General features: G+C 39.9%; 1 protein-coding gene across 2 annotated transcripts; it reads left to right on the top strand.

Moving 5' to 3' along the window:
* Nucleotides 1-31575: 31575 nt before the first annotated feature.
* LOC101905257 (hepatitis A virus cellular receptor 1) lies at nucleotides 31576-51940 on the top strand. 2 transcript variants are annotated; one of them, XM_024995275.2, is made up of 7 exons: nucleotides 31576-31901; nucleotides 35203-36459; nucleotides 37495-37590; nucleotides 40919-40974; nucleotides 44040-44154; nucleotides 45009-45045; nucleotides 50616-51940. In XM_024995275.2, exons 1-7 carry the CDS (start codon nucleotides 31655-31657, stop codon nucleotides 50710-50712), a joined length of 1905 nt encoding a protein of 634 aa, XP_024851043.1. In that variant the 5' UTR covers nucleotides 31576-31654; the 3' UTR covers nucleotides 50713-51940. The 2 variants fall into 2 exon arrangements, with proteins under 2 accessions (XP_024851043.1, XP_024851044.1); XM_024995276.2 differs by lacking the exon at nucleotides 31576-31901 and having other exon boundaries at nucleotides 33441-36459.
* The last annotated feature ends 20149 nt before the right edge of the window (nucleotides 51941-72089 follow it).

The following is a 72089-nucleotide window of genomic DNA, read 5'->3' as shown; positions in this document are numbered from 1 at the left end:
TTAATCATCATGGTTTTATATGATCTATAACCAGTATTTATTAGAGCTGAAACCTGAAATGTTGTAATATCAATAGGTAATATTTACATTTACATGTACTACTAGTTCATTCTTCATGAAATTATTGGGTTAATGTTTTATCTCTACCTATAAATGTAAACTCCATAGAAAATTAGGAACTTATCAGCCACATTAACAACTGTATCCCTTAGTGCACACCTGATTCTTAGTACACACTTCATAAATATTTGAGGATTGCATGGATAAATGTTCCTTACAGCAGCCCTGTGAGAGAAGAGTACTTATTCCTATTGTATAGATGAGGACCCTAACACCCTGAGTTTACTAATATACAGCCTCCAGGAGCTTTTTGTGTTTTGTTCACTGTTGTATCTCTTGATGCATGGGCTCAGTGTGTAACACACTAAATAGTACTTGAATGAATAAATGGAAAAGGCAAATCCAACTTAGCCTAGATCATATGGGTGGTAAGCAACAGAGGTAGAATTCAAACTCAAGTCTCACTGGATCCATAACACATTCCTTTTACTTTTCAGAATTGTTTAAACCCACATAATAATTGAAATAACAGTGCAATTTGAGCATATTATTTGATATTTTGTCATATTTACTTTGTTTCTCTCTGTATGTATACAAATTTGTTTTTTTCTGAACCATTTGTACAGGTGTTTCAAACGTCTTGACACTTCACATAAACACTTTAGTCTGCACTTCCTCAGAATGAGTATATTCTCTTAGATAACACAATTCCACTTTTATACCTAAGAAATTTCAGAATAATTTGAATTTGTATAGAATATTCCCCAGATTATTTCATTGCTATTTTGTTTTCCCTTCCTATTCAGGACCTGATCAAGGATTGTATACTGCCTTGGTTGCTAACTCTTCAGCAAAGCCCGTTCTCTCAATTCCATTACATATTGTCCAGAAAATGCTTAACTCAACTACAATACTTTATTTCCATAGTCTCATCACTTTGGCCAACCTTTCTCCTTCAGGGTTGGCAAATACAGAGGCAGGGGATACACCCAGAGGAAAACATCTATACCATTGAAGAAAATGTATATGAAGTGGAGGATCCATACGAGTGTTACTTCTCCATCAAAGGTGGGCAGCAATCCTAACAACCTCTGGGCTGCTGTCACCTTTAAACGCCACCAGATTCAACCACCTCATTTAGGGGCTTGGTGTTGTCTTCTTTGAAGACATGAGATGGCTCAGCTGACTGATTTGAGAAATTCTGCCCTTGACCACCGAGCAGAGTTTTTCCATATTTTAAAGATAACTAGCTCACTTGAGGATTGAGCTGGGACCTGTGTGGTAATACACAGGCACTACATTGCCTCTGTGTTCCATCCACCCAACTCAGAGACTGCTAATTGGGACATTAGAGCTCCAGTGGGATTTTATAGAGAGTAAGAATTCTCAATATGGGATCTCTGGAATTCTAGATATTCGATTACATGGTGTGTCCATGAAACTCCTGAAAATACAGGGGAAATTACCTGCTGAGATATATGTGTGTCTTTTTTAATACAGGAAGTCTAAAGCAGTCACTGATTCTCAAAGAGCTCTGTGATCCATAGAAGGGGTTAAGAAACTACTGGAGTAGGACTAGATGGTCTTGATTCACTAAAAGCCTCAAGGTTTATATTTCTTTGCATGTTGACTCTGTAACAGTAAGTGCCAATGCACAGCTCTCCTTGGCTTCAGTTAAAAAGATGGGCCAGCAAGGCCTGTGGTGTGGCAGATGCTCCTGGAGAAAAAGGAAGTACGCTCAGTGTGTGTTGACCAGTTTTGCTTGGAGGGTACTCAAAGGGAAAGATCTCTAACCGACTTGTCATTCATGGAGAGAAATGGAGCAGTGTTTTTCATAAAAGAAGAAGCAGTGACTGGGACACAAATTCTGTTCCCTGGTGGAAAATAGGTGAGGGTCTCTAGCTGTCTTTATTTGTCAGAGTCAGATCCCTTCGTGCTTCGACAATGGTCCTTAAGCTTCAGTGCCAAGATGGTGGAGAGTAGGTCCATCTTGCCTGTTTTTTCCTCCCCAGTTATGGCACAACTCTGACACATAATAGAGATTTACTTAATATCTTTGGAGTGAAAAAATTAAATAAGCAGAAAGGCAAATTTCTGGAAAAGTTTTCCATTGGAGAGTTCAGATATAGTTCTGTACCTTCACTTGTTGGGGAACTAAAAAATACTCTTAATCCTCTGTTTCTGGTCTTGTCCAGCTCTTAGTTTCTCAGCATCTTCTTCTAGCTCAGGCCCTGGAAGTCTATTACTCTCCTGTCTTCTTTCTCCTTTCTGCTGGATGAATCAACAGTAGAGACCTGCCTTAAAACGGCCTTCTCCAGGTGATGGCTAAAGTGCTACTGTGTTGCATGCAGGAGATGTTGGTCACCAAGGATGCAGGCTTCCTGTTTGTTACAGTGTTCAGGCTGCATCTAGACAGGACTGAGAAGCATTGGTTTTCTACTAGAGATTTGAAAGGGAGATCATTTTGCAAAGTTCAAGGCAGTGGCTTTTAAACAAGCTGAATAATTAATCTTAAGTGTTTTTAGTTTATGAAATTCTAGAGGGAAGAGATTTCAGAATACATTTAAACCAGGTCAATGATTGCCCCACAAAAGTGATTCTCATCCAAAAAAAAAAAAATCTTTAAACTTGGAGATATATATATATATATATATATATATATATATATATATATATATATGAACAACTCTTGCAACAGTGCTTGTGAGAGACTTTTTCCATAAATTGGGAAATAGCTGGTTATTGCAGTATTGCCAACACACTGGAACAGTTAAAACAAAAATTAGGTGGTTTCATCATTGAGTTGTTTTGCTAGTTCAACAGATACCAAGTGCTTACCTTGTGCCAGGGACGCTGGTGCTGGGATCACAGAGATGGAATAGACACATCCCTGACCCCATGGAACTTCTGACTGATCTGACAGGAAGGAGGATCTCATTCATTCATTCAGTGAACATTTTTTGGCACCTAGTTTGTGCCAGACAGTGTTTTAGTTCCTAGAAATATAGCATGAAGGATACAGACAAAATCCCTAGTTTCACAGAGCTGTGTTACTTGTCAAAGGAGAAATCTATATTGCTAATAAAAAGAAACAGGTTCTAGAATAGTATAATTTTTCTTTTACTGTAAAATATTCCAGAAGCATATTCTAAATATGGTTATTTCACAGGGACAAATAGTCAAGAGAGTTTCACTTTTTTCCTTTTATGTCCTTCTATAACTGTTTGAATCATTTTCTCCATTGTTTCGTAATAAAGAAATTGATTTAAGTATGATCACAACGTTTTCCTGTCCACCCTCCTCCTCATAGAAAGAAATGAAGACTTTGGATAAGCTCAGGTCACAGCCAGTGGTAGTGTGTATCATCACTCTGGACGTGTCAAGAGTGGTTCCAGCAGGGATTGGGACCCTGGTTTTCAGGGTAGGATCAACTCTGTATCAGTGATTTGTAATGAGGAAGATGGCAGAAAGATAACAAACTATCAAGGAACCCGCAAAGGGTCTGGGTGATGACAAGTGGTAACTTAATTAAAAACAACATACAAAGATTGATTGTGTGGCTTTTCTCTTAGAAGTGCCTTAGAAATTTTTCTCCTAAATCTCTGCCATAGACACCCACAGGGCCCGAAGAGGCTCCCTGATCTTTTAAGACTGAAAATTTAAGATCTTGCCATGTTTTATCTGCCTATCACTTTTAGTGTTAGAATCCCAAGGCAGAAATTCCAAGTGGTTTGACTTGTCATTCATTTATTTGGGAACATCCCCTCATGTTTATTTCCATTTAAATTTAATTTTACTTAAGTTTGAATTTTTTTTTAACTGAATACAAATTAATTTTGTCCCCAGATTTCTACTGAGAAAGTCTTTCCAGAGATAAGTAGAGATGCCCTAATATTAATCGCTCAGTTGTGTCCGACTTTTTGTGACCCCATGGACTGTAGCCTGCCAGGCTCCTCTGTCCATGGGATTCTCTAGGCAAAAATACTGGAATGGGTCGCCATTTTCTCCTGCAGGGGACCTTCCCAACTGTACATAAAGGAGACTTCATTAATGTGCATTAAAGGATACCCCAGGTTAACCTGTTATAGAAAACTGTCTCTTGAGCCTTTAAATTCTATACCAATTCTACACCTCTGGTTGGCTGATTGCTTGTTTCTTTATTTAGGTTTTAAGGTGAATGACCTGGGGCTATTTGTTTCCATCAACCTGATTGTGAATCTAAAGGCACAATTGAAATGTCTATTTTTCATGCTATCCTCAGAAGAGATTGCTGCAGAACTATTCTATGATTCTCATTCTTTTCAGCTTACGATACATATAGCGTATTTTTTGCAACCTATGTCTTTTAATAAATCAGCGCTGAAAAATTAAATAGAAGAAAGTTCAGTTGCCCTATAGGTTAGATGCCCTAGATCTGTAATTTTAAAGATTTTCATCATTCTTTTCTGGAACTCAGCTGGAAAGAGGGGAAAAGGAGAGAGGAAGCTGGGACACTTGGTTGGAGAGTTCTCAAGCTTAAGGGGAGCTCAGATTTTAACCAGTTTTCAGTGGAAAAGCTGTGCAGTAGAAAATGCATCAGAAATGTGACTTTCAAGATTCTAGATCCTCTACATCTTTTTTTCAGTTGTATTGCCTGTAATTATAAAGGTCACTCATTTATATAGTAGCAGTTTTCTTTCATAATTCTTAGTCAAGCTCCTGCTTATTGTGTGAGTCTTATTCCAGAGAAAGTAGTGATGTTTAAAAAAATTATTTAAGCTATGCAGGTGTGGTTGTGGTGGTAGAATGTCTGTTTAAATACCCACATTAGTTTTAATATAATTGCCTACCTCTAAAAGAAAAAAATTCCTAGAATAAAACTGCCTAAGGAGGTGAAAGACCTGTACTTGGAAGACTACAGAAGATAATACAAATGGAAAGTTATACCATGTTTTTGGATTGGAAGAATTAATATTGTTAAAATGATCATACTACTCAAGGCAATTTATAGATTCAGTACAATCCGTACCAAAATACCAATGTTATCTTTCAAAGAACTAGAAACAATTTTAAAATTTATGTGGAAATACAAAAGACCCCAGAAGGCCAAAAAAATATTCAGAAAGAGAACAGAGGTGGAGAAATCACACTCCCCAACTTCAGACTATATTACAAAGCTATGGTAATCAAAATATTATGATACTGGCTCAATAGACACACAGATCAATGGAAGAGGATGGAGAATTCAGAATCATATACTTTTGGTTAATTAATCAATGACAAAAGAGGCAAGAATAGACAATGGAGAAAAGACAGTCTTCAAAAAGTGGTGCTGGGAAAACTGGACAGCTACAGGTAGAAGAATGAAATTAGAACATCTTTAATATCACGTACAAAAATAAAATGGGTTAAAGACATATATAGACCAGAAACCATAGAACTCCCAGAGGAAAACATGGGCAGAGCACTCTTTGGTATAAAAAGTAGCAGTTTTCCTGGTCAAGAACCATGACCACCTGGAACAGCTCAGTGGCAACTGAGGCAGCAAGACAGTCTTCGAGATCTTCTTGATGTGGCTTCTGGCCATCAAGGGCATGCTACAGAAGTTCATGGATGCCCTCTTCCAAACCATCTTCAGCATCAATGGGGCTCAGCCCTGCTGCTAGCCATCAAGTACACGTTTGATTTCCTGGATAAGCAAGCCAATTGGACCAGATACATGATGCAGATATGCATCACACCTGGAAGAAAAACTGCCTTTTCCTATGTTCCTGGTTGAAAATGATCAAGAACTGATAGGTCCTATTCAACATCTACAAGAGCAGCAGTGCTCACACCTGCCTGTCAGTGGTGGCCTAGGCCTTCACGGACTCCTGTTCCATATCTGAGCACAAGCTGGGCAAGGACTTGCCCTCCCAGAAACTGCTCTACACCAAGGACATCCTTAGCTAGAAGAGCTAGCTAGAGATTAACTATGCCAACATCACCAAGATGACCTGCCATCAGCTACCAGGACACAAGTGCATATTTCACGTTGGACCCAAGTCAATTCAATAGAATGAGTGTCCTGCATGAGATCTACTCTTACATCATCAAGTACAAGGGCAAGACCCCAACACAGCCCTGGAGAAGGATAAGCAGACCTGGTGGCAGCTGCTTTGGAGCAAGCTGGAGCGAGTAGTACACACCAAACCCCTGAGTAGCTGAGTCATGGGCCTATGACCTTCTGACCAATGGGACTTGAGTGAATTTGGGGCTGGCCCTTATTTAGCAGCCAGAGCTGGGAGATCTGTAGAAGAGGCCTGGTCCCAACTGTGCCAGGTGCCCTGTGCTGGGGGCCATGTGTCCAGTCCTGGTCCCCTTGGCACTAACCTTCCCCTTGGAGCCTGCCAAGGTCCCAGTTCTTAATTGGTGTGGATGAGATGATGCCTGAAGCACCCTCCATGCCCAGAATTGCTTGCCATGGGGTTGGGGTACCCAGGTGTGACCAGGGGCCTTCTTGGGACAATAAGGTGAATGCTAAGGCCCTGGAGGTGAGGCTTGACCCTCTGGGAGTGAGAGACCAGGTTGCCAAGACCAGGACTAGGCCTGGGAGGGTTCAGCTGTGCCTGGCTTGATGGGCAGAGTCTGAGGACGGGGCCTGGCTGGTGGCCCAGGTGGGGAGACTGAATGCCCAGGGCTCAGTTATGATGAGCTAAAGTCTGTCTAGGCCATCACCAGCCACCTGCTATGTTTCAGCACCCCTATGCTCACTGCTACACACCCACAACCACCATCCTCTTGATTCACCACATGCTGTCCATGGCTGAGGTTGGAGTGACATATTGACTTCACTCAGAGAGAGGCCCTGGGTCCATCCTAGGGACGGGTTGCAGGATGGCTCCACCCAGGGCCCAAGTGACTTCCTGCTCTATCCTCAGGGCTGTGCCTCTGAGAGATATTGGGACCTGGAGCTCCAGGTCATGAGTGTAAGTTTATCTCATTTATTCCCCCTCACATTGTCCACCATCTGCCACACCCTGCCTCAGGCTGAGCTCTCAGCTATAGAGGTCCCAGGGGCAGTCATGACCACCCTCCTCCCCACTCCCTGACCTGCCACCAACCTTTCAGAGGTTTCAGTCTGGCTCCCCAACAGCATGCTGGCCCCTTGCAGCAAGGGGACATCTGGGGGCCATTGCTCATATTTTAGGGGAACAATGGACTCCTGCTTACTTTGCTCAGGCAGCTGGGAGTGTTGAGGTCTCAGATCACACCCAATGGCCTGGTTGGCAGCAGGATGCAGTGACCAGAGAGTCTGGAGGTTGGGTCTTCCCATGTTGCAGTCAGCAAGCAAGAGAATACATGTTGAATTAGAAAACCTGTACATTAAAAAAAAAAGAAGAAGTAGCTGTGTTTTTCTTGCATCTGCTCCTTTTAAAGCAAGAGAAATAAAAACAAAAATAAATGGGAACTAATTAAAAGCTTTTGCACAACAAAGGAAACCATCACAAAACAAAAAGGCAACATAATGAAAGGTATAAATTATTTTCAAATGATATGACTAATAAAGGGCTAATATCCAAAATATCGGAGAAGGCAATGGCACCCCACTCCAGTACTCTTGCCTGGAAAATCCCATGGACAGAAGAGCCTGGAAGGCTGCAGTCCATGGGGTCGCTAACAGTCGGACACGACTGAGCGACTACCCCTTCACTTTTCACTTTCATGCATTGGAGAAGGAAATGGCAACCCACTCCAGTGTTCTTGCCTGGAGAATCCCAGGGACAGGGAGCCTGGTGGGCTACCATCTATGGGGTCGCACAAAGTCGGACACGATTGAAGTGACTTAGCAGCAGCAGCATCCAAAATATATAAATAGTTCATACAACTCAACGTCAAAAGAACAACCATGTTACAAGATGGACAGAAGACCTGAGTAGGCATTTTTCCAAAGGAGTCATGCAGATGGCCAACAGGCACATGTTTGACATTGCTTCTCTTCAGGGAAATGCAAATCAAAACGTCAAAACCACAATAAGTCACACCTGTCAGAATGGCTTTCATAAAAAAGAACACAAAACCAAATGTTGGCAAGGATACGGGGAAAAGAGAACCCTTGTACACTGTTAGTGGAAATTTAATTTAGTGCAGCCTTAGTGGAAAACAGTATGGAGGTTCATAAGAAAACTAAAAATGAGACTATGGTATGACTCAGCAATTCCACTCCTGGTTATATATCCCCACCAAAAAAACAATAATTCAAAAAGATAGGGATGGTATGGGGAGGGAGGAGGGCTCAGGAAGGGGGACACTTGTATACCTGTGGTGGATTCATTTTGATAATTGGCAAAACTAATACAATTATGTAAAGTTTAAAAATAAAATAAAATTAATTAAAAAAAAAAAAAAAGATATATGCACCCCAATATTCATAGCAGCTTTATTTACAGTTACCAAGATAGGAAAGCAACCTAATTGTCCATAAACATGAATGGATAGAGAAGTTACAGTGTATATATATACACGCCAAGTGTTGCCATTTGCAACATTTGGGTGGATTTGGAGGGTCCGTCTATGGGGTCGCACAGAGTCGGACACGACTGAAATGACTTAGCAGCAGCAGCAGCAGCATGCTTAGTGAAATAAGTCAGAGAAAGACAAATACTGTATTACTGAAATCACTTATATGTGGAATCTAAAAGATAAAACAGACTAGTCAATATAATTGATGAAGAAATAGACTCACAAATTCAGAGAACAAGCTAGTGATTACCAGTGGGAGAGGGAATGGGGGAAACGAAACAACAGTAGGGGGTTAAAACGTATTAACCAAACGGCGGGGGGAGGAGCCAAGATGGCGGAGGAGTAGGACGGGGAGAACACTTTCTCCCCCACAAATTCATCAAAAGAGCATTTAAACGTCGAGTAAATTCCACAAAACAACTTCTGAATGCCGGCAGAGGACATCAGGCACCCAGAAAAGCAACCCAACTCTTCGAAAGGAGAGAGAAGAAATACAGCTCCACCCACCAGAACACCGACACAAGCTTCCCTAACCAGGAAACCTTGACAAGCCACCTGTACAAACCCACACACAGTGAGGAAACGCCACAATAAAGAGAACTCCACAAACTGCCAGAATACAGAAAGGACACCCCAAACTCAGCAATTTAAACAAGATGAAGAGACAGAGGAATACTCAGCAGATAAATGAACAGGATAAATGCCCACCAAACCAAACAAAAGAGGAAGAGATAGGGAATCTACCTGATAAAGAATTCCGAATAATGATAGTGAAATTGATCCAAAATCTTGAAACTAAAATGGAATCACAGATAAATAGCCTGGAGACAAGGATTGAAAAGATGCAAGAAAGGTTTAACAAGGACCTAGAAGAAATAAAAAAGAGTCAATATATAATGAATAATGCAATAAGTGAAATTAAAAACACTCTGGAGGCAACAAATAGTAGAATAACAGAGGCAGAAGACAGGATTAGTGAATTAGAAGATAGAATGGTAGAAATAAATGAATCAGAGAGGATAAAAGAAAAACGAATTAAAAGAAATGAGGACAATCTCAGAGACCTCCAGGACAATATTAAACGCTACAACATTCGAATCATAGGGGTTCCAGAAGAAGAAGACAAAAAGAAAGACCATGAGAAAATACTTGAGGAGATAATAGTGGAAAACTTCCCTAAAATGGGGAAGGAAATAATCACCCAAGTACAAGAAACCCAGAGAGTCCCAAACAGGATAAACCCAAGGAGAAACACCCCAAGACACATATTAATCAAATTAACAAAGATCAAACACAAAGAACAAATATTAAAAGCAGCAAGGGAAAAACAACAAATAACACACAAGGGAATTCCCATAAGGATAACAGCTGATCTTTCAATAGAAACTCTTCAAGCCAGGAGGGAATGGCAAGACATACTTAAAATGATGAAAGAAAATAACCTACAGCCCAGATTATTGTACCCAGCAAGGATCTCATTCAAGTATGAAGGAGAAATCAAAAGCTTTACAGACAAGCAAAAGCTGAGAGAATTCTGCACCACCAAACCAGCTCTCCAACAAATACTAAAGGATATTCTCTAGAGAGGAAACACAAAAACGGTGTATAAACTCGAACCCAAAACAATAAAGTAAATGGCAACGGGATCATACTTATCAGTAATTACCTTAAACGTAAATGGGTTGAATGCCCCAACCAAAAGACAAAGACTGGCTGAATGGATACAAAAACAAGACCCCTACATATGTTGTCTACAAGAGACCCACCTCAAAACAGGGGACACATACAGACTGAAAGTGAAGGGCTGGAAAAAGATTTTCCATGCAAATAGGGACCAAAAGAAAGCAGGAGTAGCAATACTCATATCAGATAAAATAGACTTTAAAACAAAGGCTGTGAAAAGAGACAAAGAAGGTCACTACATAATGATCAAAGGATCAATCCAAGAAGAAGATATAACAATTATAAATATATATACACCCAACACGGGAGCACCACAGTACGTAAGACAAATGCTAACAAGTATGAAAGGAGAAATTAACAATAACACAATAATAGTGGGAGACTTTAATACCCCACTTACACCTATGGATAGATCAACTAAACAGAAAATTAACAAGGAAACACAAACTTTAAACGATACAATAGACCAGTTAGACCTAATTGATATCTATAGGACATTTCATCCCAAAACAATGAATTTCACCTTTTTCTCAAGCACACATGGAACCTTCTCCAGGATAGATCACATCCTGGGCCATAAAGCTAGCCTTGGTAAATTCAAAAAAATAGAAATCATCCCAAGCATTTTTTCTGACCACAATGCAGTAAGATTAGATCTCAATTACAGGAGAAAAACTATTAAAAATTCCAACATATGGAGGCTGAACAACACACTGCTGAATAACCAACAAATCACAGAAGAAATCAAAAAAGAAATCAAAATTTGCATAGAAACGGATGAAAATGAAAACACAACAACCCAAAACCTGTGGGACACGGTAAAAACAGTCCTAAGGGGAAAGTTCATAGCAATACAGGCACACCTCAAGAAACAAGAAAAAAGTCAAATAAATAACCTAACTCTACACCTAAAGCAACTAGAAAAGGAAGAAATGAAGAACCCCAGGGTTAGTAGAAGGAAAGAAATCTTAAAAATTAGAGCAGAAATAAATGCAAAAGAAACAAAAGAGACCATAGCAAAAATCAACAAAACCAAAAGCTGGTTCTTTGAAAGGATAAATAAAATTGACAAACCATTAGCCAGACTCATCAAGAAACAAAGGGAGAAAAATCAAATCAACAAAATTAGAAACGAAAATGGAGAGATCACAACAGACAACACAGAAATACAAAGGATCATAAGAGACTACTATCAACAATTATATGCCAATAAAATGGACAACGTGGAAGAAATGGACAAATTCTTAGAAAAGTACAACTTTCCAAAACTGGACCAGGAAGAAATAGAAAATCTTAACAGACCCATCACAAGCATGGAAATTGAAACTGTAATCAAAAATCTTCCAGCAAACAAAAGCCCCGGTCCAGACGGCTTCACAGCTGAATTCTACCAAAAATTTAGAGAAGAGCTAACACCTATCCGCTCAAACTCTTCCAGAAAATTGCAGAGGAAGGTAAACTTCCAAACTCATTCTATGAGGCCACCATCACCCTAATACCAAAACCTGACAAAGATGCCACAGAAAAAGAAAACTACTGGCCAATATCACTGGTGAACATAGATGCAAAAATCCTTAACAAAATTCTAGCAATCAGAATCCAACAACACATTAAAAAGATCATACACCATGATCAAGTGGGCTTTATCCCAGGGATGCAAAGATTCTTCAATATCCGCAAATCAATCAATGTAATACACCACATTAACAAATTGAAAAATAAAAACCATATGATTATCTCAATAGATGCAGAGAAAGCCTTTGACAAAATTCAACATCCATTTATGATAAAAACTCTCCAGAAAGCAGGAATAGAAGGAACATACCTCAACGTAATAAAAGCTATATATGACAAATCCACAGCAAACATTATCCTCAATGGTGAAAAATTGAAAGCATTTCCTCTAAAGTCAGGAACAAGACAAGGGTGCCCACTTTCACCATTACTATTCAACATAGTTTTGGAAGTTTTGGCCACAGCAATCAGAGCAGAAAAAGAAATAAAAGGAATCCAAATTGGAAAAGAAGAAGTAAAACTCTCACTATTTGCAGATTACATGATCCTCTACATAGAAAACCCTAAAGATTCCACCAGAAAATTACTAGAAATAATCAATGACTATAGTAAAGTTGCAGGATATAAAATCAACACACAGAAATCCCTTGCATTCCTATACTCTAATAATGAGGAAACAGAAAGAGAAATTAAGGAAACAATTCCATTCACCATTGCAACGGAAAGAATAAAATACTTAGGAATATATCTACCTAAAGAAACTAAAGACCTATATATAGAAAACTATAAAACACTGGTGAAAGAAATCAAAGAGGACACTAATAGATGGAGAAATATACCATGTTTATGGATTGGAAGAATCAATATAGTGAAAATGAGTATACTACCCAAAGCAATTTATAGATTCAACGCAATCCCTATCAAGCTACCAACAGTATTCTTCACAGAGCTAGAACAAATAATTTCACAATTTGTATGGAAATACAAAAAACCTCGAATAGCCAAAGCGATCTTGAGAAAGAAGAATGGAACTGGAGGAATCAACCTACCTGACTTCAGGCTCTACTACAAAGCCACAGTTATCAAGACAGTATGGTACTGGCACAAAGACAGAAATATTGATCAATGGAATAAAATAGAAAGCCCAGAGATAAATCCACGCACATATGGACACCTTATCTTTGACAAAGGAGGCAAGAATATACAATGGATTAAAGACAATCTCTTTAACAAGTGGTGCTGGGAAATCTGGTCAACCACTTGTAAAAGAATGAAACTGGACCACTTTCTAACACCATACACAAAAATAAACTCAAAATGGATTAAAGATCTAAACGTAAGACCAGAAACTATAAAACTCCTAGAGGAGAACATAGGCAAAACACTCTCTGACATACATCACAGCAGGATCCTCTATGACCCACCTCCCAGAATATTGGAAATAAAAGCAAAAATAAACAAATGGGACCTAATTAACCTTAAAAGCTTCTGCACATCAAAGGAAACTATTAGCAAGGTGAAAAGACAGCCTTCAGAATGGGAGAAAATAATAGCAAATGAAGCAACCGACAAACAACTAATCTCAAAAATATACAAGCAACTCCTACAGCTCAACTCCAGAAAAATAAACGACCCAATCAAAAAATGGGCCAAAGAACTAAATAGACATTTCTCCAAAGAAGACATACAGATGGCTAACAAACACATGAAAAGATGCTCAACATCACTCATTATCAGAGAAATGCAAATCAAAACCACTCTGAGGTACCATTTCACACCAGTCAGAATGGCTGCGATCCAAAAGTCTACAAATAATAAATGCTGGAGAGGGTGTGGAGAAAAGGGAACCCTCTTACACTGTTGGTGGGAATGCAAACTAGTACAGCCACTATGGAGAACAGTGTGGAGATTCCTTAAAAAACTGGAAATAGAACTGCCTTATGATCCAGCAACCCCACTGCTGGGCATACACACTGAGGAAACCAGAAGGGAAAGAGACACGTGTACCCCAATGTTCATCGCAGCACTGTTTATAATAGCCAAGACATGGAAGCAACCTAGATGTCCATCAGCAGATGAATGGATAAGAAAGCAGTGGTACATATACACAATGGAGTATTACTCAGCCATTAAAAAGAATACATTTGAATCAGTTCTAATGAGGTGGATGAAACTGGAGCCTATTATACAGAGTGAAGTAAGCCAGAAGGAAAAACATAAATACAGTATACTAACGCATATATATGGAATTTAGAAAGATGGTAACAGTAACCCAGGGTACGAGACAGCAAAAGAGACACTGATGTATAGAACAGTCTTATGGACTCTGTGGGAGAGGGAGAGGGTGGGAAGATTTGGGAGAATGGCAATGAAACATGTAAAATATCATGTAGGAAACGAGTTGCCAGTCCAGGTTCGATGCATGATGCTGGATGCTTGGGGCTGTTGCACTGGGATGGCCCAGAGGGATGGTATGGGGAGGGAGGAGGGAGGAGGGTTCGGGATGGGGAACACATGTATACCTGTGGCGGATTCATTTTGATATTTGGCAAAACTAATACAATTATGTAAAGTTTAAAAATAAAATAAAATTAGAAAAAAAAAAAGAAATCAAAAAGAAAACAAACAAACAAACAAACAAAAAAAACACGTATTAACCACTAGGTATAAAATAAGCTACAAGGATATACTGTACAACACATATTGTACAACAGCCAAACTTTATAATAGCTGTAAATGGAGCATAACCTTTAAAAATTGTGAATCACTACATTATACACCTGTAACTTATATAATATTGTACATCCACTCTACTTCAATTAAAAAAATAAAAGCAGCCTAGCAGAGAGCAAATTCTATTCCAGCTCACTAAAATCTCCAGGTAATCTATTTAGTGACTGGATCAAATCCAGCAAAAAGACTGGCAGACTAGAGAAGTTTAAAGAGACACAGATGTATAGAACAGTCTTTTGGATTCTGTGGGAGAGGAAGAGGGTGGGATGGTTTGGGAGAATGGAATTGAAACATGTATAATATCATATAAGAAATGAATTGCCAGTCCAGGTTTGATGCATGATACAAGATGCTTGGGACTGGTGCACTGGCATGACCCAGAGGGATGGTACGGGGAGGGAGGTGGGAGAGGGGTTCAGGATGGGGAACATGTTTACACCCGTGGCAGATTCATGTTGATGTGTGGCAAAACCAATATTGTAAAGTAATTAGCCTCCAATTAAAATAAATATATTTAAATTAAGAAAAATAATAAAAATACTTCCCAACATTCTCTGGAAAGGTGTGGCAAAGAGATAAGGACTAGAATTCCATCTTTATCCATAAAAAGAAAAGAGACAGAATCAGTGACAGACCACCAGAGAAGCTGGAAAACTACCTCCTAACTCAGCTGTAAGTACAATCCTCTGGAAAGCACTGTACTTCTCTTCAGCTCAGCAAAGGGATGTACTGACTCTAAGTCACACAGCTTTTGTTTGTTTTTTTGGTCCCCCTGCATGGCTTGTGGGATTTCCCAATCACTGATTGAATCCAAGTACATCGATGGATGTACTTACATCCACCTGTAAGTACAATCTGATCTTATGCTGAAGAGAAAACTGGAACTTTGCTGCTTGAACTTTCTCAGTAAAATATGGAATCTTAATACAATGATGAATGAATCAATAGAAATTGGGTCATTCATATAAAATGGATTTGTATCTCTTGAGAGACGAATCCTCATTTAAATAGAATCATGGACTTACACATTGGAATTGTTTAAGCTTTTCCTGGGTAACGTCAGTGAGGGAAAGAGAGGGGAAAAGAAACCTGGGCAGAATTGTGTGGTACCTACTTCCCTGGTGGCTCAGACTGTAAAGTGTCTGTTTACAATGTGTGAGACCCAGGTTTGATCCCTGGGTTGGGAAGATCCCCCGGAGAAGGAAATGGCAATCCACTCCAGTACTATTGCCTGGGAAATCCCATGGACAGAGGAGCCTGATAGGCTACATTTCATGGTATTGTAAAGAGTCGGACAGGACTGAGCGACTTCACTTTCACTTTTGTAGGAAGAAATACTCATTGAGGCTCACTTGAAAGCTGTGTGGGAAATTCAGTGGTAGGACTCAGAGCTTCCACTGCAGAGGGCATGGATTCAATCTGTGATTGGGAAATGAAAATCCCACAAGGCATGCGAGGGGAACAAACAAACAAAAGCTGTGTGACTTAGAGTCAATACATCCCTTTGCAGAGTCTCTCCTTATCTGTCAGACGGGTGTTATAAAGTATCAAAGAAATGGGAATAGGAGTACGTGTATCTCTGTGAACAATTTTGTTCATCAATGTCTGTGGTTTGTAAAATTAAAATATTGGTAAAATGTAAAGGAGGAGCCTGATATTTGCTTCTGACTTTTGCAGGTTTGATAGTATTCTTGTATGTGTTAGAAAGTTGGTCTTGCAAAGATTAGCAAGTACAAGTTTTGGCTTGGAGTTTTGTTAGGCTTGGGATAGAAGGAAGGGTATGGCTATCTTGGGAAGTCTTTTTTTGGGCAGCTTTTAGAGTTTCAACTTTGGTCTTAGGAAACACCTGAATGCTTTAAGATGGGGAAGATAATTGATGGGATTATTTAAATACTGGAGAATATTTAAAAAATAGCTATCCTCTGATGTGGGTTCTTCCTCATAGTTGGCAATTGCAGATAGCTGGAGAGCATTGACCTCCTGGGCTTTGCTTTCATGACCCCTTGGTTTCCAGAGGCACCTCAGCACTTCCAAATGGTCATGTTTGAGTCCCTCGTCCATTTGCTCTTGAAGATGTGCTACCCCAGTCATGTCTCAGTAGAATCCCTAATTGGACAGTGAATTCTGTCCCTCTATTGCTCCATGCATTTTTTCCTTGCCCAAATCAATTCTTCCACTCAGGCATCTCCAGATCATACAAACATACTGTTATTTTTATCATCTGTCTCTTAACCCTATTTCCAAACTCCTCCTTCCTTTTATTTTTTGTCACAAAATTCCTTGAAAGAGTTCCCTGGCCTTAATTTTTAATTCTCTTTTGATTTTCCCTTTCCTTGTAAACCCTTTTCTTGAGATGTAACATAGATTGGGAAAGTGAACAGTCATTCAACTATTCTTTACTGAAACTGTTTTATTAAGGTCATTAATGATCTCCAGGTTGCTCTGTCCTACAGGCAAATCTCATTCCTTGCCTTTGTGGCATTTGATTCATGATCATTGCCTCTTTGTTAATGCATTTGCTTCACTTGGCTGCAGTAGGATCCCATTTACTTTTTACCTTTCCTCCTGCTTCATTGGCTTGTTTCTATGTGTGTGATGTGCCTCTTCCACCTCCTACTTTTGCTCAAGGCCCCAGGGCCTAGTCTATAAACCAAGGACATCCCCTGAGCATCAACTCTGGTTCATGGCTTTAAAATCCCATTTCTATGCTGATGTCTCTCAAATAAGTATTTTCATTCCAGATCCCCTCTCCTGAAGAGTTTTCACTTGGGTGTCTGAGAAATCTGAAACTCAACATGTCTGAAGTCCACAATATTTCCTCTCAAAGTGTTACACACAGCTACCCCTGTCTCAGTTCGTGGCACCTCCAATCTTTCCAGTTGCTCAGGCCACATTGCTTGGAGTCATCTTTAGGCTGTTACTCCACAGTCTGCGAGAAGTCCTGCTGGTCCTGTGTTGAAACAACCAGGGCCTGAGCTGCTCTCCCTCCTCTCTTCTGTTAAAGACATATAATCATACCTCTTGGTTTTATGGAAGGGTTGATTTTCAGCAAGTAGTTCAAGGCACAGCATATGTGAAGGCCCAGCAACAGGTGGGAGCTTGTGTTCAAGTAGGTCGAGGAAGCTCTAAGACTTGGGTCTCCTCCAACCAAGGCCTTCTTCAGACTGAAGCACCCCCAGACAGAAATATTGCAGTAGCTTCCTGACAGGCCCTCACGCTTCTCACCATAGTGGCCCCTGCATTCCTTCTCAAAGGTGGGTCTGATCCTCTCATTCTCTGTGCCTGCACTGGGGCTTCATTTCCTGTGGAGTAAGCAGCTGGAAAGTCATGTTTGCTGCCTGAACTTTATCCCTCAACTGGGATGTATCTTCAAGGGGTCACAAAGTTGATTCTAGAGTAGCAACTGTGGAATAGCTCAAGTTGAAAACATCCATTGTGCTGTTTGGGAGCCTTGAGGACATAGTGGGGGCTCCCGTGGGAGACAGCTTGTCCGAAAATTCAGTCCTATGGAATTGTACACTTACTGCACATCACAGAGCCTTGATTCTATGTCCCTGTCTTGGCTCTTACTCATCATTTCTCCCACTTAAAACACCCTTTGCCTATTTCCCATTCTCCAATTGTGAAGCTCATATGTCACATTTTGAAGAGACTTCCCCCCATCCAAAATCCCAGCCCCTCAGTCAATGAACAGTCTCTCTGTGCCTTTGTGCTTTCATACTTTATTCAGTCAATACCCATCAAATCCCTAACAAGTTTTCAGGGATAGAGAATGAAAGGGGGAGGCCTACCTTGAAGGGTTTTATTTATAGTCTATGTCGAGCACCATCCAACACAGTATCCATGTTTGGCTATTTAAACTTATATATAAATCAAGTTAAATGGAAAAAATTATTAATTCTTTGATTGTAATGTCACATTACAAATGCTTGCACAATACCCATAGAGCTCCAGCATCACAGAAAGTTCTACTGGATGTTACTGTACAAGAGGGAGGAGAGGTGGATTTCTCTTTCTCTCTCCCTCTCACACAAATACATCATAGGAAACAAGGTAAATAAATGCAGAGAACTGAAAAAAAGGCAGTGACTGGTTGGCTACTTTAGATAGAAGGACCAAGGGAGTGTCTGAGAAGGTGAGATTTAAGCAGGGATCAGAATGAATAGAAGAAATTTGAAAATGATGGGGTGAAAGAATAGGGATCTAGGCTGAAGCACCAGTAGGGAAAAGGTCCTAACGTAGGGATACATTTGAAGGAACTCCATTTGTTGGAGCCCTGTGGGCAAGGAGAGAGTGGTAAAAGAAACCTGAGAGATTCGCGGGGGCTACGCTTACTCCTTGGAAGGAAAGTATTGACCAACCTAGATAGCATATTCAAAAGCAGAGACATTACTTTGCCAACTAAGGTCCGTCTAGTCAAGGCTATGGTTTTTCCAGTGGTCATGTATGGATGTGAGAGTTGCAGTGTAAAGAAAGCTGAGCGCCGAAGAATTGATGCTTTTGAACTGTGGTGTTGGAGAAGACTCTTGAGAGTCCCTTGGACTGCAAGGAGATCCAACCAGTCCATTCTGAAGGAGATCAGCCCTGGGATTTCTTTGGAAGGAATGATGCTAAAGCTGAAACTCCAGTACTTTGGCTACCTCATGCGAACAGTTAACTCATTGGAAAAGACTGATGCTGGGAGGGATTGGCGGCAGAAGAAGGGGACGACAGAGGATGAGATGGCTGGATGGCATCACTGACCCAATGGATGTGAGTCTGAGTGAACTCTGGGAGTTGGTGATGGACAAGGAAGGCCTGGTGTGCTGTGTTCATGGGGTCGCAAATATTCAGACACGACTGAGTAACTGAAATGAACTAAAGGCTTTGTAAATCTGAGTAAGGAGTTAGATTTTTTTTTTTTTCCCCTAAAAGAACCATAGAAGGGTTGTAAGTCAAGTAGTGACGTAGTCCAATTATAAGTTTATCATTTTTATCATTCTGCCCAATTTTATTAGTTGCTTACTTATCTCTATCTCTACCTGATTGCACAATTCTGGATATTTTTCATCCTTGATGCATTGAATCGTGCCCTGTTACTGTCAATATATTATTAATAACAGTGTTAGAATTGAATTAAATTAGAACATTTTTATCACTGATATACTGGGTTTTGGCCATGTCTCTCAAATAAATAAGGCAAGGCCTACTTTTGTATGAGGCATTTCAGATTTCCCCCTCTAACCTTTGGTGCTGATTGAAGTGGGGTCAATAGTGTCCCCTCCAAGAGTATAGAGGCAGTGGAAAAGAGGAAAGCAGGTATCCAGAAATATGCTATTCCTTGGTAGAACACCTCTTGTTGTCTACTTAAATTCACGTGCATAGCATCATAAAGCTGTGCTGTGCTTAGTTGCTCAGTTGTGTCCAACTTTTTGCAACCCCTAGGAGGACTATTAAAGACATATAATCACCTCTTGGTTTTATGGAAGAGTTGATTTTTAGCAAGTAGTTCAGGGCACAGCATGTGTGAAGGCCCAGCAACAGGAGGGAGCTTGTGTTCAAGTAGGTCAAGGAAGCTCTAAGACTTGGGCCTCCTCCATCCAAGGCCTTCTTCAGACTGAAGCACCCCCAGACAGGGCTCCCACAGCCTTGTTTCTCATAATAAAAGTTCTTATGAACTTTTATAAAATAGAGATAGAGCAAGTATTTTCAGTGCTATTCTCCAAATGAGGAAATCAAGTAACAGAGCTGTGATCTGAACCTGTCTAGTCCAGACCCTGCTTCCTGAAACATTCTCCTGATATCACTCAATAAGATGTGGCCTGAGACATCCTGTGGAATGAATGGGTAGGCATAATTATTTGCATTCGTGCTGAATTCTTGTGGCTTCTAAAGAATGTTGCTCCCCACTTGGCTCTACCAAGATTGAATCTGTAGCCACGGTAGTAGCTGACTTTCAGCACACCCTGAAAGGAGTTCAGGGCAGAGATCAGGAATGAGGCATTCTGTGCTCTGGGAAAACTGGCAGAATAGGCCTTCAGATGATATTTTTGAGAGAAAATTTTATGAATCCAAACTTCTTTCATTTTCCCATCCTTAGAAAAGCACTAAAGTCAGTTAACTGAGATGTCTGTTCCTTGTGACTAGCAACCTTCTACTGTGTGCCCTGACTGCACAGTTTCAATATCACAGACATGCCGACATCCCCTTGCTCCACCCCACCTCTTTGGAGCAGTTCCTCAGAGTTCTCTGAGAGGCCATCTCCTTGTACTCAGTCAGTCTCCAAATAAAACAGAAACTCACAGGTACATTGTGCATTATTATTTCAGTTGACTATTTTGGGGACCATGAAGAGACACAGACCAGACTTTCCTTTGCTTGAATTTTATGAGGATCAAGAGCCCTTGGTACTTCAAAGACCAGCAGGGTCTCTTGTGTCTGTCTTCATTCTCGATGAGTCCAGATGAATTTGAGTAGACCTTTCTTGGTTCTCACGTCTCCTGATTATTGACTGATGATCCTGAGTTTTATTTGGCAGTGTATAATTGATAACTGCTCCCCTCTCCCCCACCTCCCTGAAGTTGGAAGACACTGGGAGGTTGGTTGAAAGAGGCTGGAGAAATCTGGATTGGGTGATTAGGTGGGAAGTTGGACTCGTTCCTCCTAGGAGAAGTTTGCATTTCTCTCCTGGTGCCTTGAGACGTGAAGACTTTACCAGTGCTCTCAGGAACTAGTATCTAGACCATCTCTAGATGGTCTAGAGACTAAGGAAAAAAAGGAGAAACCTTTTTTAAATTCAAGCAAGTAAACAACTTATTCCAACTGTTATTTAAAATACTAGGGTATTGTAATACCTGATTCATGACTAAGTTTTAAAAATGAAGCTATGAAATCTCTGGTTGTATCTGTCTATATGTCTGTGCGAGCCTTATAGATATGATATGTCTACCTCTGGAAAGCATTACCAAAATTAACTTGTAAATGAACTCTATTTACTTGACTTAAAGAAAATTAAATACTTACATAGATTCTCAAAAATATAAAAGAAATTAACCCAAATGAATTTTACATTCATGTGAACTAAGGAATATTCAGTATTAAATTAATATTTGAAGTAAAAGTAAAAATTTGTTAGTTTAATTAATATAGACATGTTTTTAGGGCCATCAACATTAAATGTAATACTTTTATTATACCTAGATTTACTACAATAAGATCTTCTTGTCAGCAAGAAAAATAACTTGGTATGATGAAATTTTTTTATAAAATATCAAGCTGTTAAATGTAAAAGAGATAGGAGGTTTTAGGTAAACTCTTTAGATATAATCATGTTTTAGCAATGTCTACTTATAACTAGTATCTCTGAATATTAGGTAACTTGAAACTTTAGGATTTTCCTACATTAAGTTGAATGATGAAAGTTTATTAAATATCAAGTTCCCTTCCAAATAAAACAAGGTAGCTGAAACATTAATTACTGAATGTAGATATCATTTTGCAGGGAACCTAAAGATTCAGGACTATTAATAAATACATTTGGTGCCACACTGTAACATTTTCTCTAAGAAAGCACACACATTTTAGAAATTATGTTGTTTAATCACTAAGTCTAGTCCAACTCTTTGCGACCCCATGACTTCAGGACACCATGCTTCCCTGTCCTTCACTATCTCCCAGAGTTTGCTAAAATTCATGTCCATTGACTTGGTGATGCTATCTAACCATCTCATCCTTTGCTGCCTTCTTCTCCTTTTGTCTTCAATCTTACCCAGCATCAGGATCTTTCCAATGAATCAGCTCTTTGCATCAGATGGAAAAAGTATTGGAGATTCAGCTTCAGCATCAGTCCTTCAGTGAATATTCAGGGTCAATTTCCTTTAGGTTTGACTGGTTTGATCTTCCTGCAGTCCAGGGGACTCTCCAGAGTCTTCTCCAGCACCGCAATTTGAAAGCATCAGTTCTTCAGTGTTCAGCCTTCTTTATGGTCCAACTCTCACATGACTACTGGGAAAACCACAGTTTTGACTATGCGGACCTTTGGCAGCAAAGGGATGTCTCTGCTTATTAATACACTGTCTAGGTTGGTCATAGCTTTTCTTCCAAAGAGCAAGTGTCTTAATTTCATGGCTGCAATCACCGTCCACAATGATTTTGGTACTCAAGAAAAGAAAATCTACCACTGCTTCCACTTTGCCCCCTTCTATTTGCCATAAAGTGATGGGACTGGATGCCACGATTTTTGGTTCAGTCTCTCAGTTGTGTCCGACTCTTTGCAGCCCCATGGACTGCATCACATCAGGCTTCCCTGTCCATCACCAACTCTCAAGGCTTGGTCAAACGCATGTCCATTGAGTCTGTGATGCCATCCAACCATCTCATCCTCTGTTGTCCCCTTCTTCTCCAGTCCTCCATCTTTCCGTTCATCAGTCTTTTCTATTGAGTCAGTTCTTCACATCAGGTGGCCAAAGTATTGGAGCTTTAGCTTCAGCATGACTCCTTCAATTGAATATTCAGGACTGAATATTCATTCCTTTAGCATGGACTGGTTGGATCTCCATGAAGTTCAAGGGACTCTCAAGTGTCTTCTCCAATACTACAGTTCAAAAGCATCAATTCTTGGGTGCTCAACTTTCTTTATGGTCCAACTCTCACATCCATACTTGACTACTGGAAAAACCATAGCTTTGACTAGATGGACCTTTGTTGGCTAAGTAATGTCTCTGTTTTTTAATATGCTGTCTAGGTGGGTTATAGCTTTTCTTCCAAAGCACAAGTGTCTTATAATTTCATGGCTGTAGTCACCATCTGCAGTGATTTTGGAGCCTAAGAAAATAAAGTCTGTCACTGTTTCCATTGTTTCCCCATCTATTTGCCATGAAGTGATTGGACCAGATGCCATGATCTTCATTTTTTGAACACTGAGTTTTAAGCCAGCTTTTTCACTTTCCTCTTTCACTTTCATCAAGAGGCTCTTTGTTTTCTCTTCGCTTTCTGCCATAAGGGTAGTGTCATCTGCAAATCTGAGGTTATTGATATTTTTCTCTGCAATCTTGATTCCAGCTTGTGCTTCATCCAGCCCAGAATTTCACATGATGTACTCTGCATGTAAGTTAAATAAACAGGGTGACAATATACAGCCTTGATGTACTCCTTTCCCAATTTTGAATGATCTTAGTTTTTGCATGTTGAGTTTTTATAAATAGTATTTCAAGTTTGCCAATCTATGGGATGCTAATGTAAAAGACAGTATGTAATTGCTTGCTTCTCAGTTTTCACTAGAGATTAAGGTTTTTGAAAGTTGATAATTCAGGACTTCTCTGGTGGTTCAGTGATTAAGACTCTGTGGTTTCAATGCAGGGGCCTGGATTTGATCCCTGTTCAGTGAACTAGACCCCATGTGCCCCAACTAAGAGTTTACCTGCTGCAGCTAAAGATCCTGCATGCCCCAATGAAGACCCAATGCAGTCAAAGAAATAAATATTTTTAAAAATTTGATAATTCTAAGTAGACTATAAAGTTAATATGGAAAACATATTTGTATGCAAGTAAAAAGAAGATATAAGAAATAAAAATGTGTTTTATTAAGGAAAAGAAAATAATTTTGTTCTGATGTTCCTGCTGCTGCTAAGTTGCTTCAGTCATGTCTGACTCTGTGCGACCCCATAGACGGCAGCCCACCAGGCTCCCCCGTCCCTGGGATTCTCCAGGCAAGAGCACTGGAGTGGGTTGCCATTTCCTTCTCCAATGCATGAAAGTGAAAAGTGAAAGTGAAGTCGCTCAGTCGTGTCCGACTCTTAGCGACCCCATGGACTGCAGCCTACCAGGCTTCTCCGCCCATGGGATTTTCCAGGCAAGAGTACTGGAGTGTTCTGATGCTAATTATTTCTTAATAGGAAAGAAGAGACAGATTATTGTAAGTGTAGAAAACTGTAGGTTTGAGAGGAAAAAAGAAACTTTAGAAAGGATTTTATGTTTGGGCAGAACTAAGGTTAGAATTAATTCAATTGGGCAAATGAATTTCAATATCAAAGGTAAAATGGTACAAAACCTGAATTTGGTTTCTCTCTATTAAGAGGGGAGAGTTTTCTTAAGAATATTGATCTACTTTTGTAACAGATTGTTAATTTTTTTTGTATTTTAAGTAATTTTTTTATAACTTTCTGTATTTGCCTTTGAAATATTTTATTGTTTCTTGGCTAAATGAATAAGTATTGTTTCACAGTGACCTGTGATGCTACCTGACCAATTGTTTTTTTTAAAGCCTTTTGATATTTTTGGCAAATTTGCCAGAGATCAAATTCTACTTGAAGTTCATTTGACCTTTAGCTTACTTTGAGATTTTCCAAAAGGTCCTGAAACACCTAAGGGAATTGTTTTCTCTCTTTATCAAAGATAAAAATGTTAAACTAACTAGGCTTATATCATATATTAAACTGCATGGAAAGCATTTCAAAGGGATGGTGATAAACATCCTTAGGCTATATTGTAAGGGGAAATGTTTTAGATACTCTAGAAATTATTGGAATTCCTAAGAATCTGGTATGTCATAGTAAAATGTTATCAGTCTTAATTCTGATTATTATCTTAAAATGTTCTGTCACAGCAGTAAAGAAGTTTCTTTGTCAATTGCATCAGAATTGGATCTTTAACCATGTCTTTAAAAATCTTGGTTGTTCATAGACAGTTATTGTTTGATCCTGACGCCTTTGCAAAAATGCTTCATTTTCAAGAAAATTCACAGAAAGGGTTTTTGACAAGTGCAGGCTTTTAAAAGCTTTATAAAACAGTTAAGAAAAAATCAAGAATTAGTTACTTAGGACTGAGTGAACTGATGAACATGGTTATAGATTTTATGGTTTTTCTGGTCTGAAATATTACTGCTTTTTAATCTGTTTTCCAGATATAAGGAAACCTTTCCCCTTAAACTACTTATGACTTACAGCAATTTGGTTAGTGATACCTTTGTAAGCAAAACTGAAACATATATCTTTTGTTTCTACCTGATCCCTCCAAAATTGTAAACCCTTAGGTTGCTAGCAGACTTATCAAGTAAATAAGAAAGTCCACCTGCTGACAGTTGAGGGAGTCAGAAGACACTTTGGAACACTAAGAAGAGAGAAATTAATTCACAGGTGGGATCTGATGGCATGCCCTTGGGATGACTTTTCTCACCTTGAGAAAGAAGCCTTTTAAAAATTCAATCTGAGATTCTTTATAAAGAGTTCCACCTAAACCAATTTTTAAAAGGATTGTATGTTCAGTTACACTTATATAAGTAATCAGGCCAAGTTTACTGAAAGCAGACTTATTTTTGCCAACAAATTACTCTTAATTTGATTATATTTGATAGAAGTCAGCATAATTTTAGAGAGAAAAATTACATATATGGATATTAAATTCTAGTATTGTTAATTTAGGTCTGTATTTACTGCCCAAGACTCACTTCTGAGATAGACCCCTGTTGTTAGGTTACATTATTGTAAAGTTTAAGTGAATTATTAAAAGGACACTATGTTTGTATCTGAAGCTTATTACTGTATTTCGATGCCCCATGACCTATAACCAGAAGGTTATGCATTTTGGAAAGGCATCATTTAAAGAACTGTCTCCAACCTACATCAAAGGACACTTGTCAGATAATCTTGATTGGCTCGTGCACAGAACAAACAAAAGAAATTGAATTTTGGATTTGTATTTTCCACTTAGAAAGAGTTCTTGCACTGGAGCCCTTAGACTCACCTTGAAACAAAGTTCAAACAGAGGAGAAACTACACTCCCACCAAGACAAAGAGAAGACAACATCAGAAGTGGGCAGCTATCCCTAGATTCTTGATGTGACTTGTATGATTAGTTATAGTACTTTCAGCATAATAGTTACATTAGATAATAATGTCATATTATATAATTATAATTATAGAAATATGGATATAATTATATATTATAATTATATTGATAATTTCTTGGACTTTTTCATAAATCCATGTTTTTCTATCATGCTGTAAGTCTTACACAGAGTTTAAAAATTAATCCAATTGTTAGGCATATGATCAGTTACCTACATCTAGTACTTCTGGGTTACCTTGGTGGATTTCTCCTCTCCACAGGTCTAATTGGATGACCCTTAGGAAATTTATTCCAGAAGAAAGCTATAGTTCTGTTTGAGCAACTATTGATATTATTAGATTGGACTCCCTCACTTGGCCAATTAATGGTGCTTTCTCTGCCCATGGTTATAGTATGAATATTCTTTTAAAGTTACTCAAGCTCAATAATAACAAACAAAATTTCAGTCAGCAAATATACCTTCCTGATTATTAGGAGGGACCCTCCTTCAGTTACAGGGTGGATTTATATGACTCCCACCAGATTATTTAAATCATTTAAGTTTAAAATCTCCCTTACATTGGGAACAGTTAAATTAAGGATAATCAGCCTAATAACACTAGGGAATTAGGCTGGATGCCTTGTGAACAATACAAGTATTTCATTGCCTTTAAGATAGTGATTTGTACAGGACAGACTGAGTCAGATGAGCTGGTAATATACTGGATCACACCTAATTGAAACTCTTGGCCTAAATATTTGCTTATGACCCTATTAAGCTACTAGCTATGTTACTTGCATTTGGCCTATTTTACAAGATTGTAATTTCTTGCATTACTAAATGTGTGACTAAGCCTCTGATAAAAATGATGACTAGGCAACTTGAACATATATATTTATTTAAGAGCTATACATGTATATATTTATTTATGAACTCAAGATTGTAATAGTGTAGCTCTACATATGGGAAGAAGCAACACAGGGTATTTTACTTGGACCAAAACAGATTTGAAAGACATGTGGGCCAAAGACTTTTGGCTACTATTAGCAGTGCCTAGGACATGGAACAACAGACTGGTTCCAAATAGGAAAAGGAGTATGTCAAGGCTGTATATTGTCACCCTGCTTATTTAACTTATATGCAGAGTACATCATGAGAAACTCTGGACTGGAAGAAGCACAAGCAGGAATCAAGATTGCCGGGAGAAATTTCAATAACCTCAGATATGCAGATGACATTACCCTTATGGCAGAAAGTGAAGAGGAACTCAAAAGCCTCTTGATGAAAGTGAAAGAGGAGAGTGAAAAAGTTTGCTTAAAGCTCAACATTCAGAAAACGAAGATCATGGCATCCGGTCCCATCACTTCATGGGAAATAGATGGGGAAACAGTGGAAACAGTGTCAGGCTTTTTTTGGCTCCAAAATCACTGCAGATGGTGACTGCAGCCATGAAATTAAAAGACGCTTACTCCTTGGAAGGAAAGTTATGACCAACCTAGATAATGTATTGAAAAGCAGAGATATTACTTTGCCAACAAAAATCCATCTAGTCAAGGCTATGGTTTTTCCAGTGGTCATGTATGGATGTGAAAGTTGGACTGTGAAGAAAGTTGAGCACCGAAGAATTGATGCTTTTGAACTGTGGTGTTGAAGACTCTTGAGAATCCCTTGGACTGATCATCCTAAAGGAGATCAGCCCTGGGATTTCTTTGGAAGGAATGATGCTAAAGCTGAAACTCCAGTACTTTGGCCACCTTATTCGAAGAGTTGATTCATTGGAAAAGACTCTGATGCTGGGAGGGATTGGGGGGCATGAGGAGAAGGGGACAACAGAGGATGAGATGGCTGGATGGCATCACCGAGTTGATGGATGTGAGTTTGAGTGAACTCTGGGAGTTGGTGATGGACAGGGAGGCCTGGCATGCTGCAATTCATGGGGTCGCAAAGAGTCAGACACGACTGAGCAACTGAACTGAACTGAGTCCAGTAAGAGCACACTGAAGATCATCAAAATACTGGCCTGACTGAGAAAAAGGTATTCTCTGCACTATGGAATAAAGTGGCCATGAACTGCCTCCTAAATCGTGATTGAATTTGTAACCATGAGGGGGCACTGCCAGCTAAGGAGTGTCCCTTGCTATTTGTTCTGTAAGAATTAAGTCTCTAGCCACTGTAGTCACTTCTACTCAATATACCCTGAAAGGAATTCAGTGCAGTGATCCAAATGAAGTACTCTGTGCTCTTGGAAAACTTGTAAAACAAGCCTTCAGGTAGATGTTTACAGGAGAAAATTTTATGAATCCAAGTTTCATCTTCTTGTACTTAGAAAAATGCTAAAGGCATTAATTGAGCTATTTGTTTCTTGTACCTAGTGGCAAACTTCTTCTGAGATATTTGATTGTACTTCTCCAAAATCACATATAAGCTTATCTCTCCAACCCTCTTGGGTGTGGTTCATCAGAGCTATCTGAGAGGCAGTCTCCTGAGCCATAAGTGAAACTCACAATTCTCAGTTCTTAGTTCAGTGGACATTTCATAATTTGACTAAGGCTGGGGACTAGCCATTCTGACCACAAAGGAAGAAGTACCCTCTTCTCACCAGAAAGCCAGGTGACTCATCTTCAAGGCTAAGGATAAGTGTACCTTTGCCATGGGAAGTCTGGCCTTTGCTCTGGCTTTCCCTGCTAAGCCTTCCTCTCATTTCCTTCGTGTTTGCTCCCTCATCTCCTCTGTCAGCACCTAGAGTTAGTTTGGACTCTAGGTGTAGGAAAGGAGCTGGGTAAGTAGGCACTGTTTCAGAGGACAGTTTTACCTGTCTGTTGGAAGGAGCAGAGCTCTCAGTTACCTGGAGCAGACAGACAGCTGAAGCATTTGCAAGTGTGCCCCTGTTTCCTGCAGGCAGGCTTATGTGATTCACCCTGTAAGGGTGAAAGGAGAAATTGCAATCTGAGAATTAAGACTTGTTCTAAAGAGCCTGCTTTCTCTTTCCTTCAGGCCAATAGCATCATGCATCCTTGGGTAGCCATCCTGGGCCTCCTACTCCTGCCAGGTAAGTGAATAGGTGGATTGTGCTTTGGAACCCCAAGGATGTAGGGGGTGTGTAGGGGGTGTGTGGACATGGTAGAGGGGGGTTTTGTCAAAGGTAATGGGTTCAAGATTAAATTCTAAGAATTAAAAAATGTATGGGTAGGTGAATAAGGCATGCTGCCGTACAGTACAGCTTATGCTGCCTTTTGTGTTTATTTAAAAAAAAAAGTAGGTATATGGATGTGTATGCATGAACTACTGAAGTGTATGTAAGAGAGTAACCGTGGACGAGGGTGGGAAGAAGCAATGGTGATGGGTGGGAAGGAGACGAGTCCTTTATTGTACCATTTTGTACTTTTTGATTTTTTTAACCATGTGTAACTGTTTCTTTTAAGAAGGAAATATTTTAACTTCCCTGGTTTTCCACAAATTTAACCAATTTTATGTTTCCAACGCAGGAAGCACAAATTCTATCCCTGGCTGGGGAAATAAGATCCCACATGTGGTGCCATGTGGCCATAATTTTGTTTTTAATCAATAAACAAAAAATTTAATTTTTAATAAACAAAATTATTTAATTTATCTCATATTTTAACATTCTATGAGATAGGGGAAATTTTTAGCAATAGACATGATCCTAAATTTAAACAAAATCTCTAGAAGTAGGAATATGAGGAAAAGTACATTTTTTAAGTTATATTCTAACAAATTTCTATAATCAGCATAAATTACCTTTATAATTCAAAAATAATATTAAGCAAAATTAAATATAATCAGAATTTCGGTAATAAAAACTAGACTTATTTTATATAACAATTAATGTTATATTCCCAGAGCATTTCCCAGATTTACAGCCCAGTTCTAACTATGACTTGTTGAATCTCAGATTTTTTTTTAAGGACCACTCAGACTTCATTTGGCAATACAGTTTTTTAAACCACTGCTGCAGGAGAGAGTTTTCCTGCCTGTTTGTTTTTAAGAGGTAAAGTTTAATATCTGATTGAATATTGTCCAATTTTTTGGTTTCACCTGGTCAACTGGACAGTGCTCCATTGCAGGACAGTCATCAACTCACAAGAAGGGATCCCTGTTTGAATTTTTTTAACTGATCCTAAATCCCATGATGGGCTTCCCAGGTGGCTCAGTGGTAAAGAATCCACCTACCAATGCAGGAGACATGGGTTTGATCCCAGAGTCCGGAAGATCCCCTGGAGAAGGAAATGGCAACCCACTCCAGAATTCTTGCCTGGGAAATTCCATGAACAGAGGAGTCTGGCGGGCTACAGTCCATGGGGTGGCAAAGAGTCCAACACAACTAAGCAACTAAACAAAAACAACAAAGCCCATTATAAGCCTCAGTTCCTTCTGCTGCTGCTGCTGCTGCTAAGTCACTTCAGTCGTGTCCAACTCTGTGCGACCCCATAGACGGCAGCCCACCAGGCTCCCCCGTCCCTGGGATTCTCCAGGCAAGAGCACTGGAGTGGGTTGCCATTTCCTTCTCCAATGCATGAAAGTGAAAAGGGAAAGTGAAGTTGCTCAGTCGTGCCCGACTCTTAGCGACCCCATGGACTGCAGCCTACCAGGCTTCTCCATGAGAGTATTATAAACCTTTTTTTCTGAAAACTGATTTGTAAAGAGTTTACTAGGCTTCTGCCTTCTAGCCAATGATGCTGAAAGTAGGATATTAGCTGTTTTTTCTTTAACTTAGAGAAGATTTGTGAGGTGAAATTTTTTGCATAGCCATTTAAAAAATTTTGATAAAATTGAAAATCAAAATTTTAAATGCAACAGTTTTAAAATCAGATTTCAACTGAGACAGTGACTGAATCTAGGGGAGAGGAAAAGCCACCTGTATGTATTAACATTTAGTAAGCAGATACCTGTCAAACACAGAATAAAATGCACACACACTGATGTACTACTGGAGTGTCGTTTGTTTCAAACCTTTTGGAGAGGAATTTGAATCATATTCACCAAAAGACTGAACATATTTCTGCCCTTTATCCTGATACTTTCTCTCATAAATCTGTCCTATTTAGAAGTAATCCTGAATACAGAAAGACATTTATCTGATGCTTCATCCTCAAATATATCTGGTTAATAATAATACTGCTAAAGAATATATTTACCAGAAAAATGCATATATTAAATTTACAAACTCAAGATATAGTTAGATAATTTCAAACAGCATAAGCTATATAAAGAACAAAATGAAAATAAAGTTAAAATTTTGAGACCTCATGCTCTGGTTTCTCTTTATTTACAGATGGTGTAACCTCTTACCATCGAGTGACTGGAGTGGCGGGTCAGAGTGTCACTCTACCCTGCTACTATAATGGAGAAGTCACAAGCATGTGTTGGGGCCGAGGGTCATGTCCTTGGTTGAATTGCAGAACTAACATCATCTGGACTGATGGATACAGAGTCACCTATCGGAGGGATGGACGTTACCAGCTAAATGGCAATATTCGTGGAAGGGATGTGTCTTTGACCATAAACAATGCTGCCGTGTCTGACAGTGGCTTGTATTGTTGCCGAATTGAGGTGAGAGGGTGGTTCAATGACATAAAAACCACCCTAGAGTTGAGGATCAATCCAGGTGAGCTTATCTTCCTACTTCTTTGATCACTTCCTGTGGGTTCCCAGAGATAAGAGTTTTCTGTTTGATATTAAATTTCTTTTCCTTTAGTAGGGAAAGAAAAGTTTCCCATGATCTTGTTTTCTAATAACTCTTCAACTGAATATCTTGTATTTGTGTAGCTGCTGCTGCTGTTCCTCTAAGTCACTTCAGTCGTGTCCGACTCTGTGTGACCCCATAGACGGCAGCCCACCAGGCTCCCCTGTCCCTGGGATTCTCCAGCAAAGAACACTGGAGTGATTGCCATTTCCTTCTCCAATGCATGAAAGTGAAAAGTGAAAGTGAAGTCACTCAGTCGTGTCTGACTCTTAGCGACCCCATACACTATAGCCCACCAGGTTCCTCTGTCCATGGGATTTTCCAGGCAAGAGTACTGGAGTGGGATGCCATTGCCTTCTCCATGTTTTTGTGTAGAGTGAAGTGCTAAGACTAACCTTGATTCAAGACCATAGGCTAGAGGATCTTCCGAGTCAGCAAACTGTCTCCTGAAGCAGTGCTTCAGGAACACTAGTTGGTTCATTAAAAAGCATTCACTGTTCCACACTGAGATACAGTGAGTATTTTTATAGAGCTGAATTTCTTCTTCTTGAAAATCTGACCTTTTCTCTGAGGTCATTTCTTTGGAGAATTTTCAAATGTTCTTTCTTAACATTTTAAACTCATAGAGAGTTTCACACGTATAAAACAGGTAATATAAGGTCCCGTGTACTGCTGCTACTGCTAAGTCACTTCAGTCGTGTCCGACTCTGTGCAACCCCATGACGGCAGCCCATCAGGCCCCACGGTCCTTGGGATTCTCCAGGCAAGAACAATGGATCGGGTTGCCATTTCCTTCTCCAATGCATGAAAGTGAAAAGTGAAAGTGAAGTCGCTCAGTCGTGTCCAACCCTCAGTGACCCCATGGACTGCAGCCTACCAGGCTCCTCCATCCATGGGATTTTCCAGGAAAGAGTACTGGAGTGGGGTGCCATTGCCTTCTCCGAAGGTCCTGTCAGATAGATGTATCATTTGGTTTAGACAACTGTCAACTCAGTTTTGTTGCATATACATTGAAAGAGTCTATATAGTTTCATCCCCTCCCTCTACCCTTGGATTTTTTGAAGCACAATTCACACCATATCATGGCTCAGCTGGTAAAGAATCAGCCTGCAATGTGGGAGACCTGGCTTTGATGCTTGAGTTGGGAAGATCCCCTAGAGAAGGGAATGGCTACCCAGTCCAGTATTATGGCCTGGAGAATTCCATGAACTCTATAGTCCATGGAGTCACAAAGAGTTGCACACAACTGAGTGACTTTCACTTTACTCACATCATATCACTAAATTGCTTGTTTAAAAATTAAAATTGCCTTATTGCAATATGAGAACGATTTAATCTCAGTAACTGTTCACTTTCGGCTTTTAAGAATTTTGTGAAATCCAAAATTCTGGGAAGTTTATGTTTTTCTATTTTGATGTAGACACTTTAATTTTTCTTACCATTTGGTGAAAGGAGCAGGTTCTAAAGGATTTTTTGGTTTCTAATGCTTTTTCATAGTAAGTACTCTCCCACTAAAGTTTCTAATGAAAACAGAACCCCAATCAGAGCCTTTATAAGCTAGATCTCTTTTTTAGTTTAAATGAACTTGATATTTCAATTTCATAACTTTTCCTAACTTCATCAAAGATACTTAGCTTATTTGATGAAGGCAAGTAAAATCAGGTCAATTGTGATGCAGAAAATAGCTGACTCTGGGAAAACATCTAGGAGGCAATTTAAGAAAGCCAAAAGATGCTGGTGCTATACACATGTGGTAGGAGGCTGTGTGTGGATAAGAGATTATTTTTGGAGTTGTGAAATTATATGATTGGTCTGGAGGAAGAAAGAAATTAATAGGGGGCATTTATAGTGCTTATAAATTCTTTAATAGATGAATATTTGCAAAGTCACTGCTCTGTCCAGTGGGGAACGGGTTCATAACTGAGCCAAAGTGATTCTCTGCCTCCAACCCAATACTTTACTTAAGTTTTCTTGCACTTTTCAGAGAATGAGCTTACTTTCAACCTCTCTTAGGGCTCTTTCTTGGCAGCTTTTCCTAGCCTTAGTGTCCTAGCTTCTTCCTTAGGAAATATTTACTCCTGCTACTGCTAAGTCACTTCAGTCGTGTCAGACTCTGTGCGACCCCATAGACAGCAGCCCACCAGGCTCCCCCGTCCCTGGGATTCTCCAGGCAAGAACACTGGAGTGGGTTGCCATTTCCTTCTCCAAATGCATGAAAGTGAAAAGGGAAAGTGAAGTCGCTCAGTCCTGTCCTACTCCTAGCGACCCCATGGACTGCAGCCTACCAGGCTCCTCAATCCATAGGATTTTCCAGGCAAGAGTACTGGAGTGGGGTGCCATTGCCTTCTCCAATTTACTCCTGAGCAAGACACATTAGTGAAATAAGCTGATTAAATTTCCTCTTTGTTATACTCCTTTGATCAGATTTTTTTCTTGCTTCCTCTTTTTCTTAGGTTTCATTTCAAACTGAAGGGAGGGGATTGAGACTGCACTGTTTTTCAAAATCTTTAACTACACTGTTAGACCCAGGTCGGCAAACTGTAGCCATAGGACCAGATCAGATTATAAAATAAGCTCACCAACAGTTTTTTTTTTTTTTTAATGAATAAATGTTTATTAGAACACAGCCCCATCCATTCATGTATATACTATCTATGACTGTTTTCAGGGCTTCCCTGGTGGCATATGGCATCTGTGTTATCCAGCATATGTTAATGATGTGAATTAATCCACATTTAGGATGCAGATATGTTGGGAGGGTGCCCTTAGAACTGACAGAAGCAAATGCTATTTATTTGGTCAATATCTGGTTCTTGGGAACTACTATTTGGGCTCTAGTCATGTACTGCTGAGAGGACAAAGACAGCTTCAGGCTCTAGACACTTTCCCCTCCCTCACAGATGCTTATGAAGATATGTAAATCTGATATGTATGACTAGTCTTTACAAACTGCTTCAACACAAATCCCATGTGTCATTTTTGAATAGCAACACCTCCCGAAATATCATCCTTTAAATGCCGCTGTTGCCTTGTTGTGACCATGTCTTCACTCCCTGCTCAGTCACAGATTCTAGTTGACCATGACAAGAACTTGGAGTTCATGGGAGATAAGTGCTGAGTTCTGCCTGGGGACCGTCTGCTTGGTTGTGTTGGTGCACAGGCCCAGCACAAGTCTCTTGTTTCCTGCTGCTTGATGAATCCCTGCTTTCATGTTGATTCCTAGCTCCACCTACAACGACAACGACCACCACCACTGCTACTACAACAACAACTACCACCACTACTCCAACAACCACCACCACTACTCCAAGAACAACCACCACTACAAGAAGGACAACTACCACCACTACTCCAAGAACAAGCACTACAAGAAAGACAACTACCACCACTACTCCAAGAACCACTACCACCAACACCACCACTCTAAGAACAACCACCACTACTAGAAAGACAACAATTACTACTACTCCAAGAACCACTACCACCACCACTACTCCAAGAACAACCACCACTACGAGAAAGACAACCATTACTACTACACCAAGAACCACTACTACCACCAGCACTACTCCAAGAACAACCGCCACTACAAGAAAGACAACTACTACCACTACTCCAAGAAGAATCACTACAAGAAAGACACCTTCCACCACTACTCCTAGAAGAACCACTACAAGAAAGACAACAATTACTACTACTCCAAGAACCACTACCACCACCAGTCCTACTCCAAGAACAACCACCACTACAAGAAAGACAACCATTACTACTACTCCAAGAACGACTACCACTACTCCAACAACCACCACTACTACTCCCAAAACAATAACCCACATGACTCCAACAACCACCATGACTCCAACAACCACCACGACTCCAGCAACCACCACCACCTCCACTACTCCAAGAACAACCACCACTAGAAGAAACACAAGCATTACTACTACCCCAAGAACGACTACTTCTACTCCAACAACCGCCACTACTACCCTCAAAACAACAACAACCACGACTCCAACAACCACCACCACCACCACCTCCACTACTCCAAGAACAACCACCACTACAAGGACAACCATTGCCACTACTCCAGCAATGACTACCACTATTCCAACAACCACCACTACTACCCCAAAAACAACCACCATGACTCCAACAACCACTGCCACCACCTCCACTACTCGAAAAACAACCAAAACTACAAGAAAGACAACCATTACTACTACTTCAACAATGACTACCACTATTTCAAGAACCACTGCTACTACCCGAAAAACAACACCCACCACAACTCCAACAACCACCACCACCACTACTCCAACCACAATGGTCACCACTGCTCCAACAACCACCACCACTGCTGTGCCAACAACAATCAACACCACTACTCCAACCATGACAGTCACCACTGCTCCAGTGACAGTGAGGTCCTCTACTTCTGCTCTTCCAATGCCAGCACCCACGGAGGACCTCCAGCCAGGTAAGCAAAAGTACTTCTAAGTGCAGAATTTTTTAAAGTAAGGATACACACCATCCAGAGCACGGTGTTAAGGCAGATGTACAATCTAGGGTAGGGATTCTTAACAGGTTTCCAAACCTGGCTTCACAGAATCTGTGAACAACTTGTACCCTCTTATATTCATCTTTTGTATCTTAAAGCATTTTCAGAGTGAGAGGGACCTATGGTTTTTACTAGATTCTCAAAGGAATCATTAATAGCAAAAAAAAAAAAAAGCCAGACCACTGCTTGCAGACATCTAAGAAGGATGATGCATTCGGCCCTGTTTAACATAGAATTATGAGGAAAAAATAAGGGTGCCAGAACAGGGCCAAGTGAATGAGACTCTGTCTTACAGGAGCTTTGAATAGAGATCATTTAATCCATTTTGAAGCCTAACCCAACACTTGAGGATACGATTTCGGTGAAGTTAACGCTTACTCTGTTTCCTGTGTCAGGAAACATGCTAACTGCTTTATAAGTATTAAGCCCCTTAATTCTTATGACAACCCCAGGACTAATGCTAAAGCTGAAGCTCCAAAGCTTTGGCCACCTTATGCAAACAGCGGACTCATTGGAAAAGACCCTGCTGCTGGGAAAGATGGAAGGCAAAAGGAGAAGAGGGTGGCAGTGAATGAGATGAGTAGACAGTATTGCTGACTCAATGGACATGAGTTTGAGCAAACTCCAGGAGACAGAGAAGGACAGGGAAGCATGGCATGCTGCAGTCATGGGGTTGCAAAGAGTCGGACACGACTTAGCAGCTGAACAACAACAGAAGTATAAAAAGTGAAATAATTCTGTTTTTAAGCTCTCAGATCATTATCTAGATCAGATTTATTCATGATAATGAAATGCTTACATAGCAGGATAATACCTCAAGGACATCTATTAATACATTTCTAAGAAACAGTCAAAGGGTAATTTCTGATTTAGTTTTGTTTGTTCTTTCTGCTGGGGGTGTAAATTTTCCTCCACTAATTGAACACTACTTTTCTGTTCTTGTCATTCCTACAGCTTCTTTGTCTTCTCCAACTCAGACAGCAGAAAGCCAGCCTACTACCCTGTATGAAAGAAACATAACCAGCTCACCATGGCACTCTTGTTCAACAGGTAACTTCAGTTTCTTTCCTGAACACCTGATAGCATTCAAATTTTGATAAATATTAGCACATTGTTCAGAGCACATATTCTGAAATAAGACAAGTGTAACTTGAATGCCAACAATGGCTATTCCACTCAGCTATGCAACTTGAACAAATGTCTTATTATCCTCTTTAAATCTGTTTTTATCCTTTGGAAAATGGGGGAAATGTTACTTATTCTTACAAGTGTTATATGAGATAAAGATCTGGGGACACAGTTACAAGGTAAGTGATAGAGTGGCAACTATGACTGTTACTTAGAATGTCCAGAAATAGGTACATTTGAGTGACACAGGCAGCTTGTATGATTTGGGATCATTCACATACATATCCACATTTTTCTAAATAAAATGAATTAGCCTTGTTTTTAAACTTATTTCTAGGCATACTTCCCTGGACAGAGCCTTAAAACAATTAAATCCAAACTGGTCCAGACCAAACTGGTTGCCTGTTTATGCTTCCTCTAAGCCCCAGACACTACACAGAGCCAGGAGGCTCCCCTGCTGCCTTGTTGAGCTTTCATTTCACATGGACACTTTGAGTTGGGTTGAGGACATGGATACCAGAGCCAAAGAGGCAGGTCCCACTAGGATTGTGCTATTTCACTCCCAAAGACTCCAGTTCTCCCTAGTTTTGGAAAGTCCATATTCTTTTGAGATGTAAGATTAGTCTGTTTTTCCTGTAATGGAGAAAGATGATACTGAATTGTCATCTTTCCTAGCTAGCTCTGATAACCATGTAGGTAAATTTGGAGAGTGCCACATGTGAACCCCTTTGTAATGCAGAACTGGCTTATTTGTCCATGTGCCTTTGAAGCATCCAACAAGGTCAGATTTTGTAAGATTTTGTAAGACTTGTGCGAATGATTCATCATGCTCAGGAGTTGCTATAGGAGACCCCCAGGGTAGCCTACTTTGCCAATCACTCAAGGAAGCTCTTAATTGAAAATGGACATGCAGCAGGACTCAGAGAGGGACCAATTTACTTGAAATTAGCTAATAGTGACATTTGGTTTTGAAAGTGGAATCCTTGGTGTGAAGTGTTTCTTGGCACAGAAACAGAAAGCAGATAAAAATACAGGTAAGAGCAGTTGGGGCAACTGCGCCCCACACTTTTAGGCTAAGAGGAAGAACAAAGTAGAAAATGGGAAATTATTCTCTAAAATATGTCACTAAAACCTGGTCAAGTAGACTTGGTAGCATGGAACAGACATTGCAGCAGCTGTGTCCCCACGACTTCTGTGACTGCTGCCGTCTTGGCAGCATCTCTGAGGCCCTTCAGCCAAATCCTCACAGTGCCCGAGTCACACTTCAGTGGGTTAAAGCCTCACAAAGCCAAGAATGTTAGTCCAGGAGGAATTTTGGTTTTCATAGAGTCTGCACCTACCTTTGCAGATGCATGTGCCAGCAAATTATTGTGCATTATCTCATTTAATTCTTTCAGGGCAGGTTTAATTCTTGCCATTGCCAGACTGAGGAGGACATTTAGTTCTACTTTGGACAAACAGCTTCCAATTCAACTGCCCGCCAATGGCAGTTTCAAGCTGCACGCCCATGGGCAAGTTGTTTCATTCCTCACCACATGTTTGTAAGGAATGACGGATAGGATATTTGGAAAATCCATTGCATGGTGTTCCTTACCCATTGCTCCTATTGTTACATAGCAACATAATTGTGATACCTGATATTTGTTTAATATGGTGTTAAGCACCTTACTTGCATCATCTAATGTGATAACTTTATGAGACGGGTGCTATCAACAGCTTGTAGTTCAAGGTTACCCCAGCTAGAAATATAAATACATACATTTACATGCATATGTATGTAATGTGTATGTAAAGGACATTGATCGAGGTCACATTGGTAAGTGACATGTCAGCACTGAAGTCAAGTTTCATCTGACTGAAGTCCTTTTTATTTTTTTAAAAACATCACTCATTCTATAGCTTAAGCATTTAAGGTTATAACATAAGTCATACACAGAGACTAGACTGTAGACACTGTCTTTATCTCTTGAAGACGTAGTGTTGGAATTTTTAAATTGTAGATACAGTTATGTAAACTGTTAAAATTTAGGGGGATATGGTTAGTTCATTTTCACTGTCATTAGAAAATGATGGTTTTCTAGCTTTGTCAGTAGTATGGGAATCTCTGAGACCTGCAGTATTTTCATTGAATGGAAACATAGTGTGTACAGTGGTTATGAGCTGAGGCTCTTGTCCTTTAGTAGAGTTGGAAACTTCAACCATTTCAGCACCTCATCTAAAATTTCGGATTAAGAAAATGGGTATAAGGATGTAAAGTGCTTATGTGTAATAGATACTCAGTAAAGAGAGAATCCTGTATTTGACCTATAGTTGCTTAGAAGGGCCAACAGTATATGTTCTGTGGGAGAAAAGACATATTTCAAAACACTGTTAAAAGTTGGACATTGAAAACTTTAAGGCAATGTATCCTTTTATATTGGGAGTTTAGGTAGTATAAGGTATACTGGCCTTGGGAGTGATGTAACATATTTTCTAAAGCACGTTTGGATCAGTGTCTGGGCACACTGGCATATAATGTAGGAGTTGAATGCCACCTGTTTTGAGGTATCTTAGTGCATTTAACTCACATTTTGAATGTAAAACCAATGAAATGTTCATTTTGAGCAGAGTGGTTCTGCTCTTTGGATGTGTAATGACCTCTGAGCATTCACTGGAAGTTTCTGAGCTGCCATGAAAATACTGATTATTTATCTGTAAGTGGTAATTTTTAACCTAGTCTGACAATGGGCCACTCTGACTTGTCTAAAGTTGTCAGTAAATTTTCTGTGAGCATGCATTTTTTTTTTCCCAATAGGGAGAAAAAAAAAGCGTTCATTTTCAAAATGACAAAATGGTTAAAAAGCACAACCTTACTACTTAAATTAATAAATATTAGGACGGAGGAGCCTGGTAGGCTGCAGTCCATAGGGTTGCGAAGAGTCAGACACGACAGCAACTTCACTTTCACTTTTCACTTTCATGCATTGGAGAAGGAAATGGCAACCCACTCCAGTGTTCTTGCCTAGAGAATCCCAGGGATGGGGGAGCCTGGCGGGCTGCCGTCTATGAGGTCGCACAGAGTTGGACACGACTGAAGCGACTTAGCAGCAGCAGCAGTAACTTGGTATTATTCTTGGGACCTACAGCATTAGGCCCTATGATTATTCAACTTTCCCTTCATTACCAGAAGGCAGTGTGAATATATTTGGTGTTCACAGGAAAGTTCAATATCTTTTTGTAATTCTCGTTAATTTTCTTTCTTGTTGAGCAGATGGAAATGGCACTGTGACCCAGTCTCCAGATCCTCATTGGCATAACAATCAAACTGTAAGCATATTCCTTCCTATTTTATTAGCCTGATTCACTTATATGTCTCTTCTGGAATCAAGTTACATTTAGAGATTATTATTGTCAGACTAGTCCACAGATTGATACTTTCTAATATAAAAAAATAAAGGAAGAAACACTTTGACTCTTAAATAGGGATAGTTTAATTAATTTTAAAAGTCTATATAAATACACTACCTTGTTAGAAATAGCTGAAAAGTTATATTTTACTTTTGTATTGTAGACAGACGCTTTACTGTCTGAGCCACCAGGGAAGTCATATTTTACTTTAGACACACATATACACCCAGGACAGAATTTCTCCTGACCAGAAAATAAGAAAAAGAGAGTGAATTAATTCAGGCATAGTGACTTAACATTACATATCAAGAAAGACTTAGGTCATTGTTAGAGAAATAACATGACTTGAATTGATGTAGTGGAATGGGGGCCATCCCCACTAAAAATATTATGTCAATGAAAGTGTGATTCCTTAAACATAGGCCCCCTAATATCCTTTTCCAATCCAATTTTCCTCCTATAGAGAAATTTTGAGGCCACTTCTGAGTCTTTCTATATATAATCCTCCCCATATGATGACACATTAAGGTCCTAAGGTCTTCAAACTCTTTGATTCTGTAATTTGTTCTTGCATTTTCCCCACAATTAGCTTGGGAAAAATCCAAGGGACTATAGTCTCATGATGTTCATCAAAGCCTCATCTTTGTGTGTAAGTTAGAAGAATTTATCAGTGAGATTTTTCACTTTTGGCTCCTTTTGGTGAAACAACTTTCCTTTCCCTATGTGCAAATAACTCTTAGAAGCAAAAAACATGAACAGATTCAGGTATGAGAGTAATCTTGATTGCAAGTGGTGAGAAATTGCAGCATGGACATTATAAGAGAAATTCAAGTTTAAGCAAAGTGGGGTTAATGTGACGCCAAATGGACTTCTGTTGCATAACTTAGTGACAATGAGAACACTACCACGTAGGAATGATATGAAAGATTTTAATCACTCTGATGATATGGGTACTGATTGATCTGATGGATATGGGCTGATTTTGTTGTTCTTGTTAAATAGCAGAACTGCCACCATGTAAATGTCATGTCAGTCAGACTTGTGATAGTTTAAAAAAAAAGAAACAAACACTCTGAATGAGAAGATTGTTTTTGACCTCAGTTACCTGCAGGACAGGTATATTCAGTAGCAATTAATCTCTTCTATATAATGTAAGCAATATAGAAGCAAGTTCACAATAGGTGGTAGCATAATTGTGGGCTTTTTGTGTCTTGACCGTGAAGATATCAAGTGTCTCTCAAGTATCTTGAAACCAAGCAGCATATATTTCCACCCAGTAGGTCAACTTCTTGAGATGCATCTTAAGAAGAGAATGAACATATACATAAAGATGTATAAAACAAGATATACATTGCTGCTGTTTATAATCATGAAAATGTTATAAACAACCTAAAAGTTCAATAATAAGAGATTAATAACTTATCAATTAAGCATGCCCATTTATTGCCACTAAAAATGTTGTCACAGCAGTGTACTTACTGCCATGAGAAGACAGTGTCAATTGTTAAATGAAAAAACTAACTTTTCAGGTAGCATTGGGACTTCCCTGACAGTCCAGTGGTTAAGACTTCATGCCTCCAATGAAGTAAGTAGAGGTTCGATGGCTGATTAGGGAACTAAGATCCCACAAGCCATGTAGCATTGCCAAAAATGAAAAAAAAAAATTATTATATATAGGTTATAGATAAAAAATAAAATGATGTATATACTGTAGTATACATTGGATACGGTAACTGTGTCTGTTAAGAAAACTACTAGAAAGATAAAATTCTAAAAGAGTATGTAATGAAAAATTGTAATAGTAACTATTTCTGGATGTTGAAATTATGGTTGATTTTTGTTTTCCTTTCTTTATCCTGAGCTGCACATTCTAATATGAACTTCCAGTTTTTATGTAACATAATATTTTTTAAAAAACAAGCAAAGACTGCTTCCTGTAACCCTGTGTTCCATCTAACTGCTTTCCCTCCCACAAGTAAGGTGATAACAGCTTTTCCCTCCCAAGGCACCGGCTGTTTTCCATTTAGGCAAGGACACCTCAGAGGCTAGGTCACCCTCCTCTGTATTCCTCATAGTATTTATCAGGGGGTACCTGAAGTACCTTTCCCAGGAACCCTATTTAATCTGCATTTGACAGAAAAAGAGGTTTGGAGAGGCTAAATAACTTGCTAGGGTCACAGAGCAACTAAATAAAAGTTAATCTGGGATTCTGACTCCAGAGATTAAACTCTTATGCAGGAGGAGACTTGAGACTTAATCTTTTTCTCTGATTTTCCACTTCCTTTCTGTTAAAATACCTAGGTGGTGGGACATTTTTAGAATTAGAATTAAGCAATGTAAAGGAGGCAAGCATGATGACCTGGTATATTTGGTGTTTACTCTAGGAAGTGATGATCTGTCACGCTAGGAATTTTTTTCCCAATTGCACAGCATTTTAATTGTTAAGCAGAGCCATGAGTCTGAGCAGCTACTTTCATGCCCATTTATAAAGACATAGAATCTTGAATTCTAGTTCAAAAAAGTGTTTAAATAAATGGCCAGTTGCAGTAACTGAACACATTCAAATAGCACCACCATGGCAACTTATATAGGAATCAGAATTGTTTTTTATTAGTATCATAAGAGGATTATTTATGAAAAGAGATTTTTTAAATAAAATATATAAATTAATAAAGCACAGTCATTTGAAGCATACAGTTTGAGTTTTAACAAGTCTGTACCCTTCTCTAAATATCACTGCAAGTAAGATGTAAACATTTCCACCACTCCGAAATACATTTTGATTTTTGAGTTGTCTTAGAATTTCATCATAAGGCTATAACTTTACATCATTTGGTCTTACCCTTCGTGATCCAGAACTAGCAAGGGGCCACTAAACAATAATGTGACTGGGTGTATTATTTTCTGAAATGTTTTCTGCCTGTAATTCTAACAAGGTTGTTTTATTTTTCTGTTTTGTGTTTGATCTGCTGATGTTTCTGTAGGTTGCGGTACTGGCAAAGGAAACATGGATGAGCACCAACAAGGGAGTCTACATTGGAATCTTGGTTACTATTTTGGCATTGTTGGTCATGTTTGTGGTATTCTTGGTTAGGAGAAGTAAGTCACCTCAGGACTGAAATATTCAGAAATATTCTTGAGCCCACAGGAGTACTCTTGAGCCACATGTTTTCAGTTTCATATAACTTTCTTGGTTCTTACCTTCTTCTTCTTTTTTTTAAAATTTATCTCAAATTTATTGTTCCACAAACATGGAAGAAACAAACATTTTCAGAATTTAAATATGGAGAAATAAGCACTGGTTGTGTAAAGCTGAGATTTGGAAGTCAAAAGCCATTGTAATATACAAGATTTGTTCCCTCCCATTTTGTTCTTTTCCCATTCCCTCAATAACAATATTTTATCCCTATCGGGAGTAAAACTGTTGATGGTTTTATAACACCCACTTAATAGAAGAAGCACAAGAGACATTAGGAGGGTACATGATTTCAGAGCTAGGAGAAGAACAAAGGGTTTCACATGACAGTTATCCAGCACCTCCTGGTCTCCTTCCACCAATTGTGTGTGTATGTGTGTGTAAAACCTGTCTTCTATGGGAGAAGTGCAATATTCAGGGTTTTTTTCAGTGAAATATAATGGTATTAAAGTAAGCTAGGGCATGTAGGTCAATACACTAAACCTATGAATCAGAAGATATTCTATACAAAGGGGCTTACTTGGCTCCTAGAGATTCAAGAGAAGTTACCTGGAGTTATCAGGTTAGGGTCCAGATTGATTTTTTTCTCCTTTTTAAAAAATATTCTTTCTTCTAAATTGATTTTTTTTAGACTCTGAGAGCTGTACTGATTTTGCACATATTAAAGTAATAATCGTAATAATATACTTTGGAAAAAAATCTCAAAAACTCTTTGGCTTATATGTTTTATTTTCTCTTCATTTTTTCCTCAATTTAGGATATTTTTGCCAGGGTAGCAAGGCGGAGCTACTACGGTATGTTTGAAATGGTTTGTGTTAATAATGCCTTTTGATGTTCTTACTCTAGTAAACATAAGGAAAATTTCTCTGTCCCTCTCCTCTTTTCCTTCCGAGTTCTCCATTTTATACTCTGGATCCTGCAAAATCTAGTATATACGGCACCTCCATTGCTGTTCAACCTTCCAGTGATGATTTTAGCATCTTTATGCTGCTGCTGCTGCTGCTAAGTTGCTTCAGTCGTGTCCGACTCTGTGCGACCCCATAGAAGGCAGCCCACCAGGCTCCTCCTTCCCTGGTTTTCTCCAGGCAAGAATACCGGAGTGGGTTGCCATTTCCTTCTCCAAGCATCTCTATATTTCTCTGGAATTGTGTCATAACTGCTACAGAAACAACACCTCAAACCTTATGTCTTAAAGCAAGAGAACTAAATTGCAGATATTGTTTCAGGGGTCATTTGAATGGGTTGTTTAGTTTATTTGATTTCATTCAGTGCTTTGTTTGTTGCATGTCTATTGAATTTCTATTATATTCCGAAAAGATGAGCAGAACAGACAGAAAACATATAAATGAATAAACAGGGCCTTCTAGAACTTCCAGAGAAATACCATGGGGAATACTGGAACAGGGCAGTAGGCTATGTGAGTGAGCCCCAAAGAAGCAGAAGGCAGCTCTGCAAAAATCTGCAGGAAGACACCTCCAGGCTGAAGACCCGCAAAGGCAGGGGATAGGGACATGCCTCCAGCTCCCCACGGTTCCGACCATCCCCTATTATTCCATACCCAGCCTGCTTTGTTCATTTACATTAGTTGTCTGGCGTCACAGGCATTTCAATTTACAGTTTTTGCAAATTTACCCCTTCACCCAATAAAAAATTAAATCTTCTTTGTATGCATCCCTGCAGACATTTTTTCAAGCCTCTGTAAAGGTAGGAAACCACTACCTACTTCCAACAAAATAAACTGCTTCATCTGGTCCAGCTTGGGTTTTAAGCCAAGTCTTTCTTTGTTCCGAATTCGTCCCTCTTTAACTGCCATCCATTGTTCTTAGTTCTCTTTCATTGGATGTTTGTACCCAGTCTTTCCTACATCTGCGTTAATCACATGAGCCAGTGCACCAAATACGCCTTGAATAATCTCCAGCATGTTGCAAGTGTTCCATAGATGCTGGATTTTATTATTGCAGACATGCCCTTCACAGCAGTAAACCTGTGAGACAGGCAGTAGTAGTATTCTCAGTTTACTAATCATAAAACAGGTTTAGAGATGTTAAGTGCCATCCATCATCACACCACACAGCAGGTCTCTTAGAGTCCAAAAACCAGGCCTTTAGGAGTTTTTGACTGTCAGCTTCCAAGAGTGGAAAAAAAAATAAGTGCTCCCTACAGACAGAAAAGCATGAATGATAACATCCTTTTAGTTTACTTTTGTTCTTTCAATGTTTACTTCTTTAAAGTTTCAGTTTTCAATCACCTAATTAGAAAGAAAATATTTATTGTAGAAGATGTTGTATAATATAGAAAAGCAAACAAAACAAAAACAAAAAGGTGTATTTTCTCATGATGTTATTTTGGGGGCAGCTATATCACATTGACTCATTTTGAGCTGCTGACAACTAACCTGTTTCCACACATGTATGACTAATCTGTTTAAAGATCAGAGCTGAGTGAAGATTCAATGCATTTCATATCATTTCTGGGCAGGCTTAGGTAATAAAAAAAGTGCCTACAGACAACTTCTAAAAAAGCATTGATATCAAAACTCCACAAATGACCTTTATGTAAACTTGATTTGTGAGCATTCATGTTATAAAACTCATCTAACCCATTGCTTTCTAATTTTGACTGTTAAGGCAGGGTGTGAATTTTGACTCTGTGATCTAGAGCATGCTTAGGTGAAGCAATACTATTTTACTGCCTCTGATATGCTCTGATATTTTTTATGAGTTCAGTTCAGTCGCTCAGTCCTGTCTGGCTATTTGCAACCCATGAACCACAGCACGGAAGGCCTCCCTGTCCATCACCAACTCCCGGAGTCCACCCAAACCCATGTCCATTGAGTCGATGATGCCATCCAACCATAACATCCTCTGTTGTCCCCTTCTCCTCCTGCCCTCAATCTTTCTCAACATCAGGGTCTTTTCCAATGAGTCAGCTCTTCACATGAGGTGGCCAAAGTATTGGAGTTTTAGCTTCAGTGTCAGTCCTTCCAATGAACACCCAGGACTGATCTCCTTCAGAATGGACTGGTTGGATCTCCTTGCAGTCCAAGGGACTCTCAAGAGTCTTCTCCAGCACCACAGTTCAAAAGCATCAATTCTTCAGAGCTCAGCTTTCTTCACAGTCCAACTCTAGCATCCATACATGACTACTGGAAAAACCATAGCCTTGACTAGACGGACCTTTCTTGACAAAGTGAAGTCTCTGCTTTTGAATATGCTATCTAGGTTGGTCATAACTTTCCTTCCAAGGAGTAAGTGTCTTTTAATTTCATGGCTGCAATCACCATCTGCAGTGATTTTGGAGGTTCCAAAAATAAAGTCTGACACTGTTTCCACTGTTTACCCATCTATTTGCCATGAAGTGATGGAACCACATGCCATGATCTTAGTTTTCTGAATGTTGAGCTTTAAGCCAACTTTTTCACTCTCCTCTTTCACTTTCATCAAGAGGCTCTTTGGTTCTTCTTCACTTTCTGCCAGAACAGTGAAGTCATGTGCATATCTGAGGTTATTGATATTTCTCCTGACAATCTTGATTCCAGCTTGTGCTTCCTCCAGCCAAGCATTTCTCATGATGTACTCTGCATATAAGTTAAATAAGCAGGGTGACAATATACAGCCTTGACGTACTCCTTTTCCTATTTGGAACCAGTCTGTTGTTTCATGTCCAGTTCTACTGTTGCCTCCTTACCTGCATACAGGTTTCTCAAGAGGCAGGTCAGGTGGTCTGGTATACCCATCTCTTTCAGAATTTCCCACAGTTTATTGTGATCTACACAGTCAAAGGCTTTGGCACAGTCAATACAGCAGAAATAGATGTTTTCCTGGAACTCTCACTTTTTCGATGATCCATCAGATGTTGGCATATGATCTCATGTTCCTTTGCCTTTTCTAAAACCAGCTTGAACATCTGGAAGTCCACGGTTCATGTGTTGCTGAAGCCTGGCTTAGAGAATTTTAAGCATTACTTTACTAGTGTGTGAAATGAGTGCAATTGTGCAGTAGTTTGAGCATTCTTTGGCATTGCCTTTCTTTAGGATTGGCATGAAAACTGACCTTTTCCAGTCCTGTGGCCACTGCTGAGTTTTCCATATTTGCTGGCATATTGAGTGCAGCACTTTCACAGTGTCATCTTTCAGGATTTGAAATAGCTCAACTGGAATTCCATCACCTCCACTAGCTTTGTTCGTAGTGATGCTTTCTAAGGCCCACTTGACTTCACTTTCCAGGATGTCTGGCTCTAGGTGAGTGATCACACCATTGTGATTATCTGGGTCATGAAGATCTTTTTTGTACAGTTCTTCTGTGTATTCTTGCCACCTCTTCTTAATATCTTTTGCTTCTGTTAGGTCCCTACCATTTCTGTCCTTTATGGAGCCCATCTTTGCCTGAAGTGTTCCCTTGGTATCTCTGATTTTCTTGAAGAGATCTCTAGTATTTCTCATTCTATTGTTTTCCCCTATTTCTTTGCATTGATCACTGAGGGAAGCGTTCTTATTTCTCCTTGCTATTCTTTGGAACTCTGCATTCAACTGGGTATATCTTTCCTTTTCTCCTTTGCTTTTCGCTTCCCGTCTCTTCACAGCTATTTGTAAGGTCTCCTCAGACAGCCATTTTTTTTTTGTATACTTATATATATTTATCTTAAATATAGGATCAGTTCAGTTCAGTCAGTCAGTCTTGTCTGACTCTTTGCGACTCCATGAATTGCAGCACTCCAGGCCTCCCTGTCCATCACCAACCCCCAGAGTTCACCCAAATTCATGTCCATTGAGTTGGTGATGCCATCCAGCCATGTCATCCTCTGTCATCCCCTTCTCCTCCTGCCCCCAATCCCTCCCAGCATCAGTCTTTTCCAATGAGTCAACTCTTCACATGAGGTGGCCAAAGTACTGGAGTTTCAGCTTTAGCATCATTCCTTCCAAAGAACACCCAGGACTGATCTCCTTTAGGATGAACTGGTTGGATCTCCTTGCAGTCCAAGGGACTCTTAAGAGTCTTCTCCTACACCACAGTTCAAAAGCATCAATTCTTCGGTGCTCAGTTTTCTTCACAGTCCAACATTCACATCCATACATGACCACTGGAAAAACCATAGCCTTGACTAGATGGACCTTTGTTGGCAAAGTAATGTCTCTGCTTTTGAATATGCTGTCTAGGTTGGTCATAACTTTCCTTCCAAGGAGTAAGCGTCTTTTAATTTCATGGCTGCAATCACCTTCTGCAGTGACTTTGAAGCCCAAAAAATAAAATCTGACACTGTTTCCACTTTTTCCCCATCTATTTCCCATGAAGTGATGGAACCAGATGCCATGATCTTCGTTTTCTGAATGTTGAGCTTTAAGCCAACTTTTTCACTCTCCACTTTCATCAAGAGGCCTTTTAGTTCCTCTTCACTTTCTGCCATAAGGGTGGTATCATCTGCATATCTGAGGTTATTGATATTTCTCCCGGCAATCTTGATTCCAACTTGTGTTTCTTCCAGTCCAGCGTTTCTCATGATGCACTCTGCATATAAGTTAAATAAGCAGGGTGACAATATACAGCCTTGACAGACTCTTTTTCCTATTTTGAACCAGCCTGTTGTTCCATGTCCAGTTCTAACTGTTGCTTCTTGACCTGCATACAAATTTCTCAAGAGGCAGGTCAGGTGGTCTGGTATTCCCATCTCTTTCAGAATTTTCCCCAATTTATTGTGATCCACACAGTCAAAGGCTTTGGCATAGTCAATAAAGCAGAAATCGATGTTTTTCTGGAACTCTCTTGCTTTTTCCATGATCCAGCGGATGTTGGCAATTTGATCTCTGGCTCCTCTGCCTTTTCTAAAACCAGCTTGAACATCAGAAAGTTCACGGTTCACATATTGCTGAAGCCTGACTTGGAGAATTTTGAGTATTACTTTACTAGCGTGTGAGATGAGTGCAATTGTGTGGTAGTTTGAGCATTCTTTGGCATTGCCTTTCTTTGGGATTGTAATAAAAACTGAAAGGGTCACAGTGCTCAGCTAAAAAACACCAGCCAAACCATTTCCTGGCCATCTTTGAGATTGTGCCTCCTAGTTTAGTACTTCAATTTGGTGTGTGGTATTTGTCTTCTTAGATTATAAATTTTTGTGTTCCTTTGCATGAGTGTCTTGAAAGAGACCAGTGTGAGTTTTTTGAAACTAAAAGGTGTGACTTTTTACCTCCTTAGTAAAAATAATTTCCTGTAACTTCATATTCACAATTCTAGAAGCTTCTATTCATTTCATAGGATGTTTGAATGGGGCTCTGAGAAATGGAAATACCCAGGCTTGAATGAACATAAACAAATATGCTGCTCATACTTGAGAAGTGATCTCCTTTTCTCTTACTCTTGTTATTCTACAGTGTGATTCCATTGAAAGAGTCTCACATTGGAGCTTTGAAAAATGCAGCTCCGAAGCCTATCCAAGAAGAAGACAATGTCTACATTACTGAAGACTAAGTCCTGGATCCAGATTCTAAAGTATTATGCCCTTGACTGTAGAAGACAGTGACCAGATACCATGTCAGAGTGCTTTCAATCAGCTGCACAATTTTTCAGTCAGTTTCCCATGGCATTCCTATGATTCATTGCCACTGGGTAGAGTGATGCTAGCTCAATTGTGTAAAGTCAACCTCTGTCACAGAGTCCTAATTTTTTATACTAAATTGGCTCAAACTTTCTGATCATTGCAGCTGCTGCTGCTGCTGCTAAGTCACTTCAATTGTGTCCGACTCTGTGCGACCCCATAGACGACAGCCCACCAGGCTCCCCCGTCCCTCGGATTCACCAGGCAAGAACACTGGAGTGGGTTGCCATTTCCTTCTCAAAGCATGAAAGTGAAAAATGAAAGTGAAGTCGCTCAGTCGTGTCCAAGTCTTAGCTACCCCATGGACTGCAGCCCACCAGGCTCCTCCATCCATGGGATTTTCCAGGCAAGAGTACTGGAGTGGGGTGCCATTGCCAGAACATTGCAGAGGTCTCTTCAAAACATGAAACATACTTCTTAGAATTGTACATTCTCTTTAGACCTCATGAATCCTGTTTTCCATCAAGAATTCTCATTGGCAAGATAGAAAAAAACACTTCTACCTCAGTTACCAAGGCTGTCAAGAATACCTGAAAACAAATTAGAATTAGGACATCTAGTCTGGGACTTAGAGGACTTAACATGGAAGCATTTCATGATTGTCCCCCCCCCCCCTTTTTTTTTTAAATAAAGTGACTCCAAATGTGATATTGCATAGCGTCCTCAAGGTTTCAAATCATGGTGTGTACAGGTTTCTATTTATCCAATAGAAAAATGGAGGTGAGTGTGATTTTTCCATTATAGACAAATTTGGTTTCTCAGAGTTCTAGAAATACAAGGCATTAAATGCTTTCTTTGCGAGGAGGATGGTATTTTAGCAGTTAGAAGAAGCAATGGTATTGAGTAGACTATGAAGGCACCAGAAGAAAATCAATAGCCGTATAATTTGATATTTTTGCTACCTCAGTGCCACAGTTCTAGGTACTTATATTGACAACTGGCAGGCTCTGATTTTTAGAATGAGTCAGGGCAGAAATAAATAGAAGGAAAAAAGAGAAGGAGGGAGTAGCAAAAGAGGCTTTCTGTTTTAGAAAACAGAGTTTGCAAATATAATAGTATTGTTTGATAGTGTTACCAGTTTCTACAAAATGCTAAATTGTCCTCAAACAACTTTGATTTTTAGAATTGTTTTGGAAGAATAAAAGGTCTTTTTCATATTGAATTAATACCTATGTTATATTTCTTTTTCACAACTCAATTACATTTTGGTTTTCCCAGAAGAACTAGACAAAGGCTAAATGTAAGGATAATTTTAATCATTTAGAAGCATTTCTACATGAACAGTTAAAAGACTGGAGATTAATTTCACTTTGAGTAAACCCTGAAATAACTCATGCTTGAGTAATTTGGGGGACATTCAGAGCTACTCACACCAAAGTGGTCCATGAGGGCTGGATGCTTGTTTTTGAAGGCAATGTTTTTTGACACTTTTGTTAAATTCTTGGCAATTAAAATAGGACCTCTGAATAAAGGTTATATGGTCAAAGAAGATTGCTAAACAGTGTTTACTAGTTTTCACCGATGGGGCCAGATTAATCTGACTTAAAAAAATTATGTTCCAACTACAATGTATTTTTTTTTTTTTAAATCCAAGACAACATGTATAAACATGCAGATTTCAAATTGAAGCCCAGATTTGAAAGTTGTCAGGAAAGCCCTGACAATGTTGGGCGGCATCCCTATGCAGTCAGGGCTCCACTAGATGGCACCACATCCCTCAGCCCTTGCCTTGCCTTCAACCTCATGTTTGTTACCTGCTTTGTGTCTTGTGGGCCTTTGAATTTATGATTTATGCTCTATTTTCCCTTTCCTTCTGGAAGTTTTGTGATGGAACATTACAGGTTCTGGGAACCTGCTTAACTTTGCTTAATTGAGCATTTTCAAAATGTTGGAAACCCCTGAGCACAATGACTACTGGCATACCCAGTAGCATTCTGTGAAACAAGACATGCAGCTTAGTAGAAAGCAAGTGGTACACAGAATTAGAGACTGTCCCTGAGCTCTAATTCTAAGTCTTACCAGGAACGTTGGATGACATTAGAGTTCTGCTGCTGCTGCTAAGTTGCTTCAGTTGTGTCCGACTTTGTGCGACCCCATAGATGGCAGCCCACCAGGCTCCCCCATCCCTGGGATTCTCCAAGCAAGAACACTGGAGTGGGTTGCCATTTCCTTCTCCAATGCATGAAAGTGAAGAGTGAAAGTGAGGTCACTCAGTTGTGTCTGACTCTTCGTGACCCCGTGGACATTAGAGTAGGTCATTCTTTATGCCTAATTTTTTAATATATTTTTAAATGAAGTATAGTTGATTTACAATGTTGTCCTGAATTTTTTTACACCTATTAGAAATATTTCCACACATACATTGGTGTAGTAGTAATTCCAGTGACATTATTTGGGAGAAAAATAGAAGTAAAAAAAAAGAAAAAAGAAAAACACTACAGAAATTCAGATTGTGTCTGTGTGTGTGTAGTTTGCAGTGATAGGAGATCTATCATCAGGGGTCAGGATATAATTTCTGTGGTATTGCATTCAGAGGTCTCTTGCTATATGGTCCCTTATTATTTTTCTGAAAAAATGTATCTGTTTTAGAAAAGTTGATAATGGGTAATTTGGCTATCATAATGTAGAAAAATGTTTTTGATAACTGAGGGGAAGAATGGGCTTTTCAGGTGGTGTTAGTGGTAAAGAATCTGCCTGCCAATGCATGAGACTCAAGAGACACAGGTTCCATCCCTGGGTTGTGAAGATTCCCTGTAGTAGGAAATGGCAACCTGCTCCAGTATTCTTGCCTGGGAAATCCCATGGACAGAGGAGCCTGGTGGGTTACAGTCCATGGGGTTACAAAGAGTTGAACACAACTCACTGACTGAGCACACACACGCAAGAGGAAGAATGGGTTAGAAGGAAGGAAGGCAAGGTATTTAGTTAATATTAAATTATTTTCTGTGGATATGCCAATAATATAGAATGTATTGACCTTCGTTTTTGTCTTTTGAGATCATTGAGATTACATTTCTACAATCTGCTTATGACATTAGGATCCTGGTATAATTAAAACCAGGGCTATCCTGGTGGCTCAGTAGTAAAAGAATCCATCTGCCAATGGAAGAAATGTGTGTTCAGTCCCTGAGTTGGGAAGATCCTCTGGAGAAGGAAATGGTGAACCCTCTTTAGTATTCTTGCCTGAGAAGTTCCATGGACAGGAGCCTAGTGGGTTACAGTTCCTGGGGTCACAAAAGAGTCAGACACAACTTAGTGAGTAAGCAACAACAACAACATAATTAAAACCATATATTTGGACTTAGAAATTTTGCACATTTTTAAAAGTAGAGGAACCAATCTTTCACTGATGGCTATAAAGATAATTTTGTGAGTACATGAAAGCATGATGAACTCCAAATCATGAGTTTCATTTGTATGCACACTCATTAATTGAACACATTTTTGTTTTCATTTTCTAAAGTGACATATTTTCTTATCCTCATCATTTACTTGAGGTCAGTCATCCTCAACTTGCTGTGGGCTCTCAGGACAAGGATAAATGGGACCAGATTTGAGAGTCAAGGTGCCTGGCACTCCTCTAGGTGCTGAGGTGAAGTGGAGAACAACCGTGAACTCCAGTTCCTGAGGAACTCTATTCAGTAGGACAGAAACCCCGACACCATCAGTTCTGGTGCTGATGATGAGAAGCAAAAAACATAATACACTGATAGAGCTGAACTTCTCAAACATGGCATTTGGGTCCAGATAATGCATTGCAGGAGGGGACTGTACTATGCATCATAGGATTATTTATCAGCATACATGGCCTCTGTTTGCTACAGGGCACTTGTTTCCCCCCTACCACACACCCAGCCCTAGGTAGTGACAACTGCAAAAGTCTGTAGACATTACCGATGTCTCCCTTAGAGGAAATATCACCCTTGGTTAAAAACTGCTGTGATAGAGGATGCCTGGAGGGCATGGGGATGTGGAGAATTGGTGTAGCTTTAGCTGGATTTCGGAGAAGGCAATGGCACCCCACTCCAGTACTCTTGCCTGGAAAATCCCATGGACGGAGGAGCCTCGTGGGCTGCAGTCCATGGGGTCGCTAACAGTCGGACACGACTGAGCAACTTCACTTGCACTTTCACTTTAGCTGGATTGGTTAGGAGCTGCCTCTGGGAAAGTGGGGAGTTTGAGTTGAAACCCAAGGAATGTGTAGATGGCAGACATGTGGAAGAAATCCAGCAAGTGCAAAGGTACTGAGGTAGGAAGAGCTTGTATATTAAGAGGGAGAAAGTGAGGTGTGTTCTAGTGTGGCTGAGGCAGAGTGACTGAGGAAGACTGAAAAGAAATGAAGCTGGAGAATCATGTACCATTTCAGATGCTGATGCAAAGGGCTGTATGAATGTATCTGTTTGAGGAGAATCCCATTCTTGGAATAGAAAGCACTTTTGCTATCAAGGGTTAAACCTGCAGAGTATATTTTAACATTTATTAACATGCTTCAGGTGATACTGTCCTACGTTCAGAAGTAAAAATCCAGTTTGATTGGCATGACAGGAGAGGGTACATGGGGAAAGACAGGATAGGGTCCTGGAAGTGTGGGGCTTTCCATAGGACTGTGTGAGGATGCCCAGGCCTAGGAAGGTGGGTCCTGGAATAAGAGGGCCAAAGTTTGACTCCAAAGTTTGAATCACATGGACCTGGAAGCAGCTGACCCAGTCTTCCCAAACTTACAGCTTTGAATCAGTAGAGTGGAGTAGGTGCTGCCTTCAGCTAGTTCACGATGGATTTTTAAAATAGTTATGTGTTTTAATTACATTTTTAGAAAACAATGCATTAAAACTATGGTTTAATGGATATTATTTAGGATGACTACAATTTTAGTTAGCCTAGAACAACTTGAGTGAATAATGGCAAAAGGACAATGTGAGTTTGGCAAAGGTTATGCCGATGCCTGAAGCCTAGGAGACAATGAGTTAGATTGGGATCCCCAACCTCTGGACCTTGCACTGGCACCAGTAGGAGTCCTGTTAGGAAACTGGCCACCCAGCAGGAGGTGATTGGCAGCAAGGTTCATTTGCTGCTCCCTATTGCTCCCCATGAATTGTATTGCCACCTAAACCATTGCTTTCATTACTGCCTAAACCATCCCCTGCCCCTCCTCCACAGAAAAATTGTCTTCCAGGAAACAGGTCCCTGGTGCCAAAGGTTGGGGATTCTTGAGTTAGATCAACTGGGCACTCATTAGAATACAGATTCCTGGGGTCTGCTCCTGGAGATTCTGATTCAGTAATAAAGGTGGCATCTGGGAATTTATTTCTTATTTGTTTAAATTATAGAAGATAACTTTAAGTAATAATTTAACAGCAAAGAGTCTGAAAGAATAAGCTTTCTTTAGCAATGCAGCTTGAGAAGTTTCACTTCTTCCTCTTCCTTTTCTCTTTCCTAGCTAGAAATCTCTTAAAATACTTGGACCCTGTTGAGAAGACCTTTTATATTAGAGTGGGGGTAGATCTATTGACAGGGAAAGAGCCAGTTCAGTAACCATCCACAATGACAATGATAAAAATTTAGTCCTCTTCTTCTGTCAGAGTCCATTCTCAAATTGTCTCTGTGCTGTCATATGCACTAAACTTTCTCCTTTTGAGTTCTCACAAAGAATAACTCTTCTCAAAGCGTCTTTGCTAGAAAAACCAATAGAATAGGAAAATCATTCAATTCAATTCAGTTCAGTCTCTCAGTCGTGTCCGACCCTTTGCGACCCCATGGACTACAGTATGCCAGGCCTCCCTGTCCATCACCAACGCCAAGAGTTTATGCAAACTCATGTCCATTGAGTCGGTGATGCCATCCAACCATCTCATCCTCTGTCATCCCCTTCCCCTCCTGCCTTCGATCTTTCCCAGCATCAATGTCTTTTCAAATGAGTCAGCTCTTCGCATCAGGTGGCCAAAGGATTGGAGTTTCCACTTCAGCATCAGTCCTTCCAATGAATATTCAGGACTGATCTCCTTTAGGATGGACTGGTTTGATCTCCTTGCAGTCCAAGGGACTCTCAAGAGTCTTGTCCAACACCACAGTTCAAAAGCATCAATTCTTCAGTGCTCAGCTTTCTCAGTAGTCCAACTCTCACATCCATATATGACTACTGGAAAAACCATAGCCTTGACTAGATGGACCTTTTTTGACAAAGTGATGTCTCTGCTTTTTAATATGCTATCTAAGTTTGTCATAACTTTCCTTCAAAGGAGGGCAAGCATCTTTTAATTTCATGGCTGCAATCACCATCTGCAGTGATTTTGGAGGCTCCAAAAATAAAGTCTGACACTGTTTCCACTGTTTCCCCATCTATCTGCCATGAAGTGATGGGACCGGATGCCATGATCTTAGTTTTCTGAATGTTGAGCTTTAAGCCAACTTTTTCACTCTCCTCTTTCACTTTTATCAAGTGGCTCTTTAGTTCTTCTTCACTTTCTGCCGTAAGGGTGGTGTCATCTGTATATCTGAGGTTATTGAGATTTCTCCCAGCAATCTTGATTCCAGCTTGTGCTTCCTCCAGCCCAGCATTTCTCATGATTTATCTGCATATAAGTTAAATAAACAGGGTGACAATATAGAGCCTTGATGTACTCCTTTTCCTATTTGGAACCAATCTGTTGTTCCGTGTCCAGTTCTAACTGTTGTTTCCTGACCTGCATACAGGTTTCTTAAGAAGCAGGTCACGTGGTCTGGAATTCCCATCTCATTAAGAATTTTCCACAGTTTATTGTGATCCACACAGTCAAAGGCTTTGGCATAGTCAATAAAGCAGAAATAGATGTTTTTCTGGAACTCCCTTGCTTTTTCGATGATCCAGCAGATGTTGGCAATTTGATCTCTGGTTCCTCTGCCTTTTCTAAAACCAGCTTGAACATCTGGAAGTTCATGGTTGACATATTGCTGAAGGCTGGCTTGGACAATTTTGAGCATTACTTTACTAGTGCATGAGATGAGTGCAATTATGCAGTAGTTTGAGCATTGTCTGGCATTGCCTTTCTTTGGGATTGGAATGAAAATGGACCTTTTCCAGTCCTGTGGCCACTGCTGAGTTCTCCAAATTTGCTGACATATTGAGTGCAGTCCTTTTACAGCATCATCTTTTAGGATTTGAAATAGCTCAACTGGCATTCCATCACGTTCACTAGGTTTTAATAGATCATTATTAAGGATTTAAGGTCAATGAAGTATTCAATGGAAAAGGATGGCAGAGAGATAATGGAGCAAAAGGAATTACTGTAATGTTCACAGATCACATTACACATACACACACTTTGAGAGAGAGAAAAGAAACAGTTAGAATAATGGGCAAAGATAAGTCAATTCACTGAAGGGAAAACATAAGTTTAATATGTTCACTTATGTTACCAATAAGTGAAGAGATGATTAAAGTCAACAGTAGTCAGAGAAAGGGAACACAGTAGCACATTATATCTGTCAGCATAGCAAAAATTCTAGAGAGATCATATTGTTAGCAAGGTTGTGGGTAAACAGAACTCTGAAGCACAGCAGGTAGGAGTAAAACTGTGCAGTTGTTCTGGAGAGAGCTTAAGTACCTGTTGAAGTTAAGTGTGTGACTAGCCTATTGTTTAACAGTCCCTTGTCTGGATACCTACCCCTAAGAAACTTTCTCAAGTCCATGTTTGGACATGTATGAGGTTCTTTATTGCAACTTTTTTTCTTTTTTGTATTAGTAGTGAGTTGGAGGTAAACTAGGTGTTCATTGTTAAAAGAATTGATGACTATAATATGGAATACGCCTACAGTCAGTCAGTCAGTTCAGTCGCTCAGTCGTGTCTGACTCTTTGTGACCCCATGAATAGGGAGGCACGCCAGACCTCCCTGTCCATCACCAACTGCTAGAGTCTACCCAAACTCATGTCCATTGAGTCGGTGATGCCATCCAACCATCTCATCCTCTGTCATCCTCTTCTCTTCCTGCCCTCAGTCTTTCCCATCATCAGGGTCTTTTCCAATGAGTCAATTCTGTGCATCAGGTGGACAAAGTATTGGAGTTTCAGCTTCAACATCAGTCCTTCCAATGAATATTCAGGACTGATCCCCTTTAGGATGGACTGGTTTGATCTCCTTGCAGTCCAAGGGACTCTCAAGAGTCTTGTCCAATACCACAGTTCAAAAGCATCAATTCTTCAGCACTCAGCTTTCTCTATGGTCCAACTCTCACATCCATACATGACTACTGGAAAAACCACAGCTCTGACTAGATGGACTTTTGTCAACAAAATAATGTCCCTGCTTTTTAATATGCTGTCTAGGTTGGTCATAGCTTTTCTTCCAAGGAGCAAGTGTCTTTTAATTTCATGGCTGCAATCACCATCTGCAGTGATTTTGGAGCCCAAGAAAATAAAGTCTGTCATCGTTTCCATTGTTTCCCCATGTATTAGCCATGAAGTGATGGAACTGGATGCCATGATCTTAGTGTTTTGAATGTTGAGTTTTAAGACTGTTTTTGACTCTCCTCTTTCACTTCAGTGATATATTAATATTATGCAGCAGTTAGGGGTATAAGATAAATGTACACATGGTACCACAGTTACAGTTCAAGAACATTGGGTTGAGTAAACAAGGAGGCAGCATGAGATCAATAGAAAAATATTTTGTGAGTTTGAAATATAGTATACAAAGCAATACTCTGCATTTTCTAGGGATGTTTGTATATCAAATGGCATTAACATGATACACAAAAGAAAAATTCAGACAGGTGTGGAGATATAAAGAAAAATCTGAGAAGGCTTAACAGATTTGAGATGATATTGTGCCTTAAAGCAGGGGCCCCCCAGCCTTCTGGGACCAGACAGTACAGCAGGAGGTGATTGGCGGGCTTGTGAGCAAAGCTTCATCTGTATTTACAACTGGTCTCCATCGCTTACATTACCACCTGAGGTCTGCCTCCTGCCAGATTAGCGGTGGCATAATAAGTGCAGTGCATTTGAATCATCTTGAAACTACCATCTGTGGAAAAAATGTCTCACAAAACCAGTCACAGCTGCAAAAATGTTGGGGAACTGCTGCCTTCAACTTGACGATGAACTCAACTATGGACATGTGAAAAAATACACTCATTTACTCACACAGAGATAATGTGTTCATCCAACAAATACTTATTGAGCACTTGCTTGAAGACAAAAAAATATCACCCAAACCTTCCACACAGAAGTGGTTATTTTTGGCTTTGTGTACACCTGTACTGTTTTCTCTACCTCCTTCTCCTACTTTTGTAACTTTGGCTAATAAAAATTAAACTTTTCTGCAAAACACATTTCCCCTTTTGATTAATTTCATTCCCAGTGCTACAAAACTGACTTTTTTCCCATCCATGAAATGACCAATTCTCTTGATCATCATCATCTCCCTTTCTATTTCTCATTTCAAGACATCTTCAAATAACTTACTTTCATATTCACTTCTCAACTTCGAATGGTTGTCATTTCTTCCAAGCTTCTATGAAAGTTGTTTTCTATGAGACTGCCAATGATTTCTTAAATTTAATCAGGTGGTATTTTCTCTGCTTAAATAAGCATTTATTGTGTATATACCTTGATATATAGGATGATGCCAAGATCCAGGTGCTGGGCCTACAGGAAGACTTTAGTACAGTCCCTGTGTTCTGGGAGATTACATTCTGTTTGAAAAGTAGATGTGGAAATGGATACTTTTATGTGATGTTCTAATTAGAGATCGGATGTAACCAGGTTGCTATTGGAGCCCAAGGGGGAACTTTGAATTCAGGAGGACATTTTGGAGAAGATTCAGACTGAGTGTTGAAGGGTGAACCAGTTAAATAACGTTAAGCAACTGCAGACAAGTAGCTCTCAAAGCCAACTGCACATCTGGCATAAAAAGTACTAATGCCTATGCCCTGCCCAAGACCAGTGAAATCACAATGTCCAAGGTAGAAGCTGGGCAAGTAATTGAGGTTCCTCTGGTGATTTGAAGATGCGGATCTGAGAGCCACAGATCTGGGCTGATGGACGAATGAGAGCAAGGATAAAGGGTGAAGAGTAGAAGGACTTCTGGTTCAGAAGTGTCAGAGCCTCCACTCCTGGACTGACTTACTTCAAGAAATGTTTCTAACCCCTTTTGCTGCTGCTTCCATGTGACTGCAGTGGCATTAGGACACGTGACATTATGCTGCAGTGACCCAGTTTAATGGTTTAGAACAATACAGCTTTGTTTGTGTTTCTGTTTGCTTCCATGGGAGGGCCATGAGGCAGGGGTTCTGGCTTGATGTCATTCTTAGCCTGGGATCTAGGCTTGTGGAGCTCCCACTGTTTGGAGCCAGTCGTTCTAACAGGGGAGGGAGAATAGTGACTTGCATACGAATTCTTATAAGCTTCTGCCTGCAGGTGACTCATGACAGTTCTGGCCACAATCACAGGCCTTATCATATCTAATGTCATGGGGGTGGGGCATGCTCCTTCACCCTGTGCTAGCTTAAATATTTTTAAAAAACAACTGTCACTAAGTCTCTGAAACTGAACTGAGCTCAACTGTCACAGGCAGATAGCTATACTCATATGCGGTTGGTTCCACAGTGTCATATAACCTGAAAGTAGTGATTATATTATATTCGGGCCAAGTAGGATATCCCCAGGGGAGCTGAATGGTGTACATTTTTTTTTATCTCTTATGTCTAATGCTTCTATTTTCAATTTCTTAACCCAAGTCTTGGACTTGCCAAAAGATTATGAGTTTCCAATATTATAGCACTTCCTAAATAATTCAAATGGAAACTCTTTGGGGTAAAATCTTCAGAGGGTAAAATTAATTTAACAGTCACTCTTGAGCCAATCAGAATATGTATCCCAAGCTCTATTTCTCCTTTTCATTTTGTGGAGCTCCTCCATCACTGGGAAAGATGATCTTTAAGGCCTTATGACCCATGCCAGTTCCCTCCTGTGTTTGCTTCCATTGCTTGTAAATTGAAACAGTATTTCCTAATTTTTTGGTTTCAAAGAATTACCTGTATGTAGTTACATTTATGGAGAAGGCAATGGCAACCCACTCCAGTACTCTTGCCTGGAAAATCACATGGACAGAGGAGCCTGGTAGGCTGCAGTCCATGGAGTTGCTTGGAGTCAGACACAACTAAGCGACTTCACTTTCACTTTTCACTTTCACGCATTGGAGAAGGAAACGGCAGCCCATTCCAGTGTTCTTGCCTGGAGAATCCCAGGGACGGGGGAGCCTGGTGGGCTGCTGTCTATGGGGTCGCACAGAGTCGGACACGACTGAAGCGACTTAGCAGCTGCAGCAGCAGTTTCATTTAATCCCCAAATTATGGCAAATGGATTATTCAGTCTTATTTTATAAAGAAATTGAGGTTCAAAGAGGTGAGACAAGATATCACATATATTTCTGAAAATTTGTATCTCATAACTGTCACTCTTGTCTTCTTTCAACTTGGTATTAGTTTCTGTGTTTCAAGAGTCAGAATATTCATTCATTTATTCATCTACTCATTCACTCAATAAGAAGTTGTTGCTCTTGGAAGCACTGGACCAGCTATAGGGTGCATTTTCAGGATCTCTTTTCTTAGAGGTGTGCTCTATTAAAGAAGGTGCTCTTTGTTGCTCAGCTAACAGCCTTTCCTTCTCCTAATACCACTGTAGTACTTTCTCATGAGACCACCATGTTCCATCCCTTGATGTCAGAGACCCTAAGTCCCAACCCCACACTCAGGGATGTCCCTGCTCTGCTCATCCTAAACCAGTCATAGACATATAGTTTGGATTTGAGAATTGACTGGTAGCCATGCTCCAGATTATGAGAGGAAGTCTCCGTAGAAGGTCTTCCCTTCCTCAGTGAAAGTCATAGTACACGATGTGAAAGTGCTCTGACTCTCTCTTCCCCTTCCCAAAGATGAACTTGACATCCAGAAATAATGTCAGCCCTACAGTGACCATGTTGTGACAACTCAATAGGGAGGAACAGAAAGAAAAGAGCCTGGGTCCTTGACATTTTTGAATATGTGGGTTGCCTACATCCAGATGTCTTGTTATGAGAGGGAAAACCAGCTCTTTATGTGTTTAGGCTTCTGTGAAATGGATTCTCTGTTACTATTGACTGGATTCAACTGACTATTTTGGGGAAAACATAAACAAATCTTATTTGTGTTAGAGTTTTTTTGCCATTTCTCATTTACCCCAGCCACTTCTGAGGGACTATGTCCCATTCATTGCCCTCATTCCTCAAGTTTCAAATGGAATGATGTATTCTGTGTGGTCCTTTCCCTCATGATCCTGGGGTGCCAGTCGCAGACCTGCCAGTGAACTACAACCTGAAGTCTGCCATGGGAAATGAGAACTGGAGGGACTGGAGTCCTCTTTCAAGGCCAATGAACTCATAAATAAGAGGATGAGTCAGTGAGCTCAGAGAGATGAGTTGAGGGTCATAGAGAGGACTTGGGACTGGGTTGTATAAAGTGGACCAGGAACTAGCTGAACTCATGAGGAACCTGGTCACAGAGAGAGGTTCAGGACAAGCAGAGAGAGACACCTAAGAGGAGAGCAAAGCAAATGATACCTTGGAGGTTCCTGATGGTGTAGTGATTCCTGACCGTGAGTGTCCTTGTTGGGAATTAGTTCTTTCCAGGGGTAATATGAGCGACTCTCGGTCCCATAAAAACTCTAGCTAATATACTAGACAACAAAAGTTATATTGGGAGTTAAAATTTCAACACTTGCAATTCCTCTTTCTTTGCCTATATCATGTGAAATATTAATTCTTCTTTACAGGTTTGCAGTAAGGGAATATATGTACACGACATAGTACTTGGCACATAATGGCAACTGAGTGAATGATACTAATACTTCCTTTCCATTTTCCTAACATTAGGGCTGTACTGAGCTAGAAAGGACAACTTGAAAGAAAGACACAAGCAGAGGCTTGACACCATGTATCAAGCTTTGGATAGATGGATAATTTAACCATCTTTCTTCTTTCTTTTCCAGGTGTCATGATTCTCCATGGCTCTAAACTAGCCTCTCCCAGTAAACCATATATTGTCTTTGTCTTGTACCAGTTCCTACGAAGGAATAGGTTAAAATGATTAGTTGCACCCACTGACTCAAATGCTGGACTGGATTCACACTGATTGAGGAAGAAAGGGTTCCACAAAAGAAGGGATGTTGAGCAGCCAGTAACAAAATGCACACTGCAACAGGTCACTCTCTCTTCTATGCTCCTCCAATACTACCTGAATAGCAGCTACTTGAATGATAAGTGACTTTTATTGGTTGCTTACTATTTGCCTGCTGCTGCTGCTGCTGCTGAGTACTTGGCTAAACGCTTTCCATGGACCATGTCATTTAGTACTTACAGCAATCCAAGATGTAGGTATGATTATCTCCAATTTACAGAGGGGTAATTGTGCACAGAGAGGTTAAGGAAATTGCTCATTGCCGCACAGCTCATATGTGGTCAAGATAGAATCCAGGCAGTCTGAATTCGCATTCCACAGGAAATCACAGAAAGTACGGAAGCTGATGCTTATGTCGTAGATGATAGGAGGCTTGCTGAGTGGATCCTCATGGTTGATAATAAGCAGGAAAAGTAAGTGAGCCCATAAAAGGAGCCTCTTTCTCACGTTAAAGTTATTTCCAGATCTCAAGAGTCATATAGTACAAGGTAGAGGAGATGTTTGTGATCTTACAGCTAGCTCTTGAAAATGCTTCCAATCATGAAATTCTTATTCTTTTAAATAAATTTTGCTTTAAAGTTCAATGATCATGCATGAAAAATATAAATCAACTATATTTAAGTTAAAAACAACAAAAAAAGAGTTCCTCTTTACTCTCATGAAAGTACCCATACTTCTTCATGTGGCTTTTCAGGCCCTTGGTGATCTGACCCCAGGCTGTGTTCCAGGCACCTCAGTTTACACTTCCACTTCATTCTCCTGACTTCAAGTCCAGCCATAGTGAAACACTCACACACACACAAATGCACACACACACATGAACACATCAGTCATAATCCTTGAGTCACTACCTGGCCTCACTGTTAGTCTGCACATAGCCTTGTTTTATTTCTTAAGGTTTCTTTTCTTTCTTTCTTTTTTTTTTTTGAGAGAGAGCGTTAAATTCTACTTTTACTTTTTTTTTTTAGTTTGAGAATTGATTTCTTTTTAAAAGTTATTTGTTTTTTAATTGAAGGATAATTGCTTTACAAAATTATGTGTTTTCTGTCAAACCTCTACTTTTACTTTTAAATACTACCATATACATCTTTAAATAATTTAAATAATATATAGACGCCTGAAAACCTGAAATTCAGTTATCCTGGAGACTTAGAGATTGAACTTGACTCTCTCCTTCCACCTGTAAGACTGGGCTAGGTCTTTTGTAACACTCCCATAGTGTTCTGTCCTTTTCCTGTCACATCTTATCACAGTGTACTCTGTTGTCTATTAACTTGCTTGTCTCACACTAGGAAGCACTAGCCTATGAGCTTATTGAGGCCAACAATGGCTGGGCAAACATTGCAGCTTGACACAAAGCAAGAACTCAATATGTATGTTTTGCAGATTGACAATTCTTTAGTGTTAAAACAAGATTGTAAACATTTTTGGCTGTGTTGACCATACTGTATCTGGTGCATTTACTCAACTCTGACATTGCAGTGTGAAAACAGCCATAGATAATACATAAACACATGGGCATGGTTGTGTTGCAATAAAACTTTATTTACAAAGCTAGATGATGGGCTAGATGTGGTCCATGGGCTGAGCCTCACTATAACTGATGAAGAAATGGACAAATAAAAATGATTGAGTAGGATTACATTTAACCAGAAAGGAATTATTGGCTACCACAAACAGCCCTTCATCAGAAAACTTGGATTCTGTTTTCTGGTATTTAAAAAACTTATTCTCTGTGGCCTCAAGGGCCTTATCTTTAAAATGGGGGTTGATAGTACCATGTCTTCTTAAAGATTTGAAACTACCAGGTCCTTAATGATAAAATCTATGTCTTATTTGTCTTTACTCCCAGAGCCCAGAGCCTAAGAGAATTTCCACATTCCTAGAGTATAAGTGACAAATACTAGCTGGGGCAAAGCATGTGATTGGTGATGCAGGTAGTTCAACTAGATAATAGTGTAAACTCTTAAGACTGGGAAAACTTTAGCCATCCAGCCAGATTATCACTCTAGTGTTCCTTCTAGGTTTAGACTTAGGGCCTTTTGATTCCAAATGATGGAAGACTCAGCAGAAATGCCTGAAACACCAAAGGGAATTTACTGGCACATTGATGTGCCTTGTTTCAGTGGCTCAAATCTTGTCAGAGATCCAGGGTTTCTCTATATCTCCATTTGCCTTCTGATTGATTCTCTTATCAGGCAGACTTCACCTATTGGTGGCATAATGACTAATATTGGCCTCAGAATCATGTCCTCATAGCTCAAAGCCCAATAAAAAACAGGAAAGTCCCTATTTCTCAAAAACTCCAGTAAACATGAGAAGACTGTGTATCCTTACCTTTGTTTGGGTCATCTCTTCATCCTTGAGCCAATCACCACAAATGAAATCAATGACGACTGAACTTTGTTGATAGAGAAAGAGGGATAACTGGTTCTCCAGAGGCAACCTACATACACAGAGAGAAGGTGGCAAACACATGAAGAATCTACGAATTCTATGGCCTCCCTCCCAAGAATACTAACGTTAACCATGCAGTATTAGGATGTTTGTGAATCCCCTGAAGCCTGTCCACTGCTCTTAAGAAGAGGAGACAACCAAGCTTAGTCCATCTTTCCAGTGTGTGACCCCTTCCAGATACCAAATCACTATTAACATTTTCATTTCTAAAATAAAGGTATATGTTTGTTGTAGTTGTTCAGTTGCTAAGTCATGTCTGACTCTTTGTGACTCCATGGCCTGCAGCACATCTGGCTCCTCTGTTCTCTAATACCTCCTGGAGTTTGCTCAAATTCATGTCCATTTTGTTAGTGATGCTATCTAACCATCTCATCCTCCGCTACCCCCTTCTCCTTTTGCCTTCAATTCTTCCCAGCATCAGGGTCTTTCCCAAGATATAGGTACTTCTTTAAAAATAAATTTTATTTAGAACAACTGGAAGAGGGGAGTTTTGTTTCACCCCCTTGAGGAGGGAGTATCTACATCAATTTTTCAGAATTCTTCTGTGATAATTTATCTCTTCTCCACCACATATATATTGATTCAATTATTTATTATATCCATATGGACTCAAAATTCTCCAAGCCAGGCTTCAATAATACTTGAACCGTAAACTTCCAGATATTCAAGCTGGTTTTAGAAAAGGCAGAGGAACCAGAGATCAAATTGCCAACATCCACTGGATCATTGATAAAGCAAGAGAGTTCCAGAAAAACATCTACTTCTGCTTTACTGACTATGCCAAAGCCTTTGACTGTGTGGATCACAATTAACTGTGGAAAATTCTGAAAGAGATGGGAATACCAGACCACCTGACCTGCCTCTTCAGAAACCTGTATGCAGGTCAGGAAGCAACAGTTAGAACTGGACATAGAACAACAGACTGGTTCCAAATAGGAAAAGGAGTATGTTAAGGCTGTATATTGTCACCCTGCTTATTTAACTTATATACAGGGTACATCATGAGAAACTCTGGGCTGGAAGAATCACAAGCTGGAAACACCACCGTTATGGCAGAAAGCAAAGAGAAACTAAAGAGCCTCTTGATGAAAGTGAAGGTGGAGTGTGAAAACTAAGATCAAGGCATCTGGTCCCATCACTTCATAGCAAATAGATGGGGAAACAGTGGCTGACTTTATTTTTTTGGCTCCAAAATCACTGCAGATGGTGACTGCAGCCATGAAATTAAAAGTCCCTTGCTCCTTAGAAGAAAAGCTATGACCAACCTAGAGAGCATATTAAAAAGCAGAGACATTACTTTGCCAACAAAGGTCCATCTAGTTAAGCTATGGTTTTTCCAGTAGTCATGTATGGATGTGAGAGTTGGACTATAAAGAAAGCTGAACACAGAAGAATTAATGCTTTTGAATTGTGGTGCTGGAGAAGACTCTTGAGAGTCCCTTGGACTTCAAGGAGATCCAACAAGTCCATCCTAAAGGAGCTCAGTCCTGGGTGTTTATTGGGAGGACTGATGTTGAAGTTGAAACTCCAATACCTGGCCACCTCATGTGATGAGCTGATTCACTGGAAAAGATCCTGATGCTGGGAAAGATTGAGGGCAGGAGCAGAAGGGGACACAGAGGATGAGATGGTTGGATGGCATCACCAACTCAATGGACATGAGTTTGTGTGGATTCCGGGAGTTGGTGATGGACAGGGAAGCCTGGCATGCTGCAGTCCATGGGGTCACAAAGAGTCCGAAATGACTGAGCGACTGAACTAATGGACTCATAGGTATTCCTTATCTACCTTGGGCTATAATTCAGTAATGCTACATTCAAATTCTGAACTTCTGGTTCAAATTGGGAAAGGAATACATCAAGGCTGTACATTATCACCCTGCTTATTTTAACTTATATGCAGAGTACATCATGCGAAATGACAAGCTGGATGAAGCACAAGCTGGAATCAAGATTGCCAGGAGAAATATCCATAACTTCAGATATGCAGATGCCATCACGTTTATGAAAGACAGCAAAGAGGAACTAAAGAGCTTCTTGATGAAGGTGAAAGAGGAGAGTGAAAAAGCTGGCTTAAAACTTTACGTTCAAAAAATGAAGATCATGGCATCTGGTCCCATCACTTCATGGCAAATAGATGGGGAAAGAGTGGAAAGGTGAGAGACTTTATTTTCTTGGGTTCTAAAACCATTCCTGATGATGACTGCAGCCATGAAATTAAAAGATGCTTACTCCTTGGAAGAAAAGCTATGACCAACTTAGACAGCATATTAAAAAGTAGAGACATCACTTTGCCAACAAAGGTCCGTATAGTTAAAGCTATGGTTTTACAGTAGTCAAGTATGGATGTGAGAGTTGGATCATAAAGAAGGTTGAATCCTGAAGAATTGATGCTTTTGAACTGTGGTGTTAGAGAAGACTCTTGAGAGTCCCTTGGGCAACAAGGAGATCCAACCAGTCAAAAGGAAATCAGTCCTGAATATTTATTGGAAGGAGTGATGCTGAAGCTGAAACTCCAATACTTTTGCCACCTGATGTGAAGAGCTGACTCATTTAGAAAAGACCCTGATGCTGGAAAAGATTGAAGGCAAGAGAGAAGGGGATGACAGAGGACAGGATGGTTGGAAGGCATCACCAGCTCGATGGACATGAGTTTGAGCAAGCTCTGGGAGATGCTGAAGAACAGGGAATCCTGGCATGCTGCAGTCCATGGGGTCTCAAAGAGTAGGATATGATTGAGTGACTGAACAACAACTCCTGTATTATGTGGTTCAGATTGTTCCGGCTCTGGTTATATTTCCTGCCTCAACCCTGGAATCAGCCATTTTGCCCAGGTGCTCTAGTTCCTTTTGTTGTAGAGCAGTGTTGCAAACTAAGATCTGGGTGCTAGGTGTGCTCAGTATGTACATTTTTAAAAACCTAAATGTATTCTAAATAACATAAATTGTTCTAAAGGTCTAGAGTAATCTAGTTGTTTAGAAGGCTAATCACTAAAAATAAAATAAATTCCTTTTCTATTAATTTCCATAAAATTTTAACTTTGGGATTTTTCTTCTGTTTTTTACCTCCATATTAGTCATAATATGCTTACTCTGATATTGTTTAGTCAATTCGGACATCAACTATTGACGTCCTGTAAGGGCAAATAAAGTTTGACTCTCTGGCACCAGCATCCTGCTTTCCGTCTGCCCATTTTCCCAAAGTCATCAGATTGCAATTTTGTACTAAACCAGAGTCAGTTTCTTTTATTATGAGCATCATTTTCCCCTGTGAGTTTTGAAAACATTCCTGCATTTCTTCTAGCTTGGCTATTTAGAAGACCAATGAGATTCCAATTCTGAATCCCTCCTTTTTATTTGTTTTCCCTCTGGAGTTTTTTAATATCTTCTACTATGTCTAATATTCTTTTCTTAAAGATTTATTTATTTATTAATTTATTTGTTTTTTGATGCACTGGGTCTTCATTGCTATGCACAGTGGGCTTTCTCTCCTTGTAGGGAAAGGCTGCTGCTGCTGCTAAGTCACTTTAGTCGTGTCCGACTCTGTGCGACCCCATAGATGGCAGCCCACCAGGCTCCCCTGTCCCTGGTATTCTCCCAGCAAGAACACTGGAGTGGGTTGCCATTTCCTTCTCCAATGCGTGAAAGTGAAAAGTGAAAGTGAGGTCGCTCAGTCTTGTCCGACCCTCAGCGACCCCATGGACTGCAGCCTACCAGGCTCCTCCATCCATGGGATTTTCCAGGCAGGAGTACTGGATTGGGGAGCCACTGCCTTCTCCATGTAGGGAGAGGGCCTACTCTTATTGTGGTGTGAGGGCTTCTCATTGTGGTGGCGTCTCTTGTTCCAGAACACTGGTTTCAGAGTGCAGGCTCAGTATTTGTGGCACACAGGCATGGCTGCCTTCTTGGTTCCTTGGTAGCATGTGTAATCTTCCCATAATCAAATCCCTCTTTACTGCATTGGCAGGTGGATTCTTAACCACTGGACCACCAAGGAATTCCTCATATTCTTATATTTCATGATAACAGTATTTTTCTGGGATATTTTTTATTCATTGTATGTAACATTAGTTTGAGCCCCCCAGTCTGGAGACTCATGTCTTTTGGATATGAGAATTAAGAAAATGATTTCTTTAATAATTTCCTCCTCTCTATTTTATGTTTTATTATTCTGAAACACTCCTAGCCATTTGACTTTACAGATTGGCTTTATAGTTTCTCTGTTCCTTCTCTTTTTTGGGGGGTGATACTGGTTTTGGTTATTTGTTTGTTTTCTTACTTGTTTTGTTCTGGTCTCTGTCTTATTTTTGTATCCTTTTCATATTGAGGACTTTCCTGAGATGTCTGGAGATCCTCATTTTACTATTCATATTTTAAATTAATGTTCTAAAAAGTAATTAGGAGAGGTGCATGCATGACCGAGACTCACTCTCTGATGACTTTATTGAAGGGAGATTGGGTGACATTGTTGGAAGCACGCAAATCTCAGTATTATTGAGTGTTTTATTTGGACCATTCCATTTATTCAGAGATTACGTCTTCCAGGTTCCTAGGAATGGGATCGGAAAAGAATTCCACAGTTTAGTGAACACTGAGTGGAAAGATTTTCTCTGAATCCCTCTATTTCCATCCTTTTCTCTCTGTTTTAGTTTGAGTCCAGTGCCTCACCCAAGATTTGTACTTTCAATAATATCTCAGTGTGAGAAATTTGAAGATTTAAGGCTCATTTGGCTGGTTACAATCAAATAAGATTTTTTAAAAAAATTATAGAATATTTGTGCATCCTTAAATTCCCTCTCTGGGGCTAGATAGACGCTAGCCACTGATATGCTTGGTCTCCTGGTGTATTGCCCTAAGGGTCACAGACCAAAGGAGTGTGTAGTGATTAAGATCTGGGCTTTGAGGTCAGAAAGTCTTGGCTTCAGTTCTGTTTCTACAATAGTTTTTGCTGTGAGTGTCAATCACTTAGCTCCCTTAAGCTTCTCTGGTAGCTTAGCTGGTAAAGAATCCGTCTACAATGCAGGAGACCATAGTTTGATTCCTGGGTTGAGGAGATCCCCTAGAGAAGGGATAGGCTACCCACTTCAGTATTTCTGAGCTTCCCTGGTGCTCAGACGGTAAAGAACGCAGGAGACCTGGGTTTGATCCTGGCTTGGGAAGATCCCCTAGAGAAAGGCATGGCTGCCCACTCCAATATTCTTGCCTGGAGAATTCCATGGACAGAGGAGTCCATGAGGTTGCAAAGAGTCGGAAATGACTGAGCTACTTTCACTTTCACTTAAGTCTCAGTTTCCTAATCTGCTACATAGGAAATGGTAGTATCTATTTATTAGGGCTGTGAAAATTAAATAATACATCTATCAATCTATCTATAGCAGAGTGCCTAGCATATAATATGTAGCAGAGTGCCTGGCATATAATTAAGCATTCAATAACTAATGATGAGATAAATCTGTTTTATAAAACATATTTGGTTGTTGAGCATTGATTTGATTTCTCTTCTAACTGATTCTGTGGTTCAGAATATATCATTGAATCCAGAGTCCAGAAGGGTCATAAATATCAGGAGATTTAAGCCCTGAAATATGGTTTGTGTGCTCTTCAATATC

This window comes from Bos taurus, chromosome 7 (genome assembly GCF_002263795.3).
Source record: "Bos taurus isolate L1 Dominette 01449 registration number 42190680 breed Hereford chromosome 7, ARS-UCD2.0, whole genome shotgun sequence".
NCBI lineage: Eukaryota > Metazoa > Chordata > Mammalia > Artiodactyla > Bovidae > Bos > Bos taurus.
This window is presented reverse-complemented; position numbering and strand designations above follow the sequence as displayed.

Excerpts from the sequence above, each read along its gene's own strand:
- LOC101905257 (XM_024995275.2), top strand. The coding sequence starts at position 31,655 with ATGTGTTGGGGCCGAGGGTCATGTCCTTGGTTGAATTGCAGAACTAAC. Across the intron at positions 44,155-45,008 it reads GGTATTCTTGGTTAGGAGAA|GATATTTTTGCCAGGGTAGC; the intron begins GTAAGTCACCTC and ends TCCTCAATTTAG. Across the intron at positions 45,046-50,615 it reads AGCAAGGCGGAGCTACTACG|TGTGATTCCATTGAAAGAGT; the intron begins GTATGTTTGAAA and ends GTTATTCTACAG.